The sequence below is a fragment of the Protopterus annectens genome, chromosome 3.part1, assembly GCF_019279795.1.
Source record: "Protopterus annectens isolate FY-2018-M chromosome 3.part1, PAN1.0, whole genome shotgun sequence".
NCBI lineage: Eukaryota > Metazoa > Chordata > Ceratodontiformes > Protopteridae > Protopterus > Protopterus annectens.
Window position 1 is genome coordinate 990147753 of NC_056732.1, and position 72089 is coordinate 990219841.

The following is a 72089-nucleotide window of genomic DNA, read 5'->3' on the forward strand; positions in this document are numbered from 1 at the left end:
GTTCCATGCCTGCATCTAAAGACAGAGAGATGCTTTTTATCTGATAGTATTAGCGAGCAGGTAAAATCAAAAAGAAAATGTTTAATGTTGAGCACATGTCATGCTTTTACCTACGTGGGACGCAATAGCTTTTGTTTAAGGTTTTACAGTTGGTTTCACCTAATGTAAGGGGTGGTGACTTTAATAATCAGATTGAAAATGTAGAACTCTAGTAGATCATTGCACTGCAAGCACACAGAGTGCCTGTCTTAATAACAGTTTACTCTTGAAACTTGTTTTAAAGGGGAGGCGACAGTTTTTTAATTGAGTTTTATTGGCCCATTTTATTGCTGCATTATAATTGTTTTATTGGTCCATTTTATTGCTGCATTTTCATTGAGATTGAGAGGTTTTGAATGTTTTACATAGTCTGATGGGGTTCCTATTGAATTATCGACAGCTTAGGTTGTCAAATGCTTAATCATTGACACCTAAGCGTTGAACGCTTAGAATAGTGAATGGCCACATTATCTAATTCTTCCTCGGGAAAGAATTTGCGTGCCCGTTATCAGGGATTTGCCCTTTCCCCAATGTAGAGCAATCTCGGAGTTGGTATATTTAGTTAGGGGGTGTGTGGTGGGTGCAGCTCCCCCCACATTGGGGGGTGTGGGGTGTGAAGCCCCCCCACCATGTTTGAGTGTGTTTGTGTATTTTGTTTATGGATGGCCAGCCAAATTCTTTCTGGCAGCAAGAATTCGATGATGTGGCCATTTGCTATTGTTATCTTTCGACGGTTAGGTGTCGATGTTTTAGGATTCAACAGCTTAAGCTGTTGATGTTATGATATAGATGCATCTGATGAAGTGGTAACCCCAAGAAAGCGCTCACCATTAAACTTTTTCTTTTTGATTTTACCTGCTGTATTGGTTGATCTGCATTTGTTTTTTATTTTTATTTTTATTATTCATTTGTGATGGATCAACCTTTGGTCATGAGGTGTTCAGTTTTTGTGTGATTAGTATTAGCAATCAATAGTGGAGTGTGTATGACTTACACTGTTGTGAGGAGAAATACTAATAAAGTATAGGAACATATACAGCAACTTTTAATGTTTTCATTTATCACATCAAACAAATAAAATACAACAAGCCCTGTAGGACATGCTTACATGAATTAGTTCATGATAGCATGCAATAAAAGTATACTGTGCATATTATTTTGTCCATAAATTGTTTAGAACACTCTATATGCTTGCATAATAATTTATAAGCTAAAAGTGAAATATAAAATATCCATTTTTTTTTTCATTTTTATTTAATGTTTGCTAACCAGGTGGGTAGGCTGGTCCAAATAATCATTTCAGCCATGACCTTGGCCAATCAGGCAATAACAACAGACATTAGTTTACCATATACACTTAAAAGCAAGTCGATTAACATAATGGTAATATAAACTCAACAACAGTATAAACTCAGTTGAAGTAAAATAATTTGTTGTCTAATTCAAAGTACTTGTTTTATTATGTGTTGTAAAACTGAAAAGGAAGCAAGCACACAGTTGGTGAAACCTGATTAGTGCGTGTTGTTTCAGTGCTTGAGGGGGATTTTGAAGGACAAAAACACTAAACACTGTGAAGTGTGGAAACCCCTCTCAAATATGATTCCAAGAAAAAGTTTCTGTTGTCCCCCTGATGGCAGTCATGACTTGCAACACTGAGGGAGGCCTCCAGCTTGCACAGGGAAATAAGCATTCTTGTGTTAATTTTGACCCTGCTCCTTTGTATTTCATTTCTAGAGACAGTTAGGCATAGTAAGGAAAATGCAGGCTAATATGTGACTCTTGATTCAGTTAATTGAAGATTGTGCTCCAAGATCCTCAATTTCCCAAGAGTGTAAATGAAGACCAAACTCCAGCATCACCCCCACCTCTAGTTTGCTCCACGACTAAAATAGCTTGTTTACAGATAACATATAAACCTAACAATTCTGTGGCATTCATAACATGAATGTAAACCATTCCAAAATTGGGTTCTACATCTGGCACACCAATATTCCTGTACCTACAACACAGCTTGACAAAGTAGTTCTACGTGTAACACAAATGGATTCAGGCTATGAAGTGTGAAACTTTTCTGAGAAAGGAAATAAAGGAATACCCAGTCATCAAAGTTAAAAATCAAGAGTTTAATAGTTTCCTATCAGAGTTACTTACTTATCTGCATTTACACTGCTTTGCCAAGGTGGAACTGTGAAATCTATAACCATTTATTATTTTATCACTCAAAGGTCTATAAGGTATTTATGTTAATGTTTCAAAATAGTGAACACAACAGAAAAGTAGTAAAATTACACACACTGAAGAGAGTTCGGATGGCCAGTTTCAAAATTTCCAGGAAAACCAGTGGCCCACAGACATAAGTGTTAATTTGTGGCCCAGTGTCATATATTTTCCAAAAATCACTAAAGCGCCATTGGCAATGTCCTCGCACTGTCTGAAAAATGCAGTGTTCTTCAACTTTGCAGTGTTACCTATAACATTTGGTGAGACTCCACTTGTAACAAATATGACATCTTCTATTAACCCTGTTAAATATAAACAACATATTGTAATTATAGACTCCTTCTCTCTTTCTTTCACTTTCATATTAATCTCAGAAGTCAGTATGCAATTAAATGAAGTCATCTGCTAACAGGAATTAGCTCTTTTCTTGGATGCGTATGACTGGGATGAAATCATCTTGGAGAATGTTCCAGAGTAGGATTACAGTTACCTCTCATGAAGCAACATATTTCTGTTTGCACATCTAGATACAGTTAAATCTCATCCCTCTGCACATGTGGATACCATCAGGCCATCTTTGGCATCTGCACTGATCTTATTGCATTTATATAAAGTCAATGGGGCTGTTCTCCTCCAGCTGTGTATGGTGGCATATGGCCATTACACCCTGATTTTTTTCCACATAGGGACGTGTGGAGAAAATTATAGGCAGACTGATAAAACAGGCATACCCGTCCATTGTACCCTAGCAGTCACAGCTAATTTCTTACATGAGCATAAAACTGGCATTGCTGAGGGGCAAGGTTATACCTTGAATCCAGTCAGAGCAGTTGTATGGTTGTGTAGTGATTTTTAGCATAAAAAACAAACAATCTACACTATCCTATACATTTTGTAGTTTCAATGTCATGCACAGAGTTAAGTAGACAGTCTATCAATGGCTGAGTTACAGAAAACTGGAAGCTTCAACAAGTTTGTTGCACTAATGAGACTTGATAAAATTCCTGTTAAGTTATGCGATGGGTGTAGTCTGTTATGAGAGATCGCTGGTGACTCAGATTAACAGTATAGCTTGAAATGGTAAACTGCACAAATAAAATTGTGCTTTCAGAATTTCTTCTGTAGTTGTCCTTTAAGTGATCTACATTTTATTTCACTAGGCATGCCCATCAAAGCTCAGTCTCAATATCCACATTAAATTTACAGGAAACTCTTGAGTAATCTAGCCAAGAAAAGTAAATAAATAATTGAGTTTATAGATTAACACTATAGGCTAACTGCCCTTGGGGGCCATTTTAAGCGTAGCCAATATGATGTGAGAATTAAATCCTGTACCTCATGTCTGAAAGGCAAACACCTTAACCATTATCTCAAGTTCAGTGATAGAGTGGTGTTTGAAACCAAAATATTTAGAGTGGTGTGGAAGCTTGCTTATCGTTGGCTTATTAATCACACTAAGCCTTTTTGAATCCCAAGGTAAATCTCAGTAACCTTAATGCTGTTGCATGTCATTAAATTTTATCAATGCATATTATGCAATAATTTCAAAGACTGCATAAGCATGTGTACTATGGTTACATGTTCCATTGTCCCTGTTTAAAGCAGCACTTAAGGTACTTATTATAATGGGTACTAGATATATAGGTGTATAAAAAATCCTGACAGAACTTGAATTGTGGTTTAACAGATATCCCTATGTATTTCAGCTAATATATTACTGTGATTCCTTAAGGTTTCCGGATTTGTTCATGATATAAGGCAAACTGCATTAGCCTGCCTAATATGATTTACAAAGCCATGAAAAAACATCATATCCAACCTCATAAGCTGTGATATCAAAAGCTATATCAGGTTAGATAAACGTCAGTTTGGCTTTGTCCAAGGGCGATCTTGCCTACTCTGTATAGTTAGGTCAGACAGGCTGCACACAGTGCACGTGCTGTTCAAACAGTTTGGATGTGAAAACATTGATACTCTAACGCATGCTGACATTTTTAATAAGCCAAGTGCCTTAAACATAGATCCATATGTGGTGAAACAAAATTCAAGTGCTAATGACCTATGTAGGATAGGAAAATGTTGGATACTATTTTATCATCTAGGAAAGCATGGAACAGAAGTTTGGGACTCAAACCAAATTCAATGTTGTATGTTTTAGGAGCTTAATTCTGTTTTGTATCAGACATTTGAAAGTAGCAATTCGGTCTTTTCCAGAGTCTTGACCTTTTAGGTGGTTGAGGGATGTGTTGAGTCAGGAAGAGCAATATTGCCTTAGACTGAGATATTTAATCTACAGAGATTTGTAAGATGATTAAAGGCATTTAAAGGGGGCTTAAACCTCCTGGTAATGTTATTTTTTCAGTGGAATTTTACAAACAATATCGGGAACTTATGGTTATTTATTTAACTTTGGTATTTAAAGTGGTGCGATTACATGAGTTTTACCAGAGTCATTCACTACTGCTTTGGTGTTTCTACTTCCTAAAAATACACAGGATGTAAGGCTTCCACGGAAATATAGGCCTATTTTCCTAATTAAAGTTAATGTGAAAATCATAGTGGCAATATTTGGCAGGAGACATAATGGCATATTTCCACTTTAGAAGATAGGAATCAGAAGTGATTTCTAAAGGGTTGTTCTTATGAAAGGAACTATTGGATATTATCAGCATTTTTAACTTGTACAGATAGGGAGAGCTGGGCGCATACTGGAATTTTTTATTATTGTTATTATTATTATTATGAAGGCTTTTGATTCCCAGGAGGGATATTTCCTGTTTTATACCCTGGATGGAATTGGATTAAGAAATAAATATTTATATTCGGATAGAGCATTATAGGTTCATAGGTTCATAGGTAGGTACTAGGCTAGTGGCCCTAGGGCTATATAAGCCTAGCCAAAAGGTACCCTGGCTTTCGCCAACCAAGAAAATTATTTTCCTATGCCACTGTCGAGCAGAGCCACAGAAGTGATCCCCGGGGTGAATTTCCTATCTCCCATCCAATCATCAAGATTTTTCTTGAAGAGTGCTAATGAGGAGCTTTGTTTGATATAGATAGGTAGTTTGTTCCAGAGTATGGAAAGTATCTGGGACAGGAATCTATCCCTCCAGCATGTTCTGTTTATTGTGGTGACACGGTTTAGGTCCCTAGAGCATGTAGCTTATAGGGATTGGGATTTCTTTAAGTGGAGCATGTCTAAAAGCTCTGGGTTTGACATAGCTTTGTGTGTTAGGCAGAGATCACCTCTGAGTAGGCGATACGTGATGGAGTAAAGCTGCAGTTTTTTGAGACGGTCTGCGTAGGGCATCCGTTTGAGGCCAGTAATCCTCTTTGTGAGGTATTTCTGTGGCCTTTCCAGTTGTTGTAGATGTCTTGTGAGGTACATACCAAAAGGGACATTGTACTCTATAATTGGTCTAATGAGGGATGAGGGATGAGTAGAGGGGAAGAATTACCTCTTTTTTCCTGGATGAGAAACCTTTTGTGATGAGGTGTGCCACGTAGAAGGACTTCCTGACTACAGTTGCAATGTGATTATCAAAGGAGAGACTACTGTCCACCTGTGTCCCAAGGTCTCTTATCACACTTTTGGTGTTAAGTAGACTACCGCCTATTTAGTAGTTCATGGGTACAGAGTTTTTACCAAAAGGGATGACAATGCACTTTTTGGCATTGAGCTTGAGGCCATGGCTTTGACACCAGGCATCTGTCTCAGTGAGGCCCTTTTTTAGGATGTCCACATCTTTTGGGGTTTTGATTATGGCTCCTAGTTTGCAGTCATCTACGAACTTCATTAGCCAAAGACCTTCTGTGTTACCCTGTACTTCAGAGAAGTAGATACCAAACAGGAGAGGACCCAGGACTGAACCCTGTGGTACTCCACTTGTCACTGGTCTGAGGTTGTCTTTGGAGTCTGCTACTTTCACAGTGTGGGTACTGTCAGTGAGCCAGTTGGCAACCCATCTTGTGACATAGGGATTTATACCTAGTTTAGTGAGTGTATCTATAATTCCAGAGTGGGGGATGGTGTTGAAAGCCTTGGCAAGATCTAGATAGGCTGTGTGAACCACCTTACCCTCATCTATGGCTTTGTTGACTGCTTCAAAGAAGTCTATCAGGTTTAGGAGACATGATCTGCCTTTTACAAACCCGAACTGGGTGGGGTCCTGAGTTTGGAGATTACCAGTGTCATTGTCTATAAGTTTCATGATGATACTTTCCATAGCCTTGTAGACCAGGCTCATTACGCTAATGGGGCAGTAGTTTCTGGGATCTGTGGTGGCTCCCGCTTTGTGGAGTGGGAAAACCATCACTGTGCACCATTCAGTGCCACATAGCCTGAGGTGAGGCTATGATTGAACATGGTACTTAGGTGGGGTGCCAGTTCATTTTGTAGTTCATGTAGAACACAGCCTGGGATGTTGTCAGGTCCTATGGATGCTGTGTTCTTGGCTTTGGATAGTGTGTTTTTTACCTGTGCAACCATGATTACAGGAACTTTGCATTCTTCTGGTATAGAGATGGGCCCTTTAGGGATTGACAGGGGGGTAAAGTTAGCACTGAACCTATCTGCCAGGATGTTGGCAATATCAGTTGGTTCTGTGTATTTAGTGCCATTGTTGTGTAACTCATAGCAGATCTGAGTGTTGCCATTGAGATTCTTGACATAGCTATAGAATGCTTTGTGGTTGTCTTTAGACTCAGTGGCGATTTTGTTTTTGTAACTAGCTTTGGAGGATTTTATGAGGGGTCTCAGCTTCTTACTGAGGCTGACCAGGGAGTTTTTCCAATCATGGAATTTTACTCTTGTTTGCAACTGTTTCTTTCTTCTGTTGTAGAGTTTGTTTATGGCAGGGGACCACCAGATTGTCTTCCTTTTTTTGGAGGATAGCATCTTTGTTCTGTTAGGGATTGCACAATCCATACACTCATGTAAGTGCTTCTAATGTGCATTTGTGTAGGATTCAGTAGTCATACCTCTATTGTCCGTCAGCATGGGTGTCATGAAGTTTGTCACTTCTGTCTTAAGAAGGATGAAGTTGGCTTTGGAGAAATTATTTACTGTGATTTCCCTAATGGGGGGTGGGGGAGGGATGTGGATGTCTAGGGTGATTAGCTTGTGGTCGGATCTGACCAACGAGGAATTGACCTCTGGTGTGGAGCATCAATTGCCCATGTTGGTAATAACCAGGTCTAGGATATTGCTGCCCCTGGTGGGGGTGTGGATAAGTTGATCCAAGGCATTGGAATTTATGGATTCCAGAAAACGTTGAGCACAAGAGTTGGTACATGAGTAGTTTTCCAAGTTAATGGTGAGGTAGTTGAAATCACCCATTATTAGGGTGTTAGGTTGTACCCTAATATTTTCTAGTGTATCAAGAATTGAGGAGTGGAATCCTGGGGCATGGTGATGGATCTGTAGCAAGCTACAATTTGGATTGCGGTCTTGCCCAGAGTTAGTTACACTTGGATAATCTTGGATGCATTATGCTGAGCAACTAGTCTGGAAGAGTGGATATCCTTAATGAATATGGACACGCCTCCACCTTTAGTGTTTTGGTCCAGGTTAGGTGGCTGAAAGGTGTGGTATGAATTATAGCCTGGTAATGCAGGGGTACTCTCTGGTGTCTTGAACCAGGTCTTTGTCACTGAACAGATGTCGATGTTCTCCATTTTAAGGAGTGCCTCGAGTGAGTGCATTTTGAGGTTTAGACTTCTAGCATTGAGTAGCAATACCCTCAGATTCTTCTTGCTTGTACCTGTTATGGTGGTGAATTTGTCATTTGAACCTTGCATAAAAAAGGTACTATAGGGGTGGGTAGAGCCTTAGCCAGTATCTGGAATCCCAGGGGTGACAGGTGCAGGCCATCTCTATCAAAGCATCGTGGTTTGTCAGTCATGTCATCCCAGGCAGACAGATACTGGATCCCCTTAGAATGACACCAGAAGATTAGCCAATTGTTGAAGTCAATCATTTTGTCCTTTTACTGTGGTATCATTCTGGGTGATGGCAGGATGCTACTTAGGGCTAGGGTCATACCTGCCTGGGCTACAAAATCAGACAGCTCCCCCATGTCCCTTTTCATGTAGTCCAGGGAAGTATGTCTAAGGTCATTAACACCAGCATGGACAATGACAGAGTCATATTTGTACTTGTTGTGAAGTGACCTGAGTGCATGCATTATGTGGCGGATCCTGGCACTTGACAGGCAGCTGACAGTAACTTTCTCCTTGTTTAGCCTAGTGAGCAGAACATCAGTGTGCCTGACTATAGAGTCACCTATGACTAGTGTGTTGGGCACATTGTTATGCCTTATTGGCTGTGGTTGAGTGGCACACTGAGTTTGTGGGCTATGTGTCATTTGGGTTGTGTTGGGGGGTGGAGGTTGCTTGTGTTTCTGCTTTGGTAGTCCCTGTTGCTTGGGCAAGTTTTTACTGAGAGCCTCTGTGAATGTAGGTGTGTGTTTTGTGTTTCTATGTGTGTGTTTTGGTGGTGTAGGTTTTGAGGGACTATGTGCTGAGTGTGGTGTGGTGCAAGTGTTTACCTTCTCCTCTTGACTGTCTAGTCCAGTCTTAGCTGAAGAGAGCTTTGCTTCCAGTTTGGCTATATAAGTGCATCTCTCACAAGTTGTAGTGTTGGGTGGTAGGAGGAGATGGTTGTCTGTGTACATGAGGCAATTGCTACATTGCCCCAAGATGCCCAGATTCATCAAGTAGACAGGAGAAAACACTGGGAGCTGACCTTTAGACATGCTTGGATAGGTGCTTATTTGTTAAGTACTAGAAACTGTTTTCCTCTAGACAGTGAGGAAAGTTGAGTGCTGTAGCAATTTGTAGCTTATTTAGTGCTTAAAATAAGTTCTGAACAAGTGCTGAGCTCAAAGAAACAGACTTGAGTGCTGAAACAAAAAAAATGGCTAGTTCTAAGAAACAAAATTAAGCTAGAAGGCTTCCCTCCAGCACAGAAAGGCTTAGGGGCTTAGAAGCCCACAAGTAGTCATGGACACAGCAAATCTGTATCCAGACTAGACTACCCACAGGAAAGGGAGGAAACAAGCTTAGAATTTTATTTTTTTTAAGTGGAAAGAGAGAAAGGAGGAGCAGAAACTAAGCTGATTGGCCTTCTCAAATGTTATCCCTGTATTAGGTAGAATAAGGTAATGACACTTGACTGGGAGGAGGGTCCCAGATCAAATTTACAGTAGGGGCAGGCAACTGCAAAGCTACCAACTTTGAAAAAAAAGCTCAAAAGAACCAATTGGGTGCTTAGTCTAATCTGTAGTCCAGGTGACCTCAGTCAGCCAATGACCTTAAACAATTCTCTCACTGAAATGCCTGATGGCTTTGGCTAAACCAAGATGTCCCTGAATATGTGCTCAGACACACAGCCTCCACAAACACTAGGCCCAAACACAAGCCTGAATATGGACAATGCTACAAATATCCACACTACTTAGAAACAGACTGCAGAAATGTTTCTCACAGCAGAAAAGCAGCAGTGAGCTTTTAAATGAAAGTTTTAATCAGCTAAAGGAGCCTCTAGAGAATGCTTTTAACTGCAAACAAGTTATCAGAATCAAACAACCCAACAGATGCTTAATAAAAGTGGACAATTTCCAGTTAATACCTCACACACAGTGAAACTAGCTAGAAAAATATACAGTAGACAAGTGCTATAAATAACTAAAAAAATAAGCAAAAAAATAGAATACTTAATGTTATATATTATAGATCCGGGTTTGCTCAGTGTCCTTCCTTTGATTAGCTCAGTGTGAAATGGCAGAAACACTCACAACTTAATTTCTTAGGTAACAAAAAGTTGACATTTGAGACAACTTTTAAGAAAAAAAGCTCAAAAGAACCGATGAGGTGCTTAGTCTAAGCTGCAGTCCATGTGACCTCAGTCAGCCAATGACCTTAAACAATTCTCTCTCACTGAAATGCCTGATGGCTTTGGCTAAACCAAGATGTCCCTGAATATGTGCTCAGACACACAGCCTCCACAAAAACTAGGCCCAAACACAAGCCTGAACATGGACAATGATACAAATATCCACACTACTTAAAAACAAACTGCAGAAATGTTTCTCACAGCAGAAAAGCAGCAGTGAGCCTTTAAATGAAAGTTTTAAACAGCTAAAGGAGCCTCTAGAGAAAGCTTTTAACTGCAAACAAGTTATCAGAATCAAACAATCCAACAGATGCTTAATAAAAGTGGACAATTTCTAGTTAATACCTCACACACAGTGAAACTAGCTAGAAAAATATACAGTTGACTAGTGCTATAAATAACTTGAAAAAATAAGCAAAAAAACAGGATACTTAATGGTATATATTATATTATTTTATATTATATAGCATTATGTATGAATTATGAAATTATGTATGAATGCCAAGATCCAAATGTTAATTAATAGATGTAATTCTGAAGCCATATATGTATATAGATAGAGGAACTTAACAAGGATAACCATTGTCCCTGGCTCTTTTTATTTTGGGTATGGATACTTTAACATGGGAATATTATAAGTGCAGGATCTGCAACTGGACTTTTTTTGTTTATTTGCAGATACAGTGGCATTGTCAAAAAGGCAGGAGTCAGAGCTTGACATGGCAGAGTCGAAGATGTTAAGATTTGCAGTGGGTGTGATGAGGATGGAAAGGATTAGGAATAAGTATATTAGAGGGTCAGCTCAGGTTGTAAGGTTTGGAGACAAAGCCAGAGAGGCAAGATTATGTTGGTTTGGACATGTGCTGAGGAGGGATGCAGAGTATATTGGGAAAAATATGCTAAGGATGAAGCTGCCAGGTAACAGGAAAAGAGGAAGGCCTAAGATAAGGTTTATGGATGTGGTGAGAGAGGACATGCAGGCAGTTGATGTGACAGAGCAAGATGCAGAAGACAGGAAGAAATGAAAACAGTTGATCTGCTGTGGCGACCCCTAACAGGAGCAGCCAAAGGAAGAAGAAGTAGAAGAATTATATGCTTGGTACAGATATGTTAGATCTTTTTTTACTAGTTGTAATGAAGGTTTTGATACATTTAATGCCATTTCAGGTCTGGAGTGTAATTAGGCTAAAAGGGTTAAGGTGAGGACAGGGGTGGGGGGAGATGTGATAGTAGAGCATACAATAGCTGGGAAAGTTTTTACTGATTATTTAGGATTAAAAATGGCAGAATGTGAATGAGAGGTAATAGTTAACAACTGTTTTGCCTTGTTTTATCAGATTGCACTATTATTGGTCACCTGGTCCAAGAAAGTCTCCATGTTAACAGGAAGGATGAATTTAATTCAAATGTTGATTTTCCCTAGAGTAATATATTTTAGTCACCATTTGCCTCTCAGAAGCATAGATGGCAGTTGGCTAAGGAAAGTTCAAAGCATTTGTAATGAGTTCCTATAGAATGGGAAAGATGCAAGGATATCAAAAGGTTGTTTAAGACTCTTTAGAAGATTGTGGCGGGGGGCATGCCTGATTTTTGATATTTTTGCCCTTGCTTCTACTGTGGTGGTTATTTTTGTGGAAAGGGGTTCATATCAGAAGAGAAGTAGGGAGGAATGGTTGGATGACTCTCAATACAGAGACATTCTTGTCAGATTTGTTAAGGCTTTAAGGGGGACCTCAGCTGGGTTATTAGATGTTGTGAATATGGGACTATGGGATAACCCTTTTATTAAAATTCCCAACCAGCCTGTTTTTTTTTTTTTTTTAGAAAAAGGTGGGCAATTAGAGGTATTACTTTTTTCCCCAAACACTTTTTATTTGATTTTCAAGCAGTACAAACAAACAAATTCACACAGTAAAAATTAAAAAAAGGGAAAAAAAAAGACTAATGACAATCATAGGCAAAAAAGAAACTACCTGCAAATATGTATACTAGGTAGATCCTACATACACCAAGCACTAAGTCAAGAGATACCACTGTATATATAAATATGTAGTCTCTGTAATATTTATCAAAAAGCTTATAAAACGTATGCAAATCAGGGGCCTGATTCCAAAAGACTCGCCCACAATACAAGTGACCACTTACACTGACAGTGGGCTTAGAGCAGGTCTTTTAGAATCTGGTCCATGTAGCAAGCCTGTTTATAGATAGGCCTTACACCAAAGTAAGTTACTTACACTGAGAGCAGGTCTTTTTTAATCGGAGCAGACTTTCACTGAAAGCAACTGTTTTGGAATCTGGCCCCAGGTAACCTGGTGTTAACTAATAATAGTTAAAACCATTTCACAAACATTTTAAATGTGTTGCACTCCTTATTATTTCTGGAAATCAATGTAATGGCTTCATGGTGTTCAAAAAAATAGAAATAAGCTCAGACCAAGAAACAGTGAACACCATTTCTTGTTTAAATAAAATTTAGTCATACTAAAGTTAAGTGTTAGGACTTTCTGAATATCGGGTTTAATGGGTTTTTGAGGTAAATAAAGTAACATGAGTTGCCAAGGAAAAGATTTTAAACCTGGAAAAAATAATTGTAACCTCTGAAATACTGTAACCCTTACCTGTTAAGTAAAATTAGTTGTAAAAAGTACAAACTATATCAAACTTTGGTGCAATGCAAGTTTCACAAGCATCTGAAGTAGTTAATGTATACTTAATCTTGTGTACCTGGGTAATATAAGCATCATTGTTTATCACAAAGTGAGTGTACTAATATTTCATAAAATGTATGTGCTTTAACTTTAAAGTAATCATATGTTTCAATTGTGCATTAGTGAGTGATTAAGAGTAATATATGTTCTATGAATTTGCAAATAGATAATTCCCCTAAAAATTCCATTGTATATACAACTTGTAATCCTTGGAAAATGGTTTAGGGTAAAATAAAAAAGTTATAAGTGAATTAGTTCTAGCTGTGAAGTGTCATCAGAAAAGTCATACTGAAAACATTTCAGAGTATTTAGAATTAACATTACCATAAAAAAAGTAACCACCGGGTAGTTCCAAGTTAGAAATCATTTGTTCAGGTGAATAGTGCTTATGCGTACTAAATTCACTGACAGTAGTTTTAATAAGAAATGGAAATGATGTTAGATTTATCATTTGATTATTTAAGTACAGGGAGGTTTCTCAAGATAGGAGATATGCACTTGTTAATCCTATATTTTAAGGGAAGGGGGAATGGGACAAACTAAGAGTCATACAGACACATACGTTTACTTTCTTATTCTGGAAAATAATGAATAATGGTATTTTGTATAAAGTATTATCAGAATTGGAAAAGTTTGGTCTTGAAACCATATATCAACATGTCTTCTTCTCCCTTCGACTGCTCCCATTAGGGGATGCCACAGCAGATCAGTGGTGTCCACAGAATGAGTGGCAGTATAGTTTTACGGTACCAAGTTGCCAGCCCAGCACTCAATCTTTCTCAGAAGGCATACACCGCACACATTCACAATGGAGGCAAATTTAGATTGTTTAATCCACCTGTAGCATGTCTTGGGAATGTGGGAGGGCACAGAAGTCACCCCAGCCGAGAATCAAACTGGTGAACCTCTTGCTGGGAGGCAACAATGCTAACTGCTGCACCACTCTGCTGCCCTAAACCAAATATCAGCAAGTGCATTTTAAAAATAGATCTATAACTACCTCTAACACAGTGTTCTATAATAATATAATAACAGACAGGGCATGCCACCAAAATAACTTTGACCATTTGGGCACAGGAGAATAATATGCTGATAAATTCATCAAAAATTTAGCATGTCAGATTTGGAGGACAAAGGCTGAAGGGTGAATATTTAACACAGCTTACAGCGATTGTAAATTCATTTAACTTATGGGTATATGGGTAGATCCATATTAGTTTTTCTGATTATAGCAATCAATCAGTTAATAATACTTATAAAACCATAGACTGTATAAATATTCTAAAGTCTAGGAAATCAGAAATGAAATTATTGTTTATAAGATATATTAGAGACAAACTATGGAATAATATTGAAATCTTATAAGAAAACTAGCATGAGTAAGTTCAAAAGAGTACGGCGAAAGTATACCAAGGGCATCCATGGATATGAATATTTATGTTATAATGAAAGATTAAAATTATCTGGTCTTGTACAGTATTTCATATATATATATATATATATATATATATATATATATATATATATATATATATATTTATTAGGAGGAGACCTTATTCAGGTATATTGAGCATTTAGAGATAACTACCTCAGGAAATGTTTGGGGTTATCAAAGGGTAGAAGGGACAACTTATGTAGGAGATTATAAAGGAATAAGGGATGTACTAGTGGGAGAGAGTACTTGACACATGGAATAGATTATCAGATTATATTAATGCAAGAACTAGTTTTGATATTTTTAAAAACAACTTGGATACCTATTTTTACAATGATTGTATTGGTAGGCTGGTAAGCTAGAGGGGCATTATTGCTTAAGACTAAAATGCTTGTATGCATGTATGTTTATATGTTTGCATGTATATAAGGCTGTGAGTTGCAGTTCCTGTGGCACAGAGTTTGATTGCCTGAACTCTCATTTGCTTACCGTGTGATCTTGAGCAAGCCATTTAACTAGACATTGCTTTCAAGGTTTCCCTAAAAAGGGACCATGTGTCCATTTGCTCTGCCTGCTTAACAAATGGATATAGTTAATAATATTATTATTATTGTACATAGAGATCTTGGGACCTGGGTTGATAATTCTTTCTACTTTGACCATGATGTAACAAGAGTAGACAGAGAATCCTTCTATATTGCACAACTAATATCATACACATCAAAAGCAATTATATTACCTCTGCATGCATTCCTAACTAGATCAATTATTGAGTACAATACCCTGACTGGAATGTACTTTTCTAAACAATTGGAAAGGATCCAGATATTCCTTACCATGTAGATTGTTGGTCCAAAGTCTCTCAGCTACCAGGAAAGGCTTGAATTACTATCCTTGTACTTGGTTTAAGATAGGCGTCTGATGGGTGATCTACTCCTTGCATTTTATGTCACTAGAGACTCCATCCTCCTTGAGCTCCTAAATCTTTCCAAGCCAGATAGTACCATTAATATCAAAACTAGTGATATAAATCTCCACCATCACATGAATAAAATGTGCTAGAAAAACATATTTATTATCCAGTGCCAACCTCACTTCTAATACAGACTTCAGCACAAGTTAAATTAAGGGATACATCAGCATCCTTCAGAATAAACTTGGATATATGGATGGGTATCCATATTTTTACTCTGGGACTCCCCAGTTTTTGTCTTTCTTGAGAAAGAGGGTGCAGCATAAGGGTGGATATTAGCAATGCTTAAGTGGTATTGTGACTCAATTGTCTAATATTTCTTTTATTCTATAATCTCATCTCCAGAGATATTTCTGCCTGTCCCATGCATACCTGAAGATTATCAAAAGGTCCAATATTTCCTTTGCTAGTGCAGAAAGGCCAAACCAGTTTCTTTTTTTCTTTCACGCAAGGCATGTTTAATATTTCTACCATTCCGTCCTTCTTCTTCAACTTATTCTTATTCATGTAGATTTCTTCAAACTCTTCAAAAGCACAAAAACTACTAAAATTAAACTCTGTACCACTTAAAACCTTTTTTTCCAGAATGGAACAATGTATTTCAGGTGCAACTTTATTGGTATTCTTCCCAAAGAAAAGACAACAGTATCTGTATAACCACTTTTGCTAATGTACAGTCCAACAACCTGTTTTCATTTACCATCTCATTCTTACCTTAATACTACATGATTCAACCTAGGGTGCAATTCTAATCCCATGATCTTTCAGGGCTGCTGCTGTCAGCTTTTAAGTTTCTCTAAGCCCTTGCACTCACCGGTAAAATATACAGTAACTGTTCATAGCAAAAGGCAAAATATTCATGTTGATGTCATCATGTCTGACAGGTAGCTTAGAGTGATAAGGTGGTGCGCTGTAGTTTCTGTGACACAGGGTTTGATTCTCTCAACTGTTGTTTGTCTGTTGTGTGACATTGAGGCCATTTAAGTAGATGTTGCCTCCAGGTCATCCCTAGAAAGGGACTGTGGGCCTAAGAAGTGGGTAGAATTATTACCACTATTTTATTTCGTGGAATAAACTTCAGGGCAGAACAATAAACACAGAAGAAAATTTTGACTTAACAGATTAACGTGTTACCTAACATGATAACCTTGTCTACTTTAATATCAGCCACAGACAAGTAACTGTTTTTGCAGTGCAATAATAGGATCCATTTTACTTTCTCTGGTATATAAGCATAACTGGTTCCAGGACACTGCTGAACATTCAGCCAGAATAATTCATCTGTAATGTGTCTGCAGCACCTCAGACGTTTAAAGAACTTTTCCTGACTGTAATATAAAATAAACATGATTTGCTGTTGTTTTACCTTAAGTAAAGCTTTCTGTGTTGAAACATCTGGATAAGCTGAATACTGTGCAAAAATAAATGATATCAGAATTTTAAGCTTGTGTTATGAATTGATCTTCTGCACTTACAGTCTGTCACATGAAGGCTCTAGCAGTTGGCAGAACTTTCTAACAGATATAATGTAGGGAAAGTTCACGGACTGTCTGTTGTTTGTACAAGTGCAAAGAAGCATTTAACATGAATTATCAACCAAGGCAGACATCTGATGCTAAAGAAACATGAAATATTGTGCTTGTGTTTAAATTACACATGCCATACACTCTTTCACATAAGGAAGCAGTTTCCATTAATACACCCTTGTGTGCTGATGCTATAAGTTACATTTCTGATTTATATTTTCAATGATCTTAATAGATGGAAATGAATGCAGACCACAGAAAGGGCAAAGATTAAGTTCAGAAACAGTTTGTAACACTTGTCCAAAGCATCACAATGTACAGACATGAATGAAACATATCTCACACACGGTTCACTAAAGAAGGCTCACGTTGTGCCTTTGGACTAACAAATAAATATGTAATGTCATTGGATGAAGATTTTAGAGAACTGCTTGATGGCAACATGAACATGTCAGATTTACATTGAAATGATAATGACATACGGCATGCATATATGTGTAATAAAATATATGTGCGTGTGTGAATCTGTGAGTGCGCATATGATCTATATTAAACTGAGACTTAATACAATGGACTCAGACCATCCCATTTTGGAATGATCGATGAAAGTAAATGATATAAAGCAATTCAGTTTGCAGGAATGCAAGCTGCCTGTGCATCCCCACACATACCTCTCAACCTACAGACATTGAAAATAGGAGCAAAGGCCCTTGAAAAATAGGCACATCTAGTTAAAACTCTGTACATCTAATTAGCATAAATGTGAACATCAAATAGTACATAACCCTTCCTGATTCCAGTAGGAATATAGGATACGCGAAAACACAAGGGGACTGGAAAACATATAAGCACATTATCAGGGACAGCATAAAATCTGTAGAATCTGATGAACTGTATTGTAAAATTCTACCAAACAAGCTAATTTATTTCTGCTTCATAAAAGGGAGATGTAAGATATGTGCCCTCTTTTTTTAAATTACTGGTGCCACTTGTATGTTGCTTATATAGTATGTTTTCTGTGTACTAGGCAGCTTCAAAAAGCACATGTATTGTGGGAGAAATCAGAAAATTGTGTGAAAGGGTGAATCAATCTTGAAAACAGGGACATACCTCTAAAAAGAGGGAGATTCTAAAATCAGGCCGGAAAATAGGAATGCTCTTCCAAAATAGGGACAGTTGAGAGCTCTGTGGCCCCACACTCCACAGCTATAAATATTCTCACTCTGAGATCTCACAACAATAGGGAAAATGACAAATTCTCTTCATCTACTGTCACCTGATCTCAACTAAACACAGTCAGTGCCAGTCAGTGACACTGTGACTAAAAATAGCAATGCTGTCTTTTCCCTTTGACTCACACTGTGATCTTTCAATGAAATCTATAATCAAATGTAATTTTCTGATAAACCATATAAAGACATTGATGATGCATTCAAAGTGTATCTCTCTATCTTTGTATATATTTATATATGTAGAAAATGTTGCATCCACATATGTATATACATATATATATATATATATATATATATATATATATATATATATATATATATGGGTTCACTTCAGAAGCTCGAAATACTGAAATTTCGAATTTCAGTATCTTGAGCCCAAGAAGTGGAATCCACAAAACAACGAAAACTAAAAGCCGCAAAATTCAAAACCTCGAATACCGGAAGTTTTGAATTCCGCGGTTTTACTACACATGCACACACACACACACACACACACACACACACACACACACACACACACACACACACATACGCACACACACCATCCACCACATAAACACACACAATCACTCTACTACATGAAAGTAGGGGGGCAAGCCCCCCTGCACCTCCCCATGTGGGGGGCTGCCCCCCACCCCCCTACTTAAATATTCTCACTCCGAGGTCGCACTACATACAAACACACACAAAACACCACCACACAAGCTACTTTCTCTTCACATACACACATATCAGCAACAGAACACACTGACACACACCACAGCCCCTACCCAAACCCCTTAACACACACACCCTTACCTGAATACATGACCATAGTGGAACTTTAGAAGTGCGAAATTCAAAACCTCCGGTATTCGAGGTTTTAAATTTCATGCTTCTAAAATTTTGCTATTATGTGGATTCGGCTTCTTGGGCTCGAAATACTGAAATTCGAGATTTCAGTATTTCGAGCTTCTGAACGGAACCCATATATATATATATATATATATATATATATATATATATATTTTTTTAATATATATATATATATATATATATATATATATATATATATATATATATATATATATATATATATATATATATATATATATATATATATATATATATATATATATATAAAGTTATATTTTAAAAGGTCAAATCCTCCAAACATCAACTGACAATTCAATAAACGTTTATGCCAGAAACACAAATCAATGAAAACCAAAGAAAAGCCCAGACATCACTATTTCCCACACCTACTGCAACTAGTACGTACCAACTCTAGGATCGTACTACAGTCAAGAATTGGTCCATGATCTCATACAAACAAAAAACAAAAAGGCAGTACAGTTTGATCAAATGTATTTTCATCATCCATACCAGCTTTTTTTTTGCCTGCAACAAAAGGTAAATTTCAAACAACTGTTTTACACTTGTTATCTCTGTCTGTTTGTATTTGCTCACTATGGTAGAGCATTCATCTCCATGTAACTTTTTCAGATTCTGCCCAGGAACAGTGTCTGGTTAACTGACATCATCAAAATTACACAATTAGGGAATGGAGGCTGAGGGTATCAAACTCTGAACCACAGGAAACATCAGTCATTTCTCTCTCTCTCTATCTCTCTCTGTATAAGTTCCTTGGAATGGCTCGAACAAGGATTAGTCCTTAAGAAGCATGGTAAAGCATTTGTAATTTAAAACAGAAGGGCTGGTGTATGATTAAAACCTAACGTACAGATGTAAAGTAAGCAAGATCTATGCAGAAATGAAAGTAACATTGAAATGGAACTGTTTCAATTGTTAAGCACACTTTATTAGCTCAAACAGAAAAAAACATTGTAAGATTATGTCTTTGAAAACATGAGGTAAGTTCTTAACTACTCAGTGTGCACTTTCAGCTTTCTGGCACAACCGCATTCTCAAAAAATAAATTTACTGCCTTGGACCTGAGTACTGACTGCTGAGGTTAGATGTAGGAGGGTACCATACATCAGTAAGAAACAGCAACCAGCACTGATTGTATAGAGGGATAAAACCCTGATTATGGTCTAGGTAATTCAAGTTTAAATGGTGGCTCAGGTGCTTGACAATGATGCCTGGTGAGGATGGGTGAGTCCATCATGAGATGGAGGGAAAGAGGGGACTGAGTAGGGATTCAGTAGGGATTAAATAGGGATTCAATAGCAAGTGTATAGTATTCTCACACTGGGAAGGAGTAGTGGGTCCTTGTGGTCATGCAATTCACAACACTCCCCATCCAATGGTTGTGAATAGGGCTATAGATAATTTCTTTACATGCTGGGATACCAGTCAGGGTGCGAGCAACCATCATGGCTACCTGTATGACAGCTATCCTGAGTTGCTTTCCTCACATAATGACATTGGGGTACAGTATCTCATTTAGAGGGACAAATGGGCTAAGTTGTATTTTGTATTACAGGTGGCTTGACAGTCAGGCAGGTGACAAAAATGGGGCAGGAGAGAGATGGAGAGAGAGAGAGAGAGAGAGAGAGAGACTGATGCATTTATGAATCACTGTTCAATAAAAAAGGGATACTTCTCTGTCACATATCTAACAGTTTGAAAGGAAAATGCTGAACAATTCCATTTTGCATACAACACAGAATAACCGAAGTCTGAAATCACAGGTTTCACTATGTTCTGATGCATATTTTCATGAAAATTGTCATGCAGGATTATATTAGGTAATCTGACTATGCAGACTAGTGGGTGAATTTTCATATAAACTATTGCTAGATAAAAATGTCAGCGTGAGTTTTTCTTTGATATAATGAGGATATATAAGGGAATGGGTAAATGAGTTATACAACTGGCCAATATCTTAGCAAAATGTTAATAGGCACATGAATGCGTTGGATGAAATTACTTGCACCAAATGATCCCCACATTTTAAAATGCCTAATGGAAGGTAAAACTGTTTTGAGTAATAAATAGTCTTTTCTGTTTATTATCTACATATAAAGTACAGCAGTTTAGTTTGCACAATACAATATGATGTCACCATAGGCAGCACTCCTTTATGTGAAGTGTAATGAAGGTTAATGGCTCTAAGCTGAAATGTGTGAAGTGATGAATAGTACCTATTATTTCTTAATGTTGCATCATTCTAAATTATCTGCAAACATATTTGTCCAGATATTTCGTAGATAAAACAAAACTCTTTTCTGAATATGTCCTGATATTTCATGGCTAACATATGGCTCAGATCAGATCCTGTGTTTTGACTGAGAAATTGCATGTTCCCCTTGTTTATTAGAGACAGCAGTAGAAAAATGAAAGTAAAATAGCTTGGGTGGTTAAAGGATGATATGTGAGACATATCAAAACAGATTCATGTTACACCAGTGCTGTGGCATAGTGAGGCAAAGCCCTAACTATAGCTCAGGCAATCCAAGTTCGATTACCATCTTCCACATCTGAGGAGCTGGCAGGGAGAGATAGGTGTGCCTATCTCAAGGGATATTGTTCATCGAAGATGCTACCTGAGGGGAGGTGTGGTCCACAAATTGGAGTAGCACTTGAATGTTGTCAGTGAATGTATAGGAGGGGTGGGAAACAAGGGTAGATCATGAAATTACTGTCCCTCATCAGTATAAACAGTTGTTGGCACTGTCATCCACAACACCCTTAAGATCCTTGTTGGCCCAAGCTCATTCAAAGAAAAAGTCCTGGGGTGGAATGAGGAGCAATTAGATGTGAGATGGCTTTGGACACTGGAATGGCTGGAAAAGATGACGCAGAAAGGGGAGAAGGAAAAAAGAAAAAAAAATCATGTGCACCCTCTCTATTTTACCACACATTTGTACATCAATTCTTTCATCCACATACAACTGCTTTTTTCCCATTTTTGCATATTGGGAGAGAGAGTTACTTCAACTCACTTGCAGTATAAAATATCAGATGACATTTGGGTGTTACAAGATTAATTGACTAAATTGGCCAAATCCCATTTACTCAACTGCTAAACGATGTGAGAAGAATTACTTACTCCCATCCCTGTAAGATTCACACTCTGGTGAGTCAACATTTTGTGATTAACTGGAATAGGTTCAATATTCTTAGTTTCAAATTTCTGTCATTTGACATTTTGAAGTGGAACAATACTTTAGATATATCTATAGCTACCTATCTATCTATCTATATATGCATATATATATATATATATATATATATATATATATATATATATATATATATATATATATATATATATATATATATATATATATATATACATATATATATATATAATTCCTAAAAAAGGGTAAAAAGGTCATCATCTATCATCCCCATTTGTGACATTCATCTATGAGTAATGAATAATCTATCCTGAATATCAAATATATTCTCATGAGATTTCTTTGTAAGATCCACATGCTAGATGTTCCATCATCTTGCTTGAATAATAGTCACTGTCCAGTACAACCGGACCTCCTTTTGTCAGCTGCCCTCAAAATAATGTCTCTGTTTTTATATATATATATATATATATATATATATATATATATATATATATATATATATATATATATATATATATATATATATATATATATATATATATATATAACTAGCTAACTATAGATATATACACACACACACACACATACACACACACACACACACACACATATATATATATATATATATATATATATACATATGCACACACACATAAATTCACAGACATAATTTTATATATATATATATATATATATATATATATATATATATATATATATATACGTGTGTGTGTGTGTGTGTGTGTGTGTGTGCGCACTCACATACCTGTGGGCAAGCATGGACATGCTTTACCCCAACAATTCAGTTTAATGGTCATTTGCATTTACACACATCCTATCACCCATTCCAAAGATACAGGAATAGAAAAATAGAGATCCAAGTTTTCTGCAGGACTTATTGTCACACAGTTTGCAAATATTGCTTACATCAAATGCTCCAGGAAAGGCAAATTAGGCTCCCTGTTGAAATGTCATCAGACTAATTATCGAGTGCTGAGAAGCTAAAAAAAAGATGGAAAACATGAAAGAAGAAGAGCAAATTTCTAAAAAAAAACGCTATTCTGCTTTAAAATTCTTTTTGCATGTTGCAAGCCCCCCACCCCACATCCGAACATATGTATACCAACCCCAAGATCACCATATCTCAGACAAAAGGGAATATTCCAAGAAATGGCATCTCATACTTCCTATATGTAAGTCCATTGTTTTGGCCATTCAGTGTCTGTATTTCAGGACTCACTCTAGTGGGTCACATCTTTTTAAATGGTTACCAGCAAATTTTCATCACCAACATAGCTAAAAAACAATAAATTAAATGTTGGAACATGCTTTATATAACAACATACAACACACTTTAGGCTTTACTTATTCTACACTATATCCTCTCTTATGCAGACTCCCTCTTCAGCTTTACCTCTATTTTCTTCCTGAGGAAAACTCCCTCTTCATATCATCTCTGCAATCTTCTCTCATACACTACAATCGGATTAATATTTTTCTCTCATCTCATCCTCTATAATATCTCTCAACCTTCCTCATCTTTCTGTACTGCTTATACCCCTCTACTCTCAATCTCTCTTCATCCATACACAATTAAATCAGTTCTTATTACCCCTCCTTACCATACCTATTCTACACTGATAATAGATTCTTTACCATATTATATTTCCTTATACATAGCTATCGATCTCTGTACCTATCAGACCTACCTATTAGTTTACTGTACTCATCCCATTAATATCTACTACCTATAACTGCATCCTTCCACACTTCTCCCAGCACACACTATTACATATCCATACATCCTTCTAAATCCCAAAACATACCCCTTACTTCATATTTTATCACTTGCATTTCTCACTATAATCACTCCTTCTTCCAACTATCATAAGTCTCTCTCTCCCACTCTTACTTACCAACTAATAATACAAAATACTTAAACCAGAATACCACAACATAATTCTTTCAAATCTCCTAAAGCATATTCAACATTAATTAGATTAGCACCCTATAATACAAGCAAGCAAGCAGCACATGCTTCACCATTTTCCAAAATCTTCTGTAAACTGAAGCCCATGTATAAGTTGGTCTTCAATCATCATTTTCTAACACTAATTCAATTACTAACTGGACAATAATACTGGGAGAGGATATACATACCAATCTCGGACTGACTCATCAAACCCTAGACCTCACCAAACCAATGTCCCACACATCCTGAGACAGCAACAGTCTACATATTCAAACACCAAGGATTCAAAATACTGCACAGTAACCTAAGACGTTTCTATAAAAAAATCGCAGAAGGTCATTCCTGTGTGTATTGCAATACTTCTCAGATCTCTTCATAGCCAAAGAAACCTGACTAAAGTCAATTGCCAAACATACAGAAATACTCCCACTATGTTACAATATACTCAGATTAAATAGAACCAACAAATTTGGGGAGAGTTGCTATTTTCTTAAAAACAATTTTTAGAATTTTCCACTTGCCTCGATGCAATAACTCGCAAAGCATTACTTTACAGTTTAACTCACATTTTTATATATACAGTAACCTATGCCCCTACAAAAAATTACTACAAATCTGGCCATCCTTCTGCAGTCATTAAAGCCACAACAGACCTTCACACTCACTCCAGTGCCAACATCTACAATTAAAAAATACCTATGTTGCTTTAAGACATCAACCAACTTCCATCTAAATATCTCAAACCCACTGCAGATAGCCTTGCGTATCCTGTATCAGTTATAATTAACTGCTAAATCCAAACAATTATGATGCCACCTTTTGAAAAAAAACTATATAATGCCCCTCCATAAAGGTGTTCTTATCAAGCAAGCACAGAAACTATAGACTAATCACTATTCTGTCACTCTTATTCAAAATCTTGTAGTTAGTCTCAACTTAATACATATATAACTTCTCATAACCTACTCTCTCCCTCAAAGCATAGATTCAGACCCAATCACAGTGTAACCATTGCCCTTCTAATGTTAACAGATATAATAGATCATAATAGAAGTTTAGGTCTTCTAACCTCAGCCCTATTTCTGGTTCTGTCCAAGACATTCAAAACACTCTATTATCAAGTTCTTCTAATTAAACTCTCTTCCTGAGGATTATCACCTTCCTCACTTAAATGGTTTCTTAGCTTATTCAACAAAAGGTCCCAAGTAGAAAAACGGTAAGATGATTCTATCCTTTCCTTACTATATCCATCAGATTCCGATAGGAATCCATCCTAGGACCACTACTGTTTAATATCTTCATCAACTACCTAAGCACAGTAGCCAAAGTGGCCAACATAGCACAATACGAAAAACAAGCCAGTGAAGGAGGAGAGAAACGCCAATAAATATCCACAAGCTGAAATGTAAATGCACAAGGCACCACGTAGTAAAAAAACACAGGTTTATTAACGCAAAATCCTTTTAGTATAACACGTTTTCGTTACACAATGCAACTTCATCAGACAATATCAGGGAGGGGTCCCTGAGTATATATACACACATAATTGATGAATAAATAAGTTAATTGATACCAATCAAGGTTTTGAAATACATCTTTCAGCCCACAATAAAACCATCAAGGGTACAGCACATTTCAACTGTAACAGCCATGGAGTGGTTTATTTAGCTTGTTGTTCAAACTGCCCAGCATACTATGTGGGCAAAACTGAACGTACATTAAAACGCAGAATTTATGAGCATATGTACGACATACTAAAAAAGAATAACACCAACGCTCTGTATAAGCACACATTAGTATGCCCTACAGCTAAATACCAGTTTTTTGTATTAGAAGGTGTTACCAAAGACCCAATAGGTGGACCATGGCAGGTGAAATTGAAATGTCAGGAAACTTACTGGCAGATTCTTTTGGAATCAAATAAAGAACCTGGTTTAAATGATTACATCTCTATTAAGCCTTTGTTGAAGCTCAAGGCTATCAGTATATAATTTGTTTTAGTTTTTATATTTCATACAAACAACATTTATTCTTTTGTATAAATGTATTAATATATGAATGTTTCTATGTCCTGGAACTTGTTCTTCATATACATATATTTTTTAAATATTTTAAACAATATATTTTTTGTTTTGTCTCTTTTAAAAAACTCCAAAAAACTTGATTGGTATCAATTAACTTATTTATTCATCAATTATGTGTGTATATATACTCAAACTCCAAAAAACTTGATTGGTATCAATTAACTTATTTATTCATCAATTATGTGTGTATATATACTCAGGGACCCCTCCCTGATATTGTCTGATGAAGTTGCATTGTGTAACGAAAACGTGTTATACTAAAAGGATTTTGCGTTAATAAACCTGTGTTTTTTTACTACGTGGTGCCTTGTGCATTTACATTTCAGCTTGTGGATATTTATTGGCGTTTCTCTCCTCCTTCACTGGCTTGTTTTTCGTATTGTTGAGTTTTTGCCAGTGTTTCTTCCTATTTGGTCTTGCCAACATAGCACAATACACTGACAACTCTACCTGTAACTTGTGCTGCTAGGACACGATCCATGTTCCAAACACCCACCCAGAAATCCTTCTTTTCCATAAAGGTTTGACTTTACAATTCATAGCTACACCTGAATCAAAAAAAAAAAAAAAAAACTAAACGACTACTGTTCATCCCCAACTTTCTTTACCCCCCCCCCCCCAAAAAAAAACACCTTTAATATATTGTCATGCATCAAGACCAGTATAGAACTGGTATCCCACACCAAAGTTTTAGGTGTGATTATAGACAACCACCTGAAATTTGCTCTACACCTTCAACGAGCCATAGAGAAGACACACCAAGAGCTAGGCTGCCTCTATAGAGTAAAATCCTACCTTCCTGACTCTGCTAGACAAAGCATATCTTCTTGTTTTCTACTCCCACCGTGCTATATGCTTCTACTATCATAACCAATCTCAACTCGACTCTATCAGCCAAACTAAAAAATGCCACAATGAAGTATCTAAATTTGCAACCGACCAACAGTATAGATCACATCCCTGATTCTCTCTAAAACTAAATTGCCTCAAACAAAATAATTCTTTATAGTACATACATTTATTACAACCTTCAACCTACTGTACAACCCTGAAAAATTCTCATATTTTCACTCCATCTTTCAAACTTAAACTAGTGAGAGGCTGCTGTGGTCCTCTGATGAATCATTACCCTCCATAACTAAGCCAAACAACAATGCAGGATAATCCCTGTGTTTACACTGCATTTCTAACTGATGGGATACCGCCCCACTCCACCAAAGAACACTCTGCAATATAAAAGACATTAAATGTCAGCTGGAACAACACCTGATAGACAAATGGCTCTACACCCGTACTGCCTTCATTAAAGTGGTGATAGTATAACTATATGAATTTGTGCCATGACTGCCTGCTGCACAAAACTTAATGTACTATTATTGCAACTATACCTTCTTCTATCATCTCATCTCCTTTATCTCCCTTGCACCTCCTCCTCTCCTTTTTATCATATTTTCCTATGTCCTCAGTTTTGAATGAGTCTTTATAGCAGCACATATTCTTACATGAAACCTGACAATCAGTGCATACTGATGATATTGCCCTGCATACACCTCACTCTATTTATTTATTTTTTTACTCATATGCAATCCATGTAACTGTTATTTTTAATCAGAACTGTTTGTAAATTATGTAACTGATGTCAAGGATGTCTGAGTAATGGAACTCTTGCTCATGAATAAAACTGACTGTAAATGATGAAACAATGCAAAACCTCTGCAAAAAGGCACTGGCTTCCATGGTAATCAAATGGTAATACATAAATAAATAAGCAAGTACAGATACAAATCAAACCAGATACTTAACTCTACATTTTTACCACATATTATGTTAAGACACAGTAGCAGGATATAAAGTTATCTCTGCAAGTAAGGGCCTAGGACAGAGCCCTGTGGGACACCCTGACTGTAACCAAGAATTTCACCTGCCCAGCTGCTGCATGATACTTGCCATGTCCTATTTGTAAGCCATGCAGCTATCCACCTTATCAAGAGTACATCAGTACCTAGTTGCTCTAATTTATTGATCAGTGTGTTGTGTATGATCCTGTCAAATGCTGAAATTAAATCTATATAAATTACATTGCAGCACAACGTTTTCATTCATAGTTGCTATTATATTGTTATAGAACATCATATTACAGGTGGTAATAGATTTATTTTCAACATATGCATGCTGATATATGGTTTCAAGTCCCATTCTATTCAATTCTGATAATAACTTATCCAATATTACCTTCTCCATTATTTTTCCACAACATGAAAGTGGACTTAAGGGTCTATATGACTCCGAGTTTGTCCTACTCCCCTTTCCCTTGAAGACAGGTTTAATAAATGTATGTCTCCAATCTTGAGGAATCTCCCCATATTTATATGGTCTAGTGAATAATAGATGTAATGCTACCGTAAGTCCTTGCTGAAGTGTTCTCAGGTCATTGTTACTAATTTGTCTCTTCCCTGTGCTTTGTTTGGATCCAGTTTGCATTGTTCTTTTTCAATATAATCTACTTTGATTTCAGTATCTGAGGTTACTTGGATGTCACTTGGACAACGTATCACCCTTTTGTGGAGCCAAACTGTTTTGCATAAGATTTTATATATATATTTCAAATCTGTTGTTTCTGAGAATACATTTTAGAATCTGCATACAGTTTATCAGTTTGCATGCCTTTACTCCTTCCACATCTTATGTATCTTGAAAAGGGTTTCCAATTATACTCAATATCTTTATAGAAATTTTCTTCAAAGTTTTTTTTTTATTTTGTCTCACATTATGCTTTATCTGTTTGTCTAGCTTGTTTATTTCAGTCTTCAAAGTTGTAGTTTAACCTCTTCCATTTTTTATATTTTTTGTCTCTCACCTTAATCAGGTATCTTCTTCTTATGGAAATATATCCCCCTGACATTGTGTGTCTAGATCCTGATGTTAAACATTTTTTTGTACTCAAAACAATTTTTCTTTCAAAACCTTCCACATTCCATCTGCAGTTTTCCACTGAACATCTCATTCCAGTTAGTTTTACATAGTGACTGCTTTACTTCCATGTAATCTGTAATTAACAACCATCAGAGATACATCAAATGTTGCTATCTGTAAACTGTTAAATTTTTGACTTGGCATTAATCCTATCAATTCTAGTTTGTGTCCTATGTGCATAAGAATAATGAGTGAAGAACAATGACTTATCTTCTGATTTTACTAGTAAATCAACTAAATTATTATTACTAATCCATCTGTTTAATGCTTTAGCTGATGCCATTATTTTAGATTTCTTCTCTTCGATACTAGATGTGCAATTAAAATCCCCTGCTAAAATTAAACTACTTTTCCAATAACTTTTTAATAAGTTTAAGTGATGTATAGCCACTCTTGTACCTGTTCCAGTGATCCAGTAAAAAAATAGCTCGAATATCTAGTTTGTCATTATATTTAATTATTACAAATGTATAAATTCCTTTGTGATCATTGATCGAGTCCATGACAGGCATTACAGTAGATTTTCTCCTAAGTATAGCAGTTATTCTCCTCTTTTTTTAAAAGAAACAGATGATAACATTTCATAACCTAAGTTATTTAAATATTATATACCTTTATCTATCAAGTGAGTTTCTTGCAAGAATATGTCTCCTCTATTTAATTTTAGACATCTCTTTAATGATTTCCTTTTTTGCCATTGTTTAATCTATTTATATTAATAGATAATAGAATGCAACTATTCATACTGTATATTTAAAAATATTTATTTTAAAAGATAATATGACACATTTATCCACCATATTAATTTAATTATATATAAGACTCTAATGCATTCCTCCAATACTATCTTAACAGTCCACATTTTTTTAAATTCTTCCAGTCTACAGACAAAACTACTAAAACTGGTAAGTAACAAAAATAGAAACAAGTCTACAACTTTAACTGTATACATTGTTAATGAAGCACAAAATACCATGGATACTGAAGTTCTTAGCTTGCCTATCAAATGGACAAGCTACTATACTATCTCTCTACCTACCAATACCTAAATATTCATGAAAAGACTAGCCAAAATCTCTCATAGCTTACAAATAATTAATATGTTATTATATACTGTATAAGTCAAAAATAATAAGAGACTATTAATGTAGTTATATATTTTGCCATTTAAAACTATTCCACCATTGCTACATAAAAGTTTAATAATCCTCTTCTAATAATCACAAATATTAAATAATCCAAGAAATAGTATACGCTATGCCTGTTTATATAATAGTACTTTAAATTATATATTAAATATTGCTAAATTATTCACACATTCAACATCAGTATAAATAGATTTCTAAATAAAGTCATCTGTAAACTTACAAGCGATAGGTAATCTTATCATACTAAACTCTAATGTTGTTGTGTCTTTCAGCTTTTCCCGGTTAGGAGTCGCCACAGCGGAACTCCGGTCCGCTAATGATTGGCAGTAGATTTTTACATGCCGAGTTGCCAGCCCTGACGCACAACCTTCAACGAAGGTACGCCCATTCATGCATGTCTCCACACAGAAGACGCTTTAGCTGAGAATCGAACAGGACAACGTCTGAGGCGACAATGCTACCGCAGCACCACCACCGCAGTTTATATCATACTAAACTATAATACAAAAAGGAAATCAATGCACATATATATTTATAATGCAAAAAGATGCACATATTTTATAGATCTAGCAAAAGATCTGAATTAAATTTTAAAGTACAAGTTTCTATATCTCAACATTGTCTAATGCTCTTCACTTGACAAATATCAAAATATTTAAAAATCCTTTAGCTTATTAAACTTCTTAATAAAAACATGTTGAAAATAATGCCTTGCTATTTCTTTGGAGTCAAAAATGCCATTTAAATTATATTCAAAAGTTACAATGTGCTTAATTCATATCCCATTCTCCCTTCCAAGGTTCAAGCATATTGAAAAATCTACTTTTTTTCTAAACCTTAAATATAAAATGATACAATGCAGCAAGCATAATCACTCTCAGCACATGAGATAAGGAAGACCAAGACTATATACATAGTTTTGTCTGAAGAATTCTTTCAATTAATCTTCTTGAGTGTGGACCAACATGAAGCAACCATTAGACAGGTCTGTGACATGTGGAAGAAATCTTCGTCTAAAAAGCGACAGCACTTTGATAAATAATCAGGGTAATTAAATCCCACTGGAAACTACTGCAACATCTACTGAGTTTTTAATGTATTACAATAAACTTTAGGAAGAGTTACAATTATGTTACAAATGTTTACGCTTCTTACTAAGGTTCTATGAAAAACTAAAGAAGATTTTAATTTTATTATTATCTAATCAAAGTTATAAAATGGCTGCCAGTTGCATAAATATGTTATGTGCATTTATATAAGACATACTTTTCCACAAACCAACCACAAATGTGCTGATGCCACCCCCAGTATGTTTAGAAGCAAGTTTCTTTCTAGAGATATAGTATGGTACTATAGTTGCAGGTAGTGCCAGCTTCTTAAAGACTGAAGTTGAATTTCACTTGTTCTTCCTATCAGACATTATGAGGAAGCTTTCTCAGTACTATAAATTAGCAGCTATTAATGTACCAGACTTGAATCATTCATTCCTCCAAACAGACAATTATATAATATAGTTTTATTGTTCTTCCATAAATATTCAAGATGGAAACAAACTGTGATTATTTCAACAAGCATCCAACCAATTAATACATTTCTAAAATGCCTTCCCTAATTCCTGTCATGGTCAGCTACACTCAACCTACATACTTTTTTTATTGAATCTTCTGCAGTAATTCCTATTCTGTGTTGTTTCTTCTATGATATATTTTTACAAGTTTGCACTCAGTGCTGCTTATTTGCCTTATCTCTATAAGTCCAGGAAGCTCAGTCTTCCTGCAGTCAGTAGCTTGCAAATGACATCAGAGTGAAACACCGATGGTTCTTCTCCGTGCAAATGTAGTTACTGCTTTTGACAGTCTGCCAACCACTTAAAATAGTTTTGTATAAAAAAGTGTCTAATTACATACAGACATGTTTAGTCATCATCATTTTTACTGCAGTAACTCTACTTAGAATAGAATTTAGAAAACATATTCCATTCTTTATTTTCTTCTCTAAAGCCCTGTATATTGTCTGCAAGTTTAGCTTATGCATTGATGATATACACAGAAAGATTATAATGCCCAAACGCATGCTCTATGAGAAATCCATGCACAGTCTGAAGGCACTGAAGCCAATGAGTTAAACTGGTTGGAAAAAAAAAGTCCACTGATCTTGTGTATGGCAAACACTGAAAACTCCCCATGAGGGGTCCTTTGCTCCTATATACCTGTTTTATTAGATTTCAAGGCAATTCAATCTCATAATCATCAGTGCCTTGCCAATACCAACTCCCAGGCTGAACTACCTTTCTCAAGGATGTCTAGGATATTTTGACCAATGACAAAATTGATGATACTTATCTAGTCAGCCAGGTTGTGTTTGAAGGATGATAATATCTCACACTGCTTAACATGCAGTACACGTTTGCTCCAGAGATGGGGAGGTATGGCCTAATCAATTTATCCATCCACTGCTTTCTATTTATCTCCTTGTGAAGATGGGGTCCTTGGTTCTATTATCAGCTAAGCTAATAGACTTAGGCAGATATAGGAGATCATGGATAGCAGGGTGTCTACTGGCTTATTAGGAGAGTACAGATTGCCATTCAAGAGTCTATAATACATTGAGTAAATGGATAGAGTTTCTAGCCTGTCCTTGTAGCTCAGTGTCTTTAATCCTGATATCTTCTTAGGAACCTCTAAGAATGTTTCTGTGTGTTTGTTATATGGAGGGAAGTACAATCTGAAGAGGGTGTTGCACCCCATAATTGATCCAATCAGTGCTAAATGAAAGGGAGCACTGCATCTTTATATCTGGATGATGTATTCTTGGTTATTAGTTATGTAAAGTAGAAGGCTTTTCTGACTACAGTTACCACATGATAAGAAAAGGAGAGGAAGCTATCATCCCAGGTACCGAGGTCTATGATTACATTTTCTTTCAGTAGTGGGGCATTGCCTATACTGTATGCTAGGGTAGGAGGTGTTTGCCAAATGAAATAAAAAAACACTATACTTTTTCATGCCTAATTTGAGCCAATTTTCAGTACACTAAGTATTAATTTAGGTAAGAACTTTCTGGTGGGTGCAGGTGTTGGGGGGGAGTCTTTAAAATAACACCCAGTTTGCAGTAATGTGCAGCTTAGTTGACAAGAAATATTGCTTCTCCATTTGGAGATCAGATAAGTAAATACTGAGAAGAAAGGATCCCAGTAATGAGCCCTGGAGAAGTCCATTGGTTTCTTTCATGTTTTCAGATGAGGCATTTGCCAGATTTATTACTTTGGTTCTCTTATTTAGACAGTCTGCTATCCATCTTATCACACAAGGATATACAGTTAAAGCATTTAATTTACTTACAATGCCTACATAGGATATGGTGTCAAAATCTTTAGTTAGATCAAGATATGTTATGTGAACAGCATGAGAATTGTCAACATGCTGTGTGACCCCCTCAAATGAGTTAATTAGATTTGATAGTCATGATCCCCTTTAATAAAGGCAAACTGCTGTGGGGTTAGTCTAAAGAAATTACTGATATCATAATTGATGAGGTGACGTATGATATGCTCCATAGCTTCCAGATGAGGCACATATGCCGATGGGTTTCTAATCAATGGGGTCCACGATAGGACTACTTTTGTGGAGAGGCATCACCACTGAAGCATTGCATAATCTGGGAACAAATCCTGTAATTAAGCACAGGTTAAACAATTTCAGAATAAGTTTGTCAAGGGCATGTTATGTTTGAGGATTTTTATTAAACATTCAGGTATAGTGTCAGGCCTCATGGAGGAACTATTTTTGTTTTTTTAAAGCAACTTCAGAAAATATTCCTCAGGGATGCTAAGAGTATAAGGAATTCTGGAATATGTGGAGTTTATCCAAAGACAGATGTTTCAGGGGTGAAGCTTGCACTGAACTTGTTTGCTTGTAAGTTGGCGAGATCTGTTGGGTCAGAGTGGGTAGACCCATTTGACATAAGTTCTGAGCATTATTGGATATTGTTCTTTTGTTTCATAACATAGCTAAAGAAAGACTTGTAGTCATGCTTATATTCAGTTCATGGCTTGCTTTGTAGTGCAAGTCATATGACTCAGTGCCCTTGCAATTGCTTTATAATATCCTTTTTATGAGAAGTTTGGATCAGTTGAATAATTTAATAATTTTGTTCTTTTATTGTAAAGTCTATTTATATTGGTGGACAACCAGGGTTCTTTAAATACTTTCAGGAATTTAACATCATCTGCAGACAGGAAGGGCATCCTATAGCAGGCTATAAGTTGGTAAATGATCTTGTATATGGTGACTAGAGTTATGAGTTCTGTTTGTGTGCTTCTGGAAATACATCCAGAGGTGACATTATCCTTAAAATATATGGAGATGCTACTCCAGTTATCTTCAAGCCTATAGATATGGTAGGTACAAAACCCAAGCATGGACTGAGTGGTTTCTTTATATTTAAACTAAGTCTCAATAATTACATAAAGACAGATATATTTCCTATGGAAGAGAACTTCAGGATCAGGCAATGTGTTGCTGAGACTTCTGATGTTGAGAAGATCCACATTAACATGCTTCTAACTTGGGTTTGATGAATTGGATATGTTGGAATGTCCATTAACTGGACTTTGCCTAAAAAGGCCCTATGGTGGTAGCAAAATCTTTAGCCAGTATGCAGAAGTCTTTGAATGAGAGGTGTGGATAATCCCTTGAGAAGCAAATTGAACTATCAGCTGCCTATTCTGGAGCTGATACATACTGGATTGACTGAAAACATACCAACTGTTTAGAAAATTGTTTAAGCCAATTATATTTTCTTTGTATCTAACCATCATTAGTTGTGAAGAAACAATTCCATTTTGGATGAGTCACATGAAAGGAATGATCTGATATGTTTCTCTGCATGTCCCCCAGGGTTTTGCATCTCAGCTAATTGCCCCTTCCCTGCCATGTGGAGCACAACAAGACAGGGAGAATTCTGAACTGTGGTGATTAAATGTTGCAACCATGAATGGAAGAGATGGTCTGGAGAATTTCTGTTGAGACTTAGACTTACTAATTCTAGGAGGCTTTGGTGGAGATTTTTTAATGGCCTCAATGTATGACATTTTAATGTGATTTTGTTGAATATGTGGTGTAGTTGTGGGCAAAACAATGAGTATATGATGCTCAATGTGCATGGTTTTAGGGAAGATGAATGACTGCAAATTAACTAAATAATTGTACATCTCACAGTCTCACAGGAAGTTATTTGTGTTAAGCAACAGGTCATTATTAGTAAGCTTAAGGCAGGTCATATCTCTCTCTCTCTCTCTCTCTCTCTCTCTATATATATATATATATATATATAGATATACACACACACATAAATATATATATATATACACACATAAATATATGTATATATATATATACATTTATATATATATATATATATATATATATATATATATATATATATATATACATATATACATTTATATATATATATATATATATATATATATATATATATATATATATATATATATATATATATATATATATATATATGAGCTTCACAGTCAGTCATCCACAAAAAAAGAGAAACACCTCATGAGAAAAGTAGTCACATACACATATTCTTAGTTCATTAAGCAAATGTAAAACCATTCAATGATTACTCTGTTTGAGTAAATGGATCAGGAGTGATACCCCTTATATCAAAATACTTACATTAATGGTTCAGTGTACTGGAACTTAGCAATGTTCTTAAACTGAGTCCATTACTGTCCCAAATTCCTTCCTTGGCTGAACCAGTGCATGGCGCTGGCACTGGTTTTGTCAGGACAGGGTGAGCATGGGGTAAGGGTTTTCAATCTCTTTTCCACTATTTTGTTATATTAGAGTTAGTATACTTTTAGTTGCAGAAAGTGCTTGCTCTCTACAATTGCTACCTCTGTGGTTGTTTTCTTTTGTTATTTTAACGTTCAATATTTCATAGTTTGTATATGATGTACTGAATTCTGATGTAATATAACTTCAATAATTCAATATAGAGCGAATCAGGAAGTTTACATTTAAAGGGAGAGCTTTCATTGAATATTAGAATGTTAGCTTTCCTGCCTAAATGCTCTGCTTGTTTTGCTCTCTGTGGTAAAGGCATTTTTCTTACCCTACCTCCAGAGTAGCCTGATTCTGTTGTGCAATACACAAAGATTTTGATTGCTAGCATTCTGTCTCAATAATTCAGCCCAAAGAGCTAATGCAGCAGAGACGTGTTTGTATAAAAATACAAGATTATACAGCCATCAGAAAGTAATTTTTATATTACTTTTCTGACTGTGAAATAAAATCTATTTGATATGTTTATTCATGCAAATTACAACAGCCAAATCATTTGTTTCTAGGAGAAAATAAGGGGGAAAGAGTAACACTAATGGCTGCCCCTTTCTAGCAAGAAAGGGTCTGAACCACACCAGTTCACCGTCACTGAGGCATTGGGAAACTGCTAATGCTTTTTAATCTTTCTAATCAAGTTCCAGGGAAATGAAGTTAGGAAAAAGCTCCCATAGTTATAAACACTACACCTTATCAAATGTTTTTCTGCATCCCAATACATGGCAGCCACAGGGTCTTGCTCTCTCATTGTCCAACATGTCACAGTCTGTAAGTGCCCATAATGAAGCCCCCAGTCAGTTGGTATAACAAGACACTTAAGCCATTCAATCATAACTGCCCAGAGTCATGAAAATTTTTAGCATCAGCAGACAGAAAGGTTATTAGCCTATGTCTCCTAGGTGAACAGGTTTTCCAAATCCTGATAGCTGATTCATTAAAACCGTCCTACCACTGAATTAACTTAAACCTTTAAAGTGTTTTGTTAGTAGTGAGGTTAATTCTGCATGAAAATATTTATACATTGTTATCCCAATCCAAATACATAGCCTTGGAATATAACCACTTTGACTATGTAAGTGCATGGCATAGATCCACTTCAAAAAAGGATAATAAAGAAGCTTTCACTATGGTTCTAATTTATTGATAGATATAAACTGCAAATTAAACTAGTATCTCTCTTTTTCTACTTGCTCTAGAGTCCAGAACATCATTTCCTAAAAGCTCTTGCTTACCACCATTCCTAACATCCCCATTAATTTCAATTACATCTTTAGTAATTGTCTCATGCCTCCTTTCTGACTTTTCACCTTGTGCTTAGTAAAACAGTTAGTTTTTTTCTAATGCTTCCTATTATTCATAGGTTCATAGGTAAGTACTATGTTAGCTGACTCTGTGGGCCATTTAATGCAAAAACAATTTCACTTTTGGTGCTTAAATTAACCTATTCTGTTTTGTGTTAGATTGGCCTTACACATCACCCCTGTAAGAATAACTGAGATCATGCAATACATAATTTGAGGAGGGGGCATGCTTGGGATAAAGCATTTATGAGTAGCCCCTGTTCTTTAGAAATACAGGAAGCAACCCTGGGGAAAATTTTCTAGTACCCACCCACAGATTCAGTATGCACTTGAATATGGACAGGGATGAGCTTTATTTTACATGGATGGGGAATCGGTTTCAAAGCAGTGGAATCCTCTGCAAGATATTTCTGTCCCTCCAATCTTTTCTGTTAATGTTGCAGAAGAAGGTTTATATTCCTAGACCAAATATTTCTGATGTCATTTGACTTACTAATTTGCAGTAACTCCATCAGTACTGGTTCAGAAGATTACTTATATGCCAGACATAGGTGACCTCATAGAAGCTGGCATTGTGACAGGGCTTTGAGGCTGACCATGTAGGACATATACAGTTTAGGTCTTGCGTCCTTTTAGTAAGGTATGTCAGTGTGTGTTTTATTTGTTGCATGTTTCTGGACAAATACATGCTAAAGAGGGCATTATACTTAATGACTGGTCTAACATGAGCTGAGTAAAGGGGAGAATTATATCTCTAAATGTAGATGTAATTCCTTTACTTATAAACTGTGAAAAGAAGTACTTTTTTATGAAAGTGGACACATGCTGGTTTGAAAGATCACTGTCCATATACGTTCCCATCCCCCAAAACAACTGGGTCAGCTCTTAGTGACATATAGTTAATGTAATAGTTCCCCATGTTGGACGACTTCCCAGAGGTTATGATAATGATTTTTTGGTACTTAGTCTCATTTCATAATTCTGACACCAGTTATTTGTTTGGGACAAATCCTCCTGCAGGATGCTTAAGTCATTTGTGGATATTCAATGACTGCTCCTAGCTTGCAGTTATCTGTAAACTTAGTTAGCCAGAGCCCTTTGGTATTGGCTGTTACTTCAGAGAAGTAGATGCCAAATAGGATAGGGTCCGGCACCAAACCCTGGACAACTCCACTGGTGACTGGTTTGTTTGTGGAGGTAGCCTCCCTTATCTCCCGTGTCCTATCTGTGAGACATTGAGTATGCCAATGGGTGACATATGTGTTTATTCTCAATTTATTTTGCTTTTCTACTATTTCTGAGTTGGGATTGTGTTAAAAGCTTTAGCCAGGATTGGGCATGCTATTTGTACCATTTTCCTTCATCCATTGCTTTGATGACCTTTTCAAAAAAGTCCACCAGGTTGAGTAAAAATGATCTGCCCTTGACAAATCCAAACTAAGTTATCATCCATCACTTTTTTGAATGCAGTTATAATTAACAAAAGTTATAGAGAAATTATGTTTTTGAAGTTCATACAGTAATCTTTTATTATGCAATATATTTTATTACTGTCAGTTTGAAAGTTTTCTCTTATTTCCAGATTATAATTTAAAATTAAAATAGTTTTGTCTAATAGTTTCCAGTTTGAAGTATAAGAATAATTTAACCAACGGTGTGCTATATTAATAATGGCTGATTTAGCATATAAACTCATATTAGGAAATCCAGTGCCAACATCTTCTCAATTTTTTACATGCTAATTGAATTTGCTTGGTTTTGGAGGATACCATAAGAACTGAACTTAAGCAAAAGAAAATGTAGTTGTTTAATAATGTCTAGGTGGGAGCAAAATAAGTGATTGCATGTGAAATAGAATATTTGGCAGTATTATCATTTTAATTAGTATACGTCTACCCTCCATTGAGAAAAACATCTTGTTCCAATTATCCATTAGTTTTAATATTGTATTAATTAAATTTTTATAATTTGCAGAGACTGATTCCTTCCAGCTAGACATTATAATTATTCTCAGATATTTAAATTGCTTATTCTTTCAATTGAAATCATTATATTTTTTTCTAGAAAGGTATCGTTTTTATTTATTAATAATGTTTCTGCATTATTATAGTTAAAACTTGGACAATAAATATTCTCAAAATATTTCACTGAATTAAGAATATGATCCAATAAAGATTCAATATCATTACTTGTTTATTTATTTTTTGACATTTGTAATAGGATATCATCCATGAGTAGTTGAATTTAAAAGTATTCTTATTTTTATTTATTAATAATGTTTCTGTTGTATTATGATTAAAATTTAGACAATAAATCTTCTCAAAATATTTTATTGATTTTAATGATCCAATAAAGATTCAATGTCATTACTTAGTAGGATATCATCCGTGAATAGTTGACTTTTGGAAATATGGTTATTTTGTATATGAAACCCCTTTTTTATTTGTTCTAATACAAGTGACAAAGGGCTCTACTAATAAAGCAAATAACAAAGGAGATAAAGGGCAACCTTGTTCTGTACCTTTTAGAATTTTGACGTAAGTAGACAGAAATTATCCAATTTTAACAAAAGACAAGGAAGTCTTATATATTTTCATTATTAATTAAACAAAATCTAAGGAAAATTTGTATTCTTTAAGTACTTTACATTGTTAGTTTTTGATGTGTTTATCAGCCTTAAAATTTTCTGTGCTGAAATGGTCAATTTAGTCATGTTCTTTAGCAGACATGCCCTACCTATAACACATGTAATCAGTTTATCCATTGTCAAGTTATCTGCAAACAGACTGTAGAACACCTCAGATGAAAAAATAGTTGGTTCTCTGATTAATTGTTCCTGGGTACTTTTACTAAAGAAAGTGCAGGAATCACTGTGCTTGTGTACTAGTGATTATGTAGGTTTCCCAATCAGTAGTTGGATAGTTTAGATCACATAGGACAATAGTATTAGGTTTAATATGATGTGAGTCCAGCTCCTGTAGATAGGCATTGTACATTTCTTGGGTCATAGAGGGTGTCTTGTTGCTAGGTAATAAATGGTATGGGTCTTTTCAGATGGTGGTTTGGACATGAAGAAACTTTAGTGCATCATACTACTTTATCAACTTTGCTATAAGTCTCATTTAAATGAAGTTTGAGACACTTCTACCTGTATCTCTCATCTGAGAAGTAACTAGTCTAAACACATGGAAGACATTATAGCCCTGCATACCTGGAGGGCTTTCTGCTGTATTAGACTATGTCTGATTCACTACACAGACATCTACATCCTCAAGGGTAAGAAGGACGTGTACAGAGTGAAGTTTGTTTAGGCTTCTAGCATCAATTGGTAACACCTGGCAGTCCAGCATGGTCTGTTGATCATATCCTCAAAAGCCAACAGATATTAGCTTCCCTTTGAATGAAAGCAACAACCTAAGTCAGTTACTGAAATCAATTATTTTGCTTATATTGTGCATCATCCTTGGAGAAGATAGAATGCTGCTCAATGCTACACTCATTCCTGCCTGGAACACTTGTTCTGAGAGCTCCATCGTGTCTCTCTTCATATAATGCAGGGATGGGTATCTCAAGTCATTGAAACATACATGAATTATATCTATACCTCACAACCATACCAAATTACTTGGTTTTTACCACTTTGGAGATCCAAATAATGGGGTGCCATGATTCCTGAGTAGCACCCCTTCATTTCTGATTTTTTTTAATGTTTTTTCTTTTTGAGCCTTTTGAGATGATGTCATCACATGCACAATGACATCAGCTAAATCAGCTTGTTGAAATTGAGCTCAAGGGCTCACATGCATGCATTTCCAGCTGGCTGTTTGAGTGCGGAAATGAACGGAGTTGAATACTGCTGCTGGTGGAGTTATCCAGAGCATTGCAGAGATACCTCTCAGCCTGGAAACATCAAAAATCTGGACAAGGGCCATGAAAAATAGGTACAAATCTGTACACTGATTAACGTAGAATTTGCATACATAATTACGTAACATTGCCCCCTCCGAAGGAATTGTTGGATACCAATTTTCAAAAGCAAACTGAAGAACAGGCAACCAACATATGGCACCAGAGTCTCCCTGCAGCCATTCAAATATCCCATTACCTGGCTATTTCACCCCATTTACCATAAACACTAATGTGTGCATACTACTTTACTTCTACAATGATTATTTGCAATTTAGTTTTACAGTTTATAGCACAATGCTCAAACACTAATAGATATCTGCTAAACAAAGCAATACTGTCTCACAATGAATAGAGACTTGGCATTAAAACTTCTCTGCCTTTGAAACTCCCCTTCATTGAAACAGCACTGAAACCCACACCACATCCAAAGAAAATGCATCTGGCCAGTGGTGGATAAAGATTACCTTTGGGATGTTTTTCAAATTATAAGCCCCTTACACACAAAGCAAGAAACATACATGCGTTTTTTGATGCACATTCCTGACTTTATCAAATTCTATTGCTTGCATAATACAGCACACTTGTTAGACTTCAGTTAGGGAGCATTTTAAACTTATTGTTTGAACATTTTTCCAGTAGGCAATGAAACAAAATGCATGGACCAATGACAAAACTGCCCAATTCAGAACATTTCCATTATAAAAGTCTACCTCCACACACACACACACACACACACACACACACACACTATACATACATATATATATATATATATATATATATATATATATATATATATATATATATATATATATATATATATATATATATATAAAACAAACATAGAATATCATCAGTGTAAGCCTTAGGCATCTTGCACACTTTCTCGCACTTATAGGTAGGTACTAGGCTATCGGCCCTGGGGCCTATACAAGCCCAGCCAAAAAGGTACCCTGGCTTTTGCCACCCAAGAAAATTATTTTCCTGTGCCACTGTCAAGCAGAGTCACAGAGGTGATCCCCGGGGTGAATTTCATATTTCCCATCCAATCATCAAGATTTTTCTTCAAGAGTGATAATGAGGAGCTTTGTTTGATATAGCTACGTTGTTTATTCCAGAGTATGGGAAGTGTCTGGTACAGGAATCTATCCCACCGGCATGTTCTGTTTATTGTGGTGACAAGGTTCCTAGAGCGTGTAGCTCGGAGTGATTGGGATTTCTTTAAGTGGAGCATGTCCAACAGCTCTGGGTTTGACATAGCTCTGTATGTTAGGTAGAGATCACCTCTGAGTAGGTGATATGCGACGGAGTAAAGCTGGAGTTTTTTTAGATGGTCTGCATAGGGCACCTGTTTGAGGCCAGTAATCCTCTTTGTGAGGCATTTCTGTGGCATTCCCAGTTGTTGTAGATGTCTTGTGAGGTACATACCAAAAGGGGTATTGTACTCTATAATGGGTCTAATGAGTGATGAGTAGAGGGGAACAATGACCTTTTTTTTCTGGATGAGAAACCTTTTGTGATGAGGTGTAGAAGGATTTCCTGACTACTGTGGTGATATGATTATCAAAGGAGAGACTACTGTCCACCTGTGTCCCAAGTTCTCTTATCACACTTTTGGTGTTAAGTATACTACCGCCTATGTTGTAGTTCATGGGTACAGAGTTTTTACCAAAGGGGATGACAATGCACTTTTTTGCATTGAGCTTGAGGCCATGGCTTTGACACCAGGCATCTGTCTCAGTGGAGATGGATTGAAAGTATAGTTTTTTACTTTGAAGGGTTAATGAAGTTAGATTTAGGATATGCTTGTTAGATTGAGCTTTGTCTGATAGGGTAATTGACGGGGTGGGATATATTTGTTGTAGTGTATGAGTGTATATAACATCAATGGAGTGGTTAAATGTGTTCATATTCTGAAGAAGTCTGTATAATAAAGACGAAACCTAGGTCAAATTCGTGGATCTGGTCTGTATATTTGACTCTACAGGTCTCTGGTCAACAGGGTCCTTCCTGGTGTTTTCTGTCAACTTGTTAGTAGTTTGGATTGGTGTCTTCCTTATGTTGGCAATATCAGTTGGGTCTGCATATTTAGTGCCATTGTGCTGTAACTCAGAGCAGATCTGAGTGTTGCCATTGAGATTCTTGACATAGCTATAGAATGCTTTGTGGTTGTCTTTAGAATCAGTGGCGATTTTGTTTTTGTAACTAGCTTTGGAGGATTTTATTAGGGATCACAGCTTCTTACTGAGGCTGACCAGGGAGCTCCTCCACTCATGGGATTTTACTCTCTTTTGCAAGAGTTTCTTCCTTCTGTTGTACAGTTTGTTTATGGAAGGAGACCACCAGATTGGCTTCCTTTTTTTGGAGGATAGCATCTTGGTTCTGTTTGGGATAGCACGATCCATGCACTCATGTAAGTGCTTATAAAGTGCAATTGTGTAGGATTCAGTAATCGTAACTGTATTGTCTTTCTGCATGGGTGTCATGAAGTTCACCACTTCTGTCTTAAGAAGCATGAAGTTGGCTTTGGTGACATTTTACCATGGTTTCCTTAATGGGGTGGCGGCAGGATGTGGATATCTAGTGTAATTAGCTTATGGTCAGATCGGACCAATGAGGCATTGACTTCAGGTGTGGAACGCCGGTCACTCATATTGGTAATGACTAGATCTAGGATATTGTTGCCCCTGGTGTGGGTGTGGATAAGTTGATCCAGGGCACTGGAGTTTATGAATTCCAGAAAGCGTTGAGCGAAGGAGTTGGTACATAAGTAGTTTTCCCAGTTAATAGTGGGGTAGTTGAAATCACCCATTATTAGGGTGTTTAGTTGAACCCTAATATTTTCCAGTACATCAAGAAAAGAGGAGTGGGAATCCTGGGGCATGGTGGGTGATCTGTAGCAAGCTACAATTTGGATTGCAGTTTTGCCCAGAGTTAGTTGCACTTGGTTAACCTTGGCTGCATTATGCTGAGCAACTAGCCTGCAGGTGTGGATATCCTTAATGAATATGGACACACCTCCGCCTTTGGTGCTCCGGTCCAGGTTACATGACCAAAAAGTGTGGTATGAGTTATAGCCTGGTAGTGCAGGGGTGCTCTCTGGAGCCTTGAACCAGGTCTCAGTCACTACACAGATATCCATGTTCTCCATTTTAAGGAGTGCCTCGAGTGAGTGCATTTTGAGATTTAGACTTCTAGCATTGAGTAGCATCACCCTCAGTTTTTGCTTGCCTGTTCCTGTGAATTTGTCATTTGAACCTTGCCTAAAAAAGGCACTATAGGGGCGGCAAGAACCGTAGCCAGTATCTGGAATCCCAGGGGTGACAGGTGCGGACCATCTCTGGCAAAGCATTGTGGTCTGTCGACCATGTCATCCCAGGCAGACAGATACTGGATCCCTTTAAAATGGCACCAGAATCTTAGCCAATTGTTGAAGTCATTCATTTTGTCCTTGTACTGCGGCATCATTCTGGGTGATGGCAGAATGCTACTCAGGGCTAGGGTCATACCTGCCTGGGCTACAAGTTCGGAGAGCTCTTTCATGTCTCTTTTCATGTAGTCCAGGGAGGTACATCTCAGGTCATTCACACCAACATGGACAATGACAGAGTCATATTTGTGCTTGTTGTGGAGTGACCTGAGTGTGTGAGTTATGTGGTAGATCCTGGCACCCGACAGGCAGCTGACAGTAACCTTCTCCTTGATTAGCCTGGTGAGTGAGACATCAGTGTGCCTGACTATAGAGTCACCTATGACTAGTGTGTTGGGTACGTTGTTTTGCCTTATTGGCTGTGGTTGAGTGGCACACTGATTCTGCGGGCTATGTGTCATTTGGGTTGTGTTGGGGGGGTGGAGGTTGCTTGCATTTCTGCTTTGGAGGTCTCTGTTGCTTGAGCAGATTATTATTGAGAGCCTCTGCGAATGTTTTTGTGTTTCAATGTGTGGATTTTGGTGGTGTATATTTAGTGAGACTATGTGATGAGTGTGGTGTGGTGCAAGTGTTTACCTTCTCCTCTTCACTGTCAAGTTCAGTCTTGATTGGAGAGAGCTTTACCTCCAGTTTGGCTAGATAAGTGCATCTCTCACAGGTTGTAGTGTTGGGTGGTAGGAGGAGAGGGTTGTCTGTGTACGTGAGGTAATTTTTACATTGCCCCAAGATGCCCAGATTCATCAGATTGACAGGAGAGAACCCTGGGAGCTGATCCTTGGACATGTCTGAATAAAAAAACTATTTTCCTCTAAATAAGTGAGGAAAGTGAGTACAAGAGCTGTTTTTCTTTAAGCAAGTGAGGAAAGTAAGTACCAAAACTGTTTTCCTCTAGATAATGAGGAAGGTTGAGTGCTGTAGTAATTAGTAGGTTATTTAGTGCTTACAAGTTCTGAACAAGTGATGATCACAAATAAGCAAATTCAAGTGCTAAAAATAAGAATCTGTATCTGGACTAAACTAGTTACAGGAAAAGGGGGAAATAAGTGCAAATGTGGGCTTTTAAATCAGAAAGTTGAGAGAGATGGAAAAACTGCCCAAACGGCCAATAACTACAATTTCTGGGCCAGAACCACTCCTTATGTGGTAGATGGGTTACCTAGTGCTTACCACTCCCACTGATAAGCTAGAAGGCTTCCCTCCAACACAGAAAGCTTGGGGGGGGGGGGCTCAGAAGCTTACATACAGTCCTGGATACAGCAAATGTGAATCTGGACTACACTAGTTACAGGACAGGTATTTTTATTTTTTTTTATATACAGAAAAGTAGCTAAAACAGCAGTCAAAACAATTCAAATGCAGTGCAAGCTAGCACACTTGAGGATGTAGCAATGTTAGACCAAACAGTTTAAAAATGCAATTAAATTAAAAATGACTAAAAACAATGTAGAAGGAGTCTATTAGGTAGAATGATGTAAAGAGATGGGAATGGGGGGAGTGTCCCAGATCAAATCTACAGTGGGGGTGGGCAACTGCAAAAACCTCCAAATTTAAACAAAAACACAGGAACAGGGAGTGTGGGTATGGGAAAACCAACACCTTCAGCAGAGATCTGAAAAACTATAAAGTGAATCAAAAATAACAGTGCACAACCAGCAATGATATAAAATTAGTCAAACAACAATTACCAGTACACAACTCTGAAGTGCCAGAAAAATATGCTCAGCTCTGTATATCTCCAGATAGTTTGAAGAGCACTCTTTCAGGACAGAGGAAGGCTCCAGCAATGATATGCAGACTTTTTTTACTAAGAGGGTCTAATTTTATGCAAGTAATCCTTGAGATGGTTAGATAACACACAGGATGTAAAACCAGTTATACCAACTTAAGACACAGAGAAATAGGGGGAGGGGGGAAAAACACCTTCAGCAGATATCTGAAAAACTATACAGTGAAGCAAAAATAACAGTGCACAACTCTGAAGTCAGCCAGCAATGATATAAAATTAGTCATAGGTTCATACTAGGCTATCTGCCCTAGGGCATTTATAAGCCTAGCCCGAGTGTGTTTGGCTTTCGCCACCCATTTTAAATTAATTTTGCTATGCCCTTTTTCGAGGTTAGTATACTGTGCCTCTGTCTAACAGTGACACAGAAGTGATACCCGGGGTAAACCTACGATCTCCCATCCACTCATCAAGATTCCTCTTGAAGAGAGTCAATGAGGGACCCTGCCTAACCTGGACTGGGATTTTATTCCAGAGTGAAGGAAGCCTCTGGGTTATAAATTTCTCCCTCCAGCATGTCCTATTTATTTCAATGCTGAGGTTCAAGTCTCTTGAGCGTGTAGCTCGATGGGATTTGCATTTTCTGAGGTGCAGCATGTCCATTAATTCCGTGTTGGACATGGCTTTATACGTCAGGCACAGATCGCCTCTGAGCAGGCGGTATGCCACTGAGTAGAGCTGGAGTTTCTTTAACCGGGCAGCATATGGCATCTGTTTGAGCCCTTTGATCCTCTTGGTGAGGTACTTTTGGGGTCTTTCCAGTTGCTGCAGGTGTCTGGTAAGATACATCCCAAAAGGGGCATTGTACTCAATTATGGGCCTGATGAGGGATGAGTAAAGAGGCACGATGACCTCCCCTGATCTAGATGTGAATCCCTTCATGATTAGGTGGGCTATATAAAATGTTTTTCTAACCACTTTGGCCACGTGGTTGTCAAATGAGAGATTGCTATCAACTTGGGTCCCTAGGTCCCTAATTACTTCTTCTGTACTTAATGGATTACCACCTATGTGGTAAATTGTGGGCACTTTGTTTTTGCCAGAGGGGATGACTATACACTTTTTGGCATTTAGCTTGAGGCCATGGCTCTGGCACCAGTTGTCTGTTTCTATGAGGCCCTTTTGGAGGATGCTTGTGTCGGCTGGAGAGTTGATTATGGCACCCAGTTTGCAGTCATCTGTGAATTTGGTCAGCCACAGTCCTTCCGTGTTGGCCTGTACCTCAGAGAAATATATACCGAACAAGAGAGGTCCCAGGACTGAGCCTTGTGGGATGCCACTTGTAACTGGTTTGGAGTCTGACATGGCTCCAGCAATTCTAACCATGTGGGTTCTGTCCTTGAGCCAGTTTTCAACCCATCTAGTGACATACGGGTTTATATTTAAGCTGGTGAGCTTATCTATAATGCCCGAGTGAGGTATTGTATCGAAGGCTTTTGCGAGGTCCAGGTAAGCTGTGTGGACCACCTTCCCCTCGTCACTGGCCTTGGTGACTGTTTCAAAGAAATCGACCAGGATTAAGAGGCAGGATCTGCCCTTAACAAAGCCAAACTGGGTAGGATCCAGTGTCTGTAGGTCCCCAATATCTTTATTTATGAGGTCCATGATGATCCTTTCCATAGCTTTGCAGACCAAGCTAGTCAGGCTTATGGGGCGATAGCTTCCAGGATCCGTTGAGGCACCACCTTTGTGGAGAGGGACCACTGTTGCTGTATGCCACTTTTTGGGTACATATCCTGTAGTAAGGCTGAGATTGAACAGTAGTTTTATGTTTGGGTTTAGCTCTTCTTGGAGTTCATGTAGGACGCAGCCCGGGACACCGTCTGGTCTCACTGATGCTGTGTTTTTTGCTTTGGAGAGGGCAGCTCTTACCTGAGCATCTGAGATGTCTGGGGGGCAGCACTCTGCTGGGATAGATATTTGCCCTTTTGGTGGGGGAGGGGAGAAGTTAGTGCTGAACCTGTCAGCTAGGATGTTGGCAATGTCTGTGGGTTTGGTGTATTTTTTGTCATTTTGGACTAATTCTGAGCATATCTGGGAATTCCCACCCAGGTTCCTAACATAACTAAAGAAAGCCTTGTGATTATCCTTAGTGTCCTGTGCAATTTTTCTCTTGAAGCTGGCCTTAGATGATTTTATGAGTGCCCGTAGTTTTTTGCTAATACTGATCAGAGATGCCTTCCCTTTTTGGGATTTTGCTCTATCATGTAGTAGCTGCCTCCTTCTATTGTATAGTTTGTTTATGGCTGGGGTCCACCAGACAGGACGTCTGCCTTTGGAGGATTGGGTCTTGGTTTTATTTGGGCTTGCATGATCCATGCATTCCTGAAGGTGTTCATAGAATGCGTTTATAAAGGATTCTGTGGTCTGGGCGTATTTTCCACAGGCCTGGGGGCTTTGAAGGATTCCATCTCGGTTTTGAGGAGTGTGAAATTTGCTTTAGAGAAGTTTTTTTTCACTGTGGTTTTCTGGGCAGGGGGTGAGGTTGGGATGTGAATATCCAGTGAGATTAGTTTATGGTCTGATCTTACCAGTGAGGGATACACTTCTGGTCTGGAGCATAGAGTCCCCATGTTGGTGATGATCAGGTCCAGTATGTTTTCCTCTCTTGTGGGAGTGGTAACAAGTTGTTCCATAGCATTTGAGTTTATAAATTCTAGGAACCTTTGGGCTAGGGTGTTGGAGCTAGAGTAATGCTCCCAGTCTATGTTTGGGTAGTTGAAGTCGCCCAATATAATGGTGTTTGGAGAGACCTTCATATTTTCCAGTGTTCTCAGGAAGGCCGAGTGGGGTTCCTGGGTTTGGGAGGGTGATCTGTAGCAGGCTATAAACTGTAAGGCAGTTTTACCCACTGTTAGTTGCACATGGATAGTCTCTGATGCTTCGTGCTGTGCCACCAACCTGGAGGTGTGGGTATCTTTGACGAATATTGATACTCCCCCCTCCTTTTGTGGTTCGGTCCAAGTTTTGGGGCTGAAAAGCATGGTGTGAGGTATAACCTGGTAGTGCTGGGGTGCTCTCGGGAGCCTTGAACCAGGTTTCTGTTACTGCACAGATATTGATGTTCTCCATGCTAAGGAGAGTTTTGAGTGCATGCATCTTGAGGTTTAGACTTCTGGCGTTGAGTAACATTACTCTTAGTTTCTTATGCCTTGTGATACCTATGGAGGTGGGTTTGTCTTTTGAGCCTTGCCTAAAAAAGGCACTATGGGGGTAGCAAGAGCCTTTGCCAATATCCGAAAGCCCAGGGGTGACAGGTGCAAGCCGTCCCTAGCGAAGCATCGTGGCTTGTCGAGCATGTCATCCCAGGCTGACAGGCATTGGATCCCCTTTGAATGACACCAATACTTCAGCCAGTTGTTGAAATTGATCATCTTGTCTTCATATTGTGGCATCATTCTTGGTGAGGGTATGATGCTACTCAAGGTCAGGGTCATACCGGCCTGGGCTACATGCTCAGAGAGCTCCTCTATGTCTCTTTTCATTTAGTCCAGGGAGGTACGTCTCAGGTCATTCACACCAGCATGGACAATGACTGAGTCATATTTGTACTAGTCAAACAACAATTACCAGTACACAACTCTGAAGTGCCAGAAAAATATACTCAGCTCTGTATATCTCCAGATATTATTTTCAATTTCATTTTTTTGGGGGGAAGGGGGACAAAAGGCCAAAAATCAGGGTCACATTTTAAACATTGTATAATTTTGGAAAGTTTCTAGAATAAAATGCTGTGTTACTACCATGCAGTTCACTGCCAAGTCTTAAACCCAGGACCCTGTGCACTACAGTCAGAGCACCATACCACTATGCCAAATCAGCTCTTTCATGAAAGACAGGAAGACTGAAACTTAAATGGCTTTAATTTACTGAATTCAGTTCTCACTTCTCACCATAGCTCTCAACCGGTTAGCATAAAAAACCTGGACAAAGCCAAAAATGGGGGAATACAGGATTCAGTTCTCACTTTTCACCATAGCTCTCAATGTATTAGAACAAAAATCATGGACAAAGCCAATAATGGGGGAATACAGTGGCAGCCCCAAAATAGGGACAAATTTTAAATATTGCTCTTATAAACTTAGAAAGTTATTAGAATAAAAGGTTTTGTGTTACCATTTATTTTTTGAAGACTATGAAGTCTGAAATTCAAATGCCTGTCATTATTTAATGAATTTAACATTAAGCTCCATAGCAAATAACAACATTAAGCTCCATAGTAGATACCAACATTAAGCTCCGTAGTAGATAACAACATTAAGCTCCGTAGTAGATAACAACATTAAGCTCCGTAGCACTTTGCAGACAGCAGCAAGCAAAGCTAGCGCTCCATGCAGACAGCAGCAACTAATGCTCTGGATAAGAATCCAAAAATTACGAAGCCAAACTCAGAACCACAAGAACAAGCCGTGAACGACTCCAGGCAGTCAAAAAAAGGTTTATTTAAGCGCTTTTCGTCAGTTTAATAAGCTGACTTCTTCAGAACATAAAACAAAGACCACTGACAGTTTGATCCTTATAAAGGTGTAACCCTCATTAAGGTATTCAAGCAGTAATTCAATTAGTCTAATTAACATGAAGTAAATTGAATTTTAAAAAGAGAATGGATGAATTTAAAAAGGAACTGTTTAAAAAGACAGTAACCGATTAATGGTAGCAAACTGAACAACCTTGTAGGTGTGCCTACAACACAAATACATAAAACAATCTGTTGATGTGAAAGTGAATCCTGTGGAATGTGTTGCTTGTTGCAACCTTTAATAATCTACTATACCACAGTAATGTTGACTTTTATACAGCTTTAGAACCTTAGTTTTATTTTGTTTTATTTTACTGTTAAATCAAGGTTCTAAAGCTACCCATGTCGTTGTGTATAAGGTGAAAACCTCAAATACCCCAAAAGTTGTTGTAAGTTTTAAAAAACACGTTAGAAAACATGGTAACACATGCTCTGGATAACACAGATGTCTCTCTCCATAAGCAAAGCTGGTAAGTAGCATGTAGACAGCAGCAACTAACTCTCCGGATAACACAGATTAAGCAATACTGGTATGTAGTAGATAACATTAAGCAGTCCATGCAGAAAGCAGCAACTAATGCTCTGGATAAGTAACTCACACAGATATCTTTCTATTAAGCAAAGCTCCGTGCCATGGATGGTATGTAGCAGATAACAAATACCTTAATCAGCCTCTCCATTAACCAAGACAGGCCCTAGTAGATGACAAATACTATATTAGAGTCCTACCAGAACTTGTTGTTCAAGGACTTGAGAGTGTGTGTGTGTGTGTGTGTGTGTGTGTGTGTGTGTGTGTGTGTGTGTGTGTGTGTGTGTGTGTGTGTGTGTGTGTGTGTGTGTGTGGTCTGGTTGATCTTGGCAACAAACAAGCAACTGTCACTTTTTCCTTGCCTAGCCTGGTAAAAGGTATATCTGCACATTTTGCAATGGAGTCACCTATAACTAGAATGTCTGGTTGGGGTAGATGCCTGCCTTATAAGTTCAACAGCCATCCCTTTGGACTGCTTGTGCTATGCGATATATATGTTATATGTTCTTTCAGCTTTTTTTTAATTTTGCCAAGATAGTATGAACCAAGCATCATGCATATTGCAATGTACACTAATTGTTTATCTCAAACAACAATGGTTCTGAAATTAAATTATCTATGTGTAACAGGGCTATAAAATGTTTTCCCTTTATAGATGTATTTACAAAACTGTCCTTTAGTGCAAGGGAATGTCCCTTGTCTTTGGCTCAGTCTAATATTGCCATGTTTGTTGTTCTTTCTAACATAATTTATATTTTAAATGCTTTGACTACTTGTACCCAAGGAGAGGTTTATCAGTAATCATGTGTAATCATGTGCTTTAACCAATTTATACCCTGTAAAACATGACAGTGTCTTTCAACAATTTCCTTCAATGAATTCATTTGTCTGTTAAATATATAACCACTAGTCTGACATCATCCTTAGTAATGATTCTTCCTATTCCTTCTTTTAAAAAACTTTGGTCACCCCTTGCCATCTTGTTCATAGGTTACATACTTCTGCTTTCCAGTGCCCTGTTCTTTATATCCTCTTTCTTTCAAATTTTGGAATTTCCATTCAGCTGACATTCTAAGATTTTCCCCAGGATTCATTAAACTCCATGTCGAAATAGCGTTATTCTGACACAGAGTGGGCCATGTCCGTGTAAGCACAGCCATAGCAGCAGCACACCTTGCATATTCATGAAGACGCACTGCTGTTACAGCTATGTAGACACAAACACCACTTAGTGCAGGGAGCATGTCTAAGCAGTGAATGCACATCTAACATGCCCCCTGCACTCAGAAATTGCCATATGGCTATAGCCATCAACTGTACAGATTTTTACAGCATGCCCAGATACCTGCCTCACATACTTCTCAACCTCCTAGAGCAAGAAACCTGTACAAAGCCATAAATAATGAGGGGACAAAGGCACAAAAATAGGGACACTTTTTAAATATTGCACTGACAAACCCGGAAAGTTGATGGAATAAAAGGTTTGCGGTAGCACAGATTTCCTGATGGGTATGAAGTCTGAAATCCAAATGTCTGTCAGTATTTTCTGACTTAAACCCTGAGTGATTTGCCAATGATTTGCTAGAAAACCACAGTCACACTTCCTAACTTTGTAAGACTAATAATTAAAATCTGTCCCCATGTGCCCCTTTACAATTTCCCTTACTGTAACTGGCAAGGAGTACAGATACATGTAAATAAAGTGGGTTTATGAATTTATATTTTTATTTCCATTCTAAGGTATGTTTAAGCGTAGCTGAGTGGGTATGTGTTATGGCCCTTATCCCATAGGAGATAAATATAAATAGACAGATGAAATCCTTGCACAGAGATAGCATAGTGGTTAGAGTCCCAGCTTTGCATCCAGATGTTCACGGTCCGAGTGCTAAAACAAGCATTTTATTTTTACATGGAAAGCAGTGTTAAAATTATTATTTTAATTTTAAATTATGTAGTAATTAATATTTATTTATTTTTTATTTATTTATTGACATTTGTTAACCGGGTAAGTCTAGCTGGGCCAGGAGCCCATTTTCAGTGGAGACCTGAGGAGAAAAGCTCCAATTACAGACAGATTAAGTATACATAACAGTTTAGTGTACAATTAAAAATATACATAACAGTTTAGTGTACAATTAAAAACAATCATTAATTGGCTAACACTACAAGTTCACATATATTCTGAATTGCAAAGAAAAACATTTTTTTTTCTTTTACTCTGTGTGTGTGTGGTGTAAGTATTTATTTTATAACTGGTATGGTAAGGTGTATAGCAGGATTCATGAAAGGGGTGGAAGGGATATATAGAGGTGTAGTGAGATGTCAGTGAAATAAATTTGGGAGATAAGATACTGAGAGTATTGTATGATATTGTGGTACACCAGTAATAGTACTGGAGTGAGAAAAAAGGTATGCTGTGAAGTTGTAATGAAGTGTGTACTACAGAGTAGAATTTGAGCTAGATAGGGTCATGGCAACTACAACTTTTGGTTCTCATAAAGTGTAGCTTGAGCTCTTACTTAAATTGTAAAGGGTGTGTAATGGAGCATATTTGTCAACCAGGGTAGTGTAGATGGTTTAAAATGTAAGTGTGAGTGCATATAACATGTGAAATCACCCATGTATACATAAGTGTCCCATACAGTATAGTCACACTCCATGGTAATGTAATGAAAGCACATAGAGGGATGTCATGTAAAGTAAATCATATACACGTACTAATATGCCAGTAATGATTAATGAAGTCGTTATCCTTATATTTTTAAAAAAATGAAAATTGAGCAATGATTAGCAGTGCTCAGTTATGCTTAGTCTGTGAAAGCATTGCTTAAATGTGAATGCTAAGTAGCAGTCAGCTCAGCTAAATGGATTTGTGCACTGGTAAGCAATGCTCAGCAATTACCCCTTTAAGCACTGTTCAACCCAGCTTAGTGGATTTGCACACCGCTTAGTTGAGCTTAGCATTTTCAAAATGGTCCAGTGATGGCAAAGCGTGGGAGTATGGCCTTATTTAAAATGTGCAGGTGGGAATACAGCCATAACCTGTTTAGTTTGACCTCTGCAGGAACCTGTCTGGCATTGGAGAGGGAGCGCAATCTGGGGCATCCTGGAGTCAAGGGTCATGGCTAGACTCCTCATAGAACACCATGATGACAGACTGCTGCAAGGCCAGTACCAGGGCTCTCAGTACAAAGTGGAGGCCTGGGACTATCTGCCACATGGCCTCACAAGTGCCACTGGAATCCCCCAAACTGGTGAGCAGGTATAGCATCATTATGCTGACCTAAAGCATAGGAAGGGGGAGCTCTTGGCCCAATGGATTCAAGATGCTCGGGACCAGCATGATCCAGCAGTTTGTAAGTATCCCAGATATAGTTGTACCAAATTCTAGCCTGAGTATGTGACAGACAGGTGTGCATAATGTTTATTTCTCACTCCTACAGCTGCAGAAGAGAGGGTTATTAACATTGAGGCCCATGCCAACTGACTGACAAGGATGCGCCAACAGGCTGGTGAGTATAGATATACCTTTCAGTATATATTGAAATAAATAAGAAAGAGTAAATGGGTTACTGTGTTCTGCATGAAACAATTTAAAAAAGTGCTTGCCAGACTAATAGTCATCTACAGTATATGCAATAGTAGAGCACTGTATCATAAAACTGCAATAAAAATCTAAACCACCAAGTGTTGTGTTTATTCTGGTATGTTGTCATAGAAATAGATTGTGTACAGGTTCTGCACAGAAAATATGGCTTTGACAGCATGAATTAACAGAGGTTGGTCTGAGAATTAGCTAGTATGCAAAACAATAGCTTGTGGAGCTGTATATCAAGATACACATGAAATGTGACATATGTTATGCACTAAGATCCGAACCCTGAATACTAATGTCAGATGTATTATAGTGTGTCGCCTGCTGCAGTGTCTTGTGTTAACCTTTGTTTTCCAGATCGTATAATTTCAAAGGATTAATACACAGTACAGTAACTATCTGTCATGCATGAATCTCAGGATTACAAGGTCATACTGTCTAACTCACAGAGTATTAGGCTGAAAAAAGTCAAAAAAGAGACAACAGTTCCCCAGTAGCCCAGTGTGATGCAAAACAGCCTTGTAGTTCATTTTAGCATACCTAAACATGGTTCAAATCCAGGAAGAGGTACTGAGATATGTGCATATATACACTCAAGAAATCTCATATATTTGTAGAAACAGTCAGATAGTGGTAACCGATATTTTCTCCACAGGTCTTACAGGTAATGAAATGTTTGTAATAGCTGTTTAAAGGGTATAACAATACACTGTTTACAACTGTCCCACTGCCCAACCTCATGCCTGTAAATGACAGCAGGATAGGTATATACACCACACCCTCTGCCAGATACGTCTCTCAAGTGTCACATTGTCACTGCTAGTGGACACTGGTGCCAATCATTTTGGACACAGATAAGAATACAGGTGAACTATGCTAGTAGCAGACTCACTCAACATCATTGCAGGGTACCCCTTCTTTGTCAGTACATAAACCTGACATGTAAAAGCCCCCTCCAGTAAAGTAGCCACAGTTCAACAGTCTGCCCTATACCATTGACAGTCTGGCAGGTATGTATGTGCCACAGAAGCTATGGGCCATAGGCAGATGCTAAGTGAGGGTAGAACTGTAGAGTATTGAGCAGTACTGTTGTGAAAATAGAAGCTGATACAGTTGTTAATGGATTCTTTATTCTCTCCCCTACCCGTCATCGGCATCAATAATCATTATTAATATACTATGGGTATTTTGTTCTCAAAACATATTGTTGGGACATGTGTTCTATTATTGTTCATATATTTCATTTGTTGCATATTAACATACCTTGATCAAATACCATTACTGGTGGCCTGTTGCCATCAATGTAACTTGCATGTTGTTAAAATGTTTACTGTTGTCCCATTTATGCATGTGCTCTATTTGCTATGCAACTGTTTCAAATATGTTGGCTTGGGTTAATGGGAGCACCCATGCATGCTGTTATAACTAATTTTGCAATGTGTTCTTCATGACTAACCAATATATCTGGAAAAACAACAACACCATAGCACATTTGGGAAGGCAAATCCTGGCGGAGTTGCCTGTCCCATTCCATTTGGCCATTGCACCGGGCCCCAGCATGTCTGGGACCCAACCGAGAACATCCTCCTCCTCTGCTCATCCTGCACCACCTTCTGGTGGAACAGCCTCAGTGGATGGGGCCCATCTCCCCCCTGGGTGCAGGCGTGAAGAGGAGTCTGACACCTACAGAATGATCCAGGGTAAGGTGCACAGTGTCATTCACTCTGAGTTGGGTGGGCAGCTACACCAGATGGAGGGATGCCTGGTACACCTTGAGGGGCAGGCCACCTCTCTTGTCCAGCCCCCAGCACAGCCACCTTTAGGGCTGTGAAGGTGCAGTGGTGACTGCCCAAGGATGGGGACCTCAGTCCCACTGTATCCATTTGGGGGGTCATGGACCTCTGTTTACCAACCACCCAACCCATCCAAGGTGTTTACCCCACTCATGTGTCAAATACCAACACTGTCTGTTGTCCGGTGTGTCTTGTCTGTCTGCAAATGCTACCTATTCTGCCAAATCTACCTCCTCAAGCATACCTACACCCCTTCACCAACAACCCACTCTCACCTAAAAAAAGGGCATCTGTCCCACAAAAAAAATCATTTCCCATACATAGCTCTATATTTTCCCCCATGTACAGTGAAATGGATCAATCTACCCACAAATTATTCTACAAATGTCTGTTGCCAACACAACTCCCTGTAGGGTGTGAGGCTGTAAATTCAAAATTCTATACATTATTTACAGTTGTTGCTGCAGAAGAAATGTAGATCAATGGTCCTTTCCTACACCCATCCTGCACAACCCTAGCTGTTTTTTCTAATGTTTTACACCCTGCTTGCCCCCATTTCACCACTTTCCTATCACCCTTTTTTCTTTTCTTTAATTCAAATTAACTTGGATGTAAGCAGGAGTAAGTGATGATAAGTGTAGCTGAGAGGGCTTAACTATCTGTTAGCATCACTTAGCTCCATGTAAAACCAGGAAAACCTGCTTACAAGTGTTTAAAAGTGCCTTAATCATTCTGCCTCCATCAGCTCTTGTTCTGCCCAGCAACAAAATGATCAGCTCTGTCAAATCTCAAACTTGCGACACTGTGTATTACAATCACAGCAACATACCACTACCCCATCTGAGCTGTGGGAATTTGTAATCCCTTTCTAAATATATCATGAATTCTGGTCATTTAACATTAATGAAAAAAGTCATCACTTTCAAGTTTTGAACCAAGGACCCTGTGCACTACAATCAGAGCAACATACCTCTACATTATTTGAGCAGTACAGATTTGCAATGTTTTTAAGAAGATATCATGCACTGCAGTCATTTCACATAAGGGAAAAATATATAACTGTAATAATCTTATATACATATATATATATATATATATATATATATATATATATATATATATATATATATATATATATGTAAATATAGATATATATATATATATATATATATATATATATATATATATATATATGTATATATATATATATATACACATATCTATATATATTATATATATCTATATATGTAAATACATATATATATATATATATATATATATATATATGTATTATACATATATATATATATATATATATATATATATATATATATATATATATATATATATATACACACACACACACACACACACACAGGCGGTAGTCTACGTAACACCGAAAGTGAGTGTGATAAGAGACCTTGGGACACAGGTGGACAGTAGTCTCTCCTTTGATAATCACATTGCCACAGTGGTCAGGAAATCCTTCTGCGTGGCACACCTAATCACAAAAGGTTTCACATCCAGAAAAAAAGTCATTGTTCCCCTCTACTCATCACTCATTAGACCCATTATAGAGTACAATGCCCCTTTTGGTATGTACCTCACAAGACATCTACAACAACTGGAAAGGCCGCAAAAATACCTCACAAAGAGGATTACTGGCCTCAAACAGATGCCTTACGCAGACCGTCTCAAAAAACTCCAGCTTTACTCCGTCGCATATTGCCTACTCAGAGGCGATCTCTGCCTAACATACAAAGCTATGTCAAACCCAGAGCTGTTGGACATGCTCCACTTAAAGAAATCCCAATCCCTCCGAGCTACACACTCTAGGGACCTAAATCTTGTCACCACAATAAACAGAACATACTGGAGGGATAGATTCCTGTCCCAGAGACTTCCCATACTCTGGAACAGACTACCTATCTTTGTCAAATAGAGCTCCTCATTAACACTATTCAAGAAAAATGTTGATGATTGGATGGGTAATAGGAAATTCACCCCGGGGATCACTTCTGTGGTTCTCCTTGACAGGAGCACAGGAAAATAATTTTCTTGGGTGGCGAAAGCCAGGGTACCTTTTTGGCTAGGCTTGTATAGGCCCTAGGGCCAATAGCCTAGTACCTACCTATGAACCTATGAACCGATATATATATATATATATATATATATATATATATATATATATATATATATATATATATAAATATATATGTTCATAGGTTCATAGGGGTCTACTAGGCTAATGGACCTGGAGCATTTACAAGCCTAGCCCATAGGATTACCCTGGCATCATGCCACCCAACCTTAGTTCTAGTGCCTCTGTTGAGTAGAGCCACTGGAGTGATCCCCGGGGTGAATTTTCTATTTCCCATCGACTCATCAAGATTTCTCTTGAATGGGGCCAGTGAGATGCACTGCTTGACATGTATGGGAAGTCTATTCCATAACATAGGCAGTCTCTTGGTTATGAACATGTCCCTCCAGCATGTTTTGTTGATTGTGGTAATGAGGTTGAGGTCTCTGGAGCGTGTGGTGTGGAGGGATTGGGATTTCTTTAGATGTAGTATTTCTAACAGAGCTGGGTCAGTCATGGCTTTGTAAGTCAAGAAGAGATACCTTCTAAGTAGATGATGTGAGACAAAGAATAGTTGGAGTTTTTTGAGTCTGTCCATATAGGACAAGTGTTTAAGGCCTAGGATCATCTTTGTGAGGCACTTTTGTGGCCTCTCCAGTTGTTGCAGGTGTCTAGTGAGGTACATGCCAAATGGGGCATTGTACTTGATGATTGGCCTAATGAGGGAAGAGTAGATGGAGACAATAACCTCTTTCTTTCTGGATGCAAAACTCTTAGTAATGAGATATGCCACATAGAAGGACTTTCTGATCACAGTGGTGGTCAGAAGAGAAGTTGCTGCCAACCTGTGTTCCTAGATCTCTTATAACACCTTCTGTGTTCAGTGGACTACCATCAATGTGGTAATTCAAGGGAACTGGGTTTTTCCAAAAGGAGATGAAGACACATTTTTTGGCATTGAGCTTAATGCCATGATTCTGACACCAGTTGTTCGTCTCATTGAGGCCTTTCTGTAGGATGTTAACATCACTTGGGGAGTTCATAATAACTCCCAGCTTGCAATAATCTGTGACAAAGGTCAGCCAGAGTTCTTCGTGTTGGCCTGGACTTCAGAGAAGTAGATACCAAACAGGAGAGGACCCAGGACCGAACCCTGTGGGACTCCACTAGTGACTGGTTGGCAGTCTGAATTGGAGTCAACTGCTTTCACACTATGGGTTCTATCTGTGAGCCAGTTTGCAACCCACCTAGTGATACAGGAGTTGATGCCTAGCTTAGTAAGTTTTTCTAGGATTCCTGAGTGGGGAATGGTATCAAAGGCCTTGGACAGATCAAGGTAGGCTGTTTGAACCACCTTACCTTCATCCACAGCTCTGGAAGTCAACCAAGTTGAGCAGGCATGATCTAGACTTCAAAAAACCAAACCGTGAAGGATCACAAGATTGGAAATTCCCTATATCCTTGTTTATTAGGTCCATGATGATGCATTCCATAGCTTTGCATATCAGACTCATCAGGTTAATGGAGCTATAGTTCCTGGGGTCTGTAGTCACTCCTCCTTTGTGGAGAGGGATGACTGTAGCAGTGCGCCATTCACTAGGTACAAAGCCTGTGGTGAGGCTGTGATTGAACAGAGCACAAAGTTGAGGTGCCAGTTCACTCTGTAGTTCAGGTAGAACACAGCCAGGGATACTGTCAGGTCCCATAGAAGCTGTATTATTGGCCTTGGACAGCACTGTTTTAAACTGTGCAGCAGTAATACTGGGTGCCTTGCAATCTACTGGTATTGTGACTGATCCTTTGGGTGGAGAGAGGGGTAAAGTTAGCACTGAATCAGTCCATCAGTATATTTGCAATATCTGTGGGCTCAGTATAGGAGGTACCATTGTGCAGTAGCTCAGAGCAAATCTGGGTATTGCCATGGAGATTCTTTACATAACTATATAAGGCCTTGTGGTTATCTTTAATACCTGCTGCATATCTGTTTTCATAGCTAGCTTTAGAGGATTTGATGAGGGATTTCAACCTTTTGTTGAGGCTGATAAGGGAGTTTTTCCAGTCTTGGGACTTTACCTTATTCCGCATCAGTTACCTCCTTCTGTTGCAGAGATTGTTTATGGCAGGGGACCACCAGATTGGCTTCCTTTTTTTTTGAGGAGAGCGTCTTAATTTTATTGGATATGGCGAGATCCATGCATTTGTGTACGTGTTCATACAGTGCATTAGTGTATGATTTGGCATGCAACTATTCTCCATTTGTATGGGTGCCGTGAAGTTAGCCACCTCTGTTATTAGGAGCCCAAAGTTAGCTTTGGAAAAGTTTTTCTTGGTGGTTACCTTTGTTGGGGGGGTTTGAGGAAAGTGGATTTCCAAGATGATTAGCTTGTGATTGGATCTAACCAGTGAGGAGCTGACTATTGGTGTATAGCAATGGATGCTCATGTTAGTAATGACCAGGTCAAGGATGTTGCTACCTCTAGTGTGGGTAAGAATGAGCTGGTCCAGGACATTGGAATTAATGAATTCCAAAAAGCATTGGGCAAGTGTATTGGTACATGAGTAGTTTTCCCAGTTAATGGAGGGATAGTTGAAGTTACCCAGTATGAGAGTGTTAGGTTGGACCCAATATTCTCCAGGGTGCTTAGGAATGTGGAGTGTGAATCTTGGGACATGGTTGGGGACCTATAGCAGGCTATGACCTGAATTGCTGTCTTGTTTATAAATGTATATATATATATATATATATATATATATATATATATATATATATATATATATATATATATATATATATCTACAGAGAGCGAGAGATGTAACATCTTACTGCAAATCAGCTCTGGGAAATTACCCTTGTATTTCCAAATATAGCATGCACTACATTGATGAAACTGTAGGGAAAAGCAGATATTGGTGCAAAAATGTCCACCCACAACCATTTGCACCACAGTCACAGTAACATACCAGTACCCCAAATGAACTCTAGAGTTGAACGACTGTTTGAACAAATATATCCTGATTGCCAGTCACACACTACACCAACATATACTGGCTCAACTCAAAGTCTACTGGGAATCCTGAGGTGTTACAGGCCATTTCCCAGTCTGCCCCTAGAAACATATACACCTGATAGACCATCAGCAACTGTAGCAGCATGCAGATTCAGATAGAAAATAAGCTATGATACTCAGATCTGCTACTCTCCGTACTCAGCCCAACAAACATTTACACACAACACTGCTACACAATCTTGTCAGTCTGTTAAAATTGCCAGACATACATAACTCTCAACTGTACAGATTTCTAAAAATTGTTTAGGGTGTGGGACCACTGCTGCATACCACTTCCAGGAGTCTGCTAATTCACTGGGATGATACCAGGAGTGCAATCACTAAATAATGATATAACATACCTCCGAACTTCTTACTGCAAGACATCTGGACAAAGCATGACATATCTGGGGGACAGGGGTCTGGAAAGAGGGATATATCTCACATAATGGTGTTACAAACTGAAACAGTTGCTGGTGTTACAGGGTTTGTTGTAAAATTTAATTCCTGAAGGATATAATGCCTGAAACACTAATGGATGTCAACATTTACTGATTACATTCCTCACATTATCCTACTGATTTCACAAAAGCAGAAGATGTCTGAGGAACAGACAAAACATAACAGGCAAACCTCTGGGCAGTCTGTGGACATCCGGACAATTGAGAGGTATGTCAGAGACATATCACTGTCAGATGTAAAGTCACATAGAAAATGCATGTCCAGACAAACCCTGTTAATCTAGTAATCCTCTATGTGTATAACAGCAATACTTATTTACAATCTGTACCCAATTCTGGAGCTTTGTCTCCGATGTTGTTGGACTGTCTCCACATGTCTTGTCCTGAGAGGTATTTCCACCTACTGTCTGTGAAGCTGTAGCCCCCACACCTCCATAATGTCCTCCACACAGGTAAGGAAAAGGGTCAAGGCCCATATGAAGGACTTAATTATAGTACTATGTTGCTATGGCATTGGCTAATGGAAAGACAACACAGCTGCTCTGGATGCAAGTAGCAAGTGGGAGACATCAATTGGTACACAGGCCATCACCTGCTCATGAACATGGGTATATATTAGAACATCGAGGTTTAAAACCTTCGAATGTTCTAATATCGAACCCTACGGAGGGAAAGTTTAAAATATTGAAGCAACAGAAACCCGTAATCTTTCCTAGGGAAAGATTTTGGTTGTCCATTTCTGTTGCTTCAATATTTTCAGTGCTGTGGTGGAAAGTTACTGGTCGGGTTCAGGTAAGTGTGCGATTGTGTGGATGTGAGGGTTAGGGCGGATTAGGTGAGTAAGGGTTAGGGCACGGGTTAGGTATGTGTGTGATTGTGTGGACATGAGGGCTAGGGTGGGCTAGGTGAGTGTGCAATAGTGACGGACCTTAGGGTTAGGGTTTGGGTTAAGGTAAGTGGATAGTTAGTGGTGTGTGTATAGTTTACTGTAGGGTTGGTTGCAAGATTTTGGGTGTATGTGTGTGGATTGCTGTTTGTTTGGTGTTCTTGTGTTGTGTGTATGTGGTTTGGAACAGCGATTTTTTTCCCTGGGAAAAAAATTGCTGTTCTGGCAGTTCGAGATTGTAAGCTTTCGCTTACATATGGTTGATTAATCACTGTTCGCTTCTTTAAGTGGTCGGTGATCTAATATAGACCCATGAACGTTACCTACAAAAGGCAAGTTGCTGCCTATGAAACATAGGTCTGAACCCATCTACACAAAGACAGACTGTGACTACACAAACCTAACCATTTGCAGTATTTTGAGGAAACTCTTCAGCACTATACCAGGTATGTCAATCACATAAGCTTTAATGGAATGCAGAAGGGGGATGCAATAATGTCAAATAGGGCATTAAACAGCAGGTTGCAACAAGACGTGCTGGACTCACATGCTGCTGTCTGGCACCTATGGCCATTCCTGCCTGCCCTGTCTGCATTGACATGGATTATATCTCTGGCCCCTGAGTTACCCCAGCAAAGGTCATCTCATGTATAACTACTGCTGGAGTGGCTGTTGTACAATACTGAGTGTGACACTGCTAGGCCAGCTACCTGAGATATTATGAATATTCATATGTCACCTGTGCTGGCACCTATGGCCATTCCTGTCTGCCCTGTCTGCATTGACATGGATTATATCTCTGGCCCCTGAGTTACCCCAGCAAAGGTCATCTCATGTATAACTACTGCTGGAGTGGCTGTTGTACAATACTGAGTGTGACACTGCTAGGCCAGCTACCTGAGATATTATGAATATTCATATGTCACCTGTGAATGCTACTATCATACATATGTTCGTCCTACGAATATAAGAGACATATATAGGATGTGTGCATTGTACACAACAGGCGCAGAGGTGTGTGTTGAACTGTATGTTATATACTGAGCCCATACTTGACAACTGCCCAGAGTTTTGCAGATTGACCATGTCTGTCTCTTATTTGTCGTCAATGCCTCATACAGTTGTGTATTGTCTGGCACATCACTGGCAACCCATTAAAGACTGAAGTCATAATATAACAGCATACATTTGATTGTCAGAAGTTATATCCTATGGAGTTGACCTGTGAATGCGACACCATCTTTGCTGGCAACTATGTGTGTTTCAGCTAGATTCATAAAGTGACACTATTTTCTGACCTTTGCCCACCAGTGACATGTGCCCTTGTGCAGATGTCTCGCTCTAACAGGAGCTAGATGTCTTGGCATGAAACCCATGTCAATGCAGGCATACATTGTCCTGTAGGATGCTGACATTTGTGCAGTCACTGACACCTGCTTTGTAGCTGTGGAGAGCACACTAACTTTGCCAAGTTACTCATTCCATCATACGTTTGGACCCCCAAACAGAGGCCTGCAAAGCCACAGGAGGTGGAGTGTTGAACATAACATAACATACACATACACACCTCCAGGCTGGCCAAACAGCATGATGCATGGGGGACATCCCGAGTGCAGTTAACAGTTGACGAAACACCTACTTAAATCATAGCTAGCTACACACCTCCAACCATGAGTATGGACACCACCACACCTATTGGGACATGCTGGAATCTGTCAGGATTCAATCATCTACCCTGCTCCTGGATGACTTCAACTACCCAACCATAGTATGCATGACCTATGCCACCTGAACATGAATGCAAAGAGATTCCTCGGCTTTGTCAATGACAATGCAAGGGATCAGCTGATCAACATGAGTAGCCAATATAGTACTCCTACAGTGTCATCCTCCTTGGTAAGGTTTGGCCACATAGCCATCACTGTTCAGGTCACCATCTCCCCTGCCCCCCATTGTCAGGGTCAACAAAATTAACTTTGCACAAATAACTATAAATCTCATCAGAGCAGGTAGAAGTAGCTTTACAGCCAATGTCCCATAAGTTGGAACTAGCAGTAGTGTCCAGGCCCATACCACAATACTATATGGGCACCTACATAGCTGTATGGATGCAGCAATACCTGACATGACCTCATCTCCTCAAGGTAGGGTAAATATCCATGGTGGACAGCAGCAATACACAAATACCATAATAGGTGGAAATAATTGCTGGACAGGGCCAAGAAGGAACAGGTGCCTTATTGGAAGCAATGTTACCTTGGTCTGCACAAGCAAATAAGGTCACAGGTGAATTACCCTAAGGCTATCTTTGAGTGCAGATTAGACACATCTACAAAGGCTAGTCACTAGGACTACCACGCGTGTCTGCAATTCCAGAGGCAACACACAAATCTGGTCTGCAGTGGTGGTCAATAACACCGCATACACATATGGCATAGATATAAGCAACCAGCTGCAGACAGGTGAATGTAAACATCACCCCCTGCCCCCCCCCATTGGTAAGCATGTGCATGCACAGCACCTAGCCCCTCCCCTCATCATCAAGAAGCAGGTCCATAAAGCTCCCTCAAAGGCAGCACGCAGAAGTCTCTGTAAGCATAATACCATCCCTGGCTGCATCCTACATGAACACAGGCATGGGCTCTCAGATCCATTCTGCTCTGTAGTCAACCACACTCTGAGCACTAGTGTCATCCCATCTGCACAGAAGACAGCCACTGTCATCCCTATACACAAAGGCAGAGCAGTCCACCAAACCAGCCAATCATATGCACATCAGCCTAACTAGCCTGCTCTGCAAGGGCATGAAAGGCAATATCAAGGACATTATGAACAGGGACATCGGCAACATCAAAATGTCTGAGCCTACACAGCATGGTATTGTCAAAGGGAGATCAGGCCTGTTAAACCTGGTTGACCTCTCTGAAGTAGTCAACAAACGCAAGGATGAGAGGGAAGATGGAGAACAATGCCTACCTTCACCTAGCCCAATCCTCTCACAATAACCCCCAGGTGGCTAGGAAACATACGTCTACACAGCTAGGCACCAAACTGTATGTTACCAGATGGGTAGCTAACTGGCCCAATGATAGTACCCACTCAGTCAAAGTAGTGGAACCCACCTCTAGTAGTAGAGTCTTCCATAGCAGTGTACCCCAAGTATCTGTCTTGGGACATCTACTGCTTGAGATATGCATACTTGAGGTAGAGGACAAACACAGTGGTCTGTAGCTGATCAGGTGTACAGATGCTTGCAAGCTGGCCACTGCCTTACAATTTTTACTGATGTGAGCATCTCTCTAGAGACCCTCACCCAATTAATGACTGGTGCAAGAATCATTTCTGCAAACTGAATGCCAGGAGAGTCATCATTCTCCCTGATGTGGCAGATGTCATCCACACTAATTATGACAGTAATAATGTAGTGAGCATGCAATCAGGTGTGAGGTGACTTGTGCACCGAGATTGGTAGCAACCTGACAATTTTTCACCATGTGGGCACCATTGTACAGAAGGCTGTCTACATGGCCCACCTCAAAAATATGGGTATGTCATCCATGAACCAGGAGGCCACAACATCCCTGTACTCCACCCTTATCAGGCGCAATACCAAGTACAATGGCTCCTTTAGCATGTACATTACCAAGCAAATGCAGCAGTTGCAGAGACCACAGAGGTTCCTTATCAGGCAATTACAGGGTCTGCAACACCTATCCTATACAGATAGGCTGAAAGCCCTGTCCCTGTACTCAGTCTCATACAAACTGATCATAGGTGACCTGTTTCTAGCATACTAAGCCATGTCCAAACCAGCCTTGTTGGCATTTATGCATATCTGTAAGACAAATTGCACTCATGCATCATGCACCCAAGACCCTCACCTGGTCTGTGACATGTATAGTACTTGTTGGCGGGATAGTGTAATGTCCCACACAATATACTGTCTGTAAAATACACTCCGTCCCCATGTCTAACAGAGTACTAGTATAGCCATCTTGAAGAAGAAGTTAGACGACTACATGGGAAATGGATGAGACACCCCTGGGATCCCGCATGTGTCCTAGCTGGACAGGGGAAACAGGTGCTGGCTTGGAAGGGACCTGGGCAAAAGTCTGGGCTAGGCATATGAGGGCATGAGACATACTTCTGGAGCATTTCTCCCCAGGCCTCCGCTGAAAACAGGATCTGTGGAACCTAGTCGGACTTTCCCGGTCAACAAATGTTAAATAAATAAATAAATAAAAATAAATAAATGAGGGCCAATAGCATGGTATCATCTTATGAGGCTATGCACCTAGTACTTTACATGTTTCTTGCGTGTACTGCAAACTGTCCTGCAATGTTGTCTGAAATGAATCCCTGTGAGTCTGAACTGTGTATGTACTGCAGTGATAGTGTATAGTCTTATCCCCTCATCAGTTATCATCACATATCATTACATCTTGTCATTTTGTGTGGTCTGTATAGCAGTAAGTCAGCACTTACAGTACAGGCTTATGCATTTAATGACACTGTTTAGCTCACTCCAATAGCCTTGGTCTTGGTCACAATTACCATTCTGCTACTAGGCACATCACACAGTAGGATTTGTCACCCTTTGTTGTGGGCCTGACAGTAGTAGTGAAAGGGATGGATTGTGGCAGGCAGAACTACTGTAAGCTCTGTCCTGAAGGGCCTAAAGGTGTCACAGTTGTGCCAGGCTGTACTAGGAGTGCATGTGTGTGTGTGTGTGTGTGTGTGTGTGTGTGTGTGTGTGTGTGTGTGTGTGTGTGTGTGTGTGTGTGTGTGTGTGTGTGTGTATCAGCAAACATAATACTGAGGGATATTAATTTGCATATATTAAACCACAAAAAGCTCAAAACACAAAATATAAAATAATAAAATAAAATACAACTGTCCAGTTCAAAAGGAGATAGATTTAATATGTTCTAGCTCCTCGGCATCAACTGCCTTCAGTGGAATAAGAAACACATAGAATATACTCAATTTTATACACCTTACTAATACAATTAAATACTTAATACTTAATACTAATTATTAATTTGCATATGTTGTCTTCCCCTTGCAGGTGAACTCAGGGGTTGGTGTCCCGCCCCCTCACAACCTGATGTCAGTGTCTTAATAGACTCCCATGATGATGTAGGTCATAGTGAGGCACAGGTAGGGTTGTCGGTGCCTGGATCCGTGCCATTGTTTGGTATCCCACTTTCACCCTCGATGTCCCTGCACACAGTCAGTGTGCCCACACATGCCCAGTCTGCAGAAGTCATGGATAATGGACAGATTAAGGGTGGTGGCATGGAACAGGCTAGTGTGTTGAGTATGGTGAGTGTAGACACCAGCTATAGGCAGAGAGCAGGCAAGGTTACACACAGAGAGATGGACAAGGGTGCTCAAAGGACTGATGCCCATCAAGCCCCTGTCCCAAGTGCCATGGCAGGTGTCACCAGACGCATGTTACAGTCTGTCATGGAGACACAGGTGTGTACTGTCTGTAACACCAGACAGATGCTCAGGGTCATGAATGCAGTGCCCCCTGCCATGCATGATGACCTCCACAGCAGTTGTGATGCCATACGTCATCTTGCCAATGTTGTGGATAGACAGTGGGGTGAGACATTGTCACTGCTCGACCATGCAATGTCTGTGCTTGAGCATGTAGTGGGAGTAAGGCATCAGCCAGGTCGATGTAGGTCAGTGACATGATCAGCTATGAGCCCACAAGGCTGTGCACATTTACAGTCCAGTAGTTGCAGTACCATACCAACAGCACTACTGAAGGGAGGGTGCTGTCCACACCACACCAGAGCAGGCCATAGGCACGTTGTCTTGGCCAGTCCCATCAGGGACATGGGTCCAGCAGACAGCAGTCACCATCAGGGAGTAGTACTGTATCTGTCTTTGGGCCTGGCAGTGCCAGTGATACTTCTGGCATAGCCAGTTACCACATCCCTGCCGGGAGAAGGTGAACCGTACATCCTGCCATGCACGGTCCACAGCTGTCCAACATAGCCCTGTGTTGGGCATGCACATTGCTTACAAATGTGCAGATGAACACTCACACATCCCTATCCCAGGCCAGTCTCCACCAGACATGCACACCTCCTCTGCCCGGTCCAGCTGAACATCACATCACCCCACCAAACACACACACACACACACACACAATGCCTAGCTAAGGCCTCTGTCAATCCAATACCACACCCTGTGGATGTGATGACATGTGTTCCACAACCCTGTTATACATACCATCGATGCACGAACATGCTCATATGGGTCTGATGCACAGGGTGACTATGGTGCAGTGTAGCAATGTCATTCGGTGTAAGGTGCTGTCTACTGGCAGTAGTTATGGGTACACATTAAGGTGTATGTACCTTGTTAGCCATGATGCACTATTGCTGTTTTTGCTGACTTAGTGTAGTGTCGCATACTGTATTCTGGTTGTGTTCCAGGTGACTGTGTGTCTGTAGGCTGTGGGCCTGCTAACAGTAGCAATGATGAGTAAGGCAGAGTGGAAACACAGTGACCTTTCCATAGCCAAGGTACAGCTGTACATGTACATGTTTACCAGGTGTGCTTAGATGCAACAGTGTCTGAGGGGCAATTGTGACAGACAGTGTGACCTTGCATGCATACCCTTGAAACAACTGAATTCAGCTATCAGCACCTGTTGCCCCTGCCATTTCTGTCACATCCACTTAAGCATCATGCAGTTGATGAGGGTTTGCCTAGTACTGTGTATGACAGGTTTGGGGTATGTATTCCTGACACAGGTCAGCCTGTGTTAGTCTAACCTGACAATCACCAGCATGCCTGTCTGCTATATCATATGCATGTTTGGCCTCTCATGCTTGTAGTGCACACAGAGTCATAGTCCTGTACATGAAGCAGCTGATGAAGGGCTGAGCATGGTCCCTACTCACACAGTCTTATGAAGGATAGTGCTAGATACATCACACAAATAGCACAGTGGTACTGGAGTGTGGCAATGTCTACCACTACTATTCAAATGGGTGACAACTGCAGGGACCGTTAGGATTGGCAATGGTGGGTTCAGAGGCCCTTAACATGTTAGAGCCATCACACACACACACACACACACACACACACACACACACACACACACACACACACACACACACACACACACTGCTGAATGGAGAAATGCATTAAAACACACATACACATGGAGGAGACACTTAGAGTAGATGACCTACCCATCTATTAATGTACAATACACAGTGATACAACCATTGCACCACAGTGGCATGGTGTTAGAAACTGTATAAATGTGCTTGTACGATGGATGACATCTGTATGGGCCAACACTAGGTTGGCAATGTGGGAGCTCACAGGGTGGAAGAGACACACAAAATGGCATAACCATCATATACACACACTGAAGACAGCCACAGGGGCTGTGTATACAGAAACACATACACAGTTGCCGATAGACATATTAGTAACCCTACGTATCCACTTGTATGTACTATAGTGGTGCGTACACATGCCATGCTCCACATACATTATATGCCTGGGACATAACAAACAACCTCTTACAACAGGTAGTCTTGCAAATTCCTTCATGGATGGTAGGATAACCCACCAGATATAATGATTGGTCTTGTCTACTGCTCTTACATATCTACAAAAGTGATTGTGTGATAGACTTTGTATCAGCATGATGTGGAAGTCAGATACGATGTCTGATGCTGACATGTGTGTCAGTATGATAACTATGACATATTTGGCAATGATATCATAGGAATGCTCATTGTCAGGGGACACAGACCACATATAGGTTGCAAACATATGGATACCCCATGTACATCTGTATAGATGACAGGTGTGGGCTGTATAGTGTTACATGGTGCATGTGAGGCAGATGCCATTAACAGGGTCTTTAAAGTAATGTCATGGGTAGGGGGTCAACAGGCCTTAAATGGTCTAACCTACACACACAATAGCCACATGGGATAAGCTTCACACACTACTATAGTTGCAGGTGTTGAGATTAGAATCCCTACCTATATAACTATTTCCACTATATTATGCAGTTATTACACACACCACAGAGCTTAGAGGGCTGATAAGTGTACACAGGTACATCTAGGGTGAATGACATCAGCAGGCCTTGTAAAGGGCAATGGGATGTGTACTGGGTGGTAAATGCCTCAAAATGGTATAACCCACACCCCCAGAAGATATGAGTCTCACCCAAACACACACACACGCGCACACACACACACACACACACACACACACACACACACACACACACACACACACACACACACACACACACACATAGCACAAAATATACTGAACCCACTGATATTGTCAACACCCTGGCAGATAGATTCAGTGTAAACTTCACCCCCCCCTCACCCTTAAAAGAGCCCACAACAATACCGGAAAAGTGTAGTGTCCCAGAAATCACAGATGCACAGGTGAAAACAGCCCTTTCAAAAGCCAAAAACACAGCATCAATGGGGCCAGATGGTGTCCCAGACTGCATCTTGCACGAACGACAGAACGAACTAACCTCCCATCTAAACACACTGTTCAATCTCAACCTCTCCACAGGCTGCATGCCCATAGAATGGCACACAGCAACAGTTATTCCACTCCAAAAAGGAGGGGCCACAAAT